We start from the raw sequence: 65,844 nt of genomic DNA on the forward strand, positions 1-65,844 counted from the left end.
TCCACTGCCCAGGGGTTCTCGTCTTATGCAGCAAACAGCACCAGCAGTAGCACTGAGGCCTGTTTGTTTTGTTGTTGATTCCACCCCCATAGTCTCTTCAAAAGGGTGTAATTGGATCATTATGCCTTTATTATCATAATATAAGTTTAAAGAATGGTCTGAAAATGTCAAAATTACAACAATAATAAAAACGGTCTTAAAAGCACAATATTATGCAATATTATCGCTTATTGCAATAATTTCTGACGCAGTTAATCGCACAGCAAAATTTGTTATTGTGACAGGCCTATCCTTTACCAAAGAAAGAGCAGGAACCCAAATAAAAAGGGAGGCTCTGGTTGCCTTCAACCATTCACTTTAGCCGCATAACTGAGTCAAAGCAAACTGTCTTACAGCTTTCTCTCTAGAGGCAGAGAATGTAAGGTCCATTTTTTTTCTAAAATTTTCTATTCTCTTCTGCTTCAAGATTTACATGCTCCTGAAATACTCAGTGAACATCACCATTGTGCGTTATGATGAAGCTTGACCAGATGTATACTAATGTAACTTCTGTCTTCTCTGTATGTATTATTAATAGTAATGGTGGATGTCTTTCAGCCTAATGTGTTTTTCGATCCACTCCAGCATTAAAGATTTATTTGATTGTGACCAACAAGGGGTCCATCAAAATGGTTCCGTTTCAGGTATTTGTCAGATACATGGCACTCAGCATTAGTCAGGCAGACAAGACTGATCAGGTTTGATCAGGTTTTACAGGTCTGAATGCTTAGTGTCTGCTTTCATCATCAGCACCCTTTTTTAAAGGGATCCTTCAAAAATTGGGAATCCTACACAGAACATGTACTTTTTTTTGTGAAGCATGCCTCACAAAGAGTTGAAAAGATATGGCGTACCACCAAACCAGAGGAATCTTGCTTAATTTGGAAAGACAGTCTTAAAAGATATAGAAAGGCCCTCTGTAATGCCAGAGCTGCCTATTATTGCCTATTGTTAGAGTTGTTAGTGTACTGGATACACCTGGTGAGCCAACACATTCATTGCACTAATGATATCTTGGATATCGACATCACAAGAAATTCCAGAAAAATTAGATAGATCAAAAAGCAAAACAAAACAAAACAAAAAACAAAACAAAACAAAAAAACCCAAAACAAAACAAACAAACAAACAAAAAAACAGGAGAGAGAGATCCAAGGAGACTGACAGCATCTTCACACCTGCCGTGGAGTGTGGTTCATTTGGGCAGGTGTGAAACCAGCAGTCACACTTGGATGTGGAACAAAAGAACTGGACTGAGACCCTGGCGAGGAGGTGGTCTCTGTTTGGTTAAAACAAACCTAGCTGAGCTGAGCTGATCTGGATTCGACCCAACTACTGGGAGCATCAGCTGAAGCAGCTCCATTAGCTCAGGTGCAAATTATAGGCTTTTGAATAAATACTTGGTAAAAAAAAAACAAACAAAAAAAAACAACAAAACAAAAAGGAAGTAAAATGGAAGAAAATGAATGAAGGGCTGGCATGGAGCAATGAGGAAACGCACTGGCCTCTTGGTGTATAGCCACACGATCATTGCACTAAGAAGAAAACGCAAAGGCTGCTGATGGTGCTGATGGTGCCTCATGTTGGACTACTGTCTCATTTGTTTGAACAATCAATGGGCCTCATTCACCGAAAATTTGCTCTTAGAGCAAATTTTCAAAAAGGTTCTGGCATTCGCCAATGATCTCTTGTTTGAGATTTCTGCTTGGGTAAGAGCAGAATCTGTGAACATTGGAGCACTCTTAAGCTGTTAAGAACACAAAAGGCCAGACCCAAAATGCAGACTCGAAAACAGTTTTAATTTGCAAAGTCAAGTTATCACAGTTGCACTTAGAGTTCAGTAGACGGTGATGAGCCCAATATGGAGGAGGGAGTCAGGCGCCGACAGACAACCAGGGTGAACAGCGGGAGGGTTGGCTGGCAAGCAGGGGGGTTAGGAGCTTGGAGCACAGAGGAGGCAGGAGGGTCTGGGAGCTTGGAGCACAGAGGAGGCAGGAGGGTCCAGGAAGGCAGGCGGACAGGGAAGGCAGAGCAGGAATCGAGCTTAGGGTCAGCAGGCAGGTTAATGAGCGAGAAGTCCTAGGAAACACCAAGTTTAATGGACGATCTGGCAAAGAGTGGTGGAGTGAGCTGGCTTTTATCTGCAGTGGGTGGCTTGATTACAGATCAGGGACAGGTGTGGATACTGCAGGTGTAGATAGGACCTCCCACTGCACTCCACCTAACAAACAGACAAGGGAAACAGACACACCCACAAGAGGGAAGGGGAACAGGGAAACACAAAACAGCAAAACACAGCCCTAACATAAGCACATTTGAATGCTGACATGTTTGTGCAAAATAACTGGCTACTGTGTTTTCTTCAGTTCTATAGTTGTACAATATTATAGGATTTAAATTACAATTAGATATATGTAATTTAGAATATTTTTAACATTTTCATTATTTTACAAAGGAATATGGTCTGTAAAAATAAACACCTTCTCCAGATACAGCGTTCACAGTAACAGCATCCCATGCATCTGATTTCCTGTTACTTTGTATCCATGATGTTAAATATGACAGCTCTGGGTTCTGCACCCAGGGGATTTCTGTTCCATTGTGCCATTACAGCGTCCCCTGTCATGCCGTCCCTAAATGTGCCACAACAGTTCTATCTGGTTATGTGTCCCTGCACTTGTCCTCACTTGTTTTGTGATCACTATCTTGAACAAGGGAAAATATACATGACAGGTCATTTAGTGTTCACGTCCAGCAGCAGTACATCCATTTCAGAGCTATAAAAGTATTTTTTCTAATATCTGCAGTCCAGTGTCCCACCCCCCTTAGACTTGTGCTCGGGCATTCTTGACTTCTCTCAACTTGATCAGGTTCTGTGTGTGATTGTGTGTGTGCACATGGCCTTGCAGTCTCATGCCCTTGTGTTGGGACTGGCAGGGCATTTATCTATGCTAATTAGGATCAAATGGTATGCGCTTTCAATTTACAAAGGCAGTGGGATTCATCAATATAAGAGCACAGGTGTGAGAAATTCCACGGTTTAAGAATTCATCATGAATCCCACATGGACTTTTCTTAGGAGCTTTCTGAGGAAGAAATTTAAGAAAAAACATGGTATGATACTGGTGAACGAGGCCCAGTGAGTGCCTAATGTGTGCTCTCTTTCTGCTCCTGGTCAGTCTAACTGTAGTAACTGTAGGGGAGCTAAGGAAGAGCATTACAAATCAACCCTGTAGGTAATGAAGTCGTGCCCAGTGTCTCTATGTTGGCTTGAGAGAGAAATAGCTGCACTCTGGCAGATAAAAAGCATTCTTAGTTATGTTTCTAATATGAGGTTCAAAACTAAGATCTGAGTCAACGATAACTCCCAGTGCAAGAGAGGCCAATCAGATTGTTAAGTCAATGTACAAAAATTGAGTGTTTTATTGTGTCAAAGGCTGCACTTAAGTCTAGTAGTACTAACACAGAGAGTTTTTTCATATCTGTATTGGACCTGAGGTCATTTAAAACCTGGACAAGGGCTGTCTCAGTGCTATGATTGGCACGAAAACCAAATTTTTCAAAAATGTTGTTGGAGTTCATGAAATCAACTGGCTAAAAACAAGCTTTTCTGATATTCTGCTTAAAATGGTAGATTGGACATGTCCCACTGAAGCCATAACAGCCACGTCCATGTTCCATGACTGAGTAAACAATGACTAGATTTGTTTGTGCATATTCTCATTCATCCAGGTCAGAGGCATCTCAAGGAAACTGAATCAGGTCAACTGGACTCAGTTATATGTCTAGAAGATGTTTTGCCCCTTATCCAAGTGGCTTCATCAGTCCATGCTGTTCACTAGACTAGACTGCCAATCGAGTCTAGACCATCATTATTTATTATTTTTTTATTTATATTTTTTTTACTTTCTCATCATACGACAATTATTACAGATAATTCCTTAAGAATTTTTGCACAGTACAAATTTTGTTTCATGTAAATGTAAATGTACATGCAAATGACAATAAAGAACCATGAACCTTGAACCTTGAACTTTGAAACTGTCCATCCATCCAATACCTATTAATTTTTAGTCCACATAATGGCCACGTTGGGTTTATTGCAGAGAATGAATTACCTGTCAGTAAAATCTTTAAGAGGAGAATGTTAGGCTTGCAAGCATTTTCATTATGTAAATAACTGGTAAATCTGGACTAACAGATTCACCGCTCATGGCCTAATAACCCACCTTTCTTTGTGAAGAGCTGGGTGACATATTGTCACCCTCCATTTTTTCTTTGTCCTCTTTCCTCCTTTACTTTGATTTTGACATCCTGTCGTATAGCACCACCACTGCATTCCACTTGTCTTGGGCTTTCAAGTGATTTTATTTATTTGAGGCGGCAGGACTACTTTTGGTACATATATATTTATGATCATGATGATAATCAATGACTGACCAATAGAAACATAATAACCTTGTGTTCAAATATTGTTTGATGGCCCCTGTTCAGTTATGGGCCCTAAGAATCAAGTCAATCCTCAGGCTAGACAATCAGATTGCTTTCCTACATTCTACTTTTCACAAAAGCAAAACAGCTGGAAAAACCAGGACATTTAGTGTAGAGCAGCAACATAAGGCTGAAACTAGAACCTGGAAGAAACCTGGAAAAAGCTGGAATCCCAGGTTTCTGATGGAAACAGTGTGCTGACTACTGGTGGTGTCACAACAAGTTTTTGTTTTGAAAAGTCATGTTTTGAAGTAAAAATACACGCTCAGTCAAAGTTTGCAGAAGCTTCACACACACTGCCCAGAACAGTAACATTAGCATGCTTAGCTTAGCTAACCTGAACCAGAGACAGCATGCTGCTAACACCTGCTGGGGGCGCTAACACCCAGAGGACAGCTTGGACCCACTTGGTTTATGAAGAAAAACCAGCGAGTCGACACCTCTGTCAGCTCAAGCAAACATCCAGCAGCTCACAGCAGCAGCATGCTAGCTTTAGCATGGCTTGTCTCTCAACTCACTAGTTTCTCTGTGTGATCAAAAACTATGAAGTAAACAACTTTGCTAAAACAGCCAAACATAAAGCAACTGCAGCAACACCAGAGCCAGCAGCAGCTAACATCAGCTAGCAGTCCAACAGTGACCTCTGACACATGAAGCTCTGGCCAGCGACCAAAAGCTGCTCAGGTATTTACTCCAGTCTTGCTCTCTCTCTCTTTCTCTCCCTTGTTTCCTCCATCAGTGTTTTTTTCAGGTTTCTTGTGCTCTGCCTTGATCTCTGTACTGAGAGCAGCAGTGAGCTAGCTGGACACAGCTGCTGTGACGTGGTGCCGTAAAGCGTTATGTGTGTCCACGACCCGCCCCGCCAAACTTCCACAGTGCAGGAACAGGCTTTCAGGGCGCATAGTGGTCAAGACAGAGCCACCATGCTACTCATTACATGTCATGTTGAAACTGCTGTTTTAAGGCAACATTGTTACTTAGTGCTGCTGTGTGTGTGTGTGTGTATGTATATATATATATATATATACATACACACACACACACACACACACACACACACATCTTTTTATTGATCCCTTCAGGGATCAATAAATTATTCTGATTCTGGTGAAAATTTAGCATTCCAAAAATGGCCTCCAAGGTGTGTAAAACTGAAAGCAATGCCCTGGTGTTTTCATATGGATGGAGAAAACAAAGCTTTTTGAAAACAATGATGAAAGATAATCATTTATGGATTGATTTGATTTGTTTGATTGATTTATACTTTATTGTCAGCCAGGGCTGATTTTTTGTGTATGAATGCCAGTTCCATTTGTACCAGCACATAACAGGTGAAGAAACAAAACTACATACATTTACGTAACATTACAGTCACTGAGGACAGTACTTAGTTTAGTGCAGATAGCAAGGTGCTTCAGCAGACATTCAATCTGGGATCATGCTCCTCATTTAACTTTATGATTGACATTTAACTTTATGATCAGTGCATCATTGCACATCACTGCATCATCCTGTATGTAGTTGTTATAGTGGTTTGTTTGTTTACTTGTTTATTTTTTTCTCACACTTTCTGTTTTCTCTTTTGTTATTTAATTTATGTCTATTTGCACTGTTTATTTTTCTATCTGCACTGTTTACTTGTCTACTTGTTTATTTTATCACCCTTTTTCTGTTTTCTCTTTTGTTATTTTATTTATGTAAATTAAGAGAGAGCAAAGTTTCCCTGTATGTGAACACATACTTGGCCAGTAAAGCTGATTCTGATTCTGATTCTGATTCTGACTGAAACACAAGAGAGTTTCAAGCAGACCCTGTTAGAATGTGGAACCCTGTCTCTCTGGTTTGATGGCAGCTGTACATGTTCAGTGTTCAGAACACTGTCAGGGTTACAAATGTTGTTTGCCAGCCTCAGCATGGTCTTATGCTAAGCAGATACAGTTTCTCAAGAAATTGTCCTAAAGTCTTTGACCAGATTTTCATTTGGTGAAGCAATTTAGATTTTAACATAGTGGTCAAACTCTTGTGCCATGTGGTATCCTGACACTGTAGAACACAAATACCAGAAGTAAAAAGCACGAGCAGAATTTGTTTACTAGTGCCAAAAGATCTGAGACGATGAAAAAAAAAAATTCTTTGTTTGGTCCTTTTGCAGACAAATTCAGTGTGGTCTCTCAGATGATCAGTCATTACACCCATTATTTATGGGAAAATTCCTGCATGAATTGTTTCATTATGGATAACAACAGGAACCTTGCAGGAGTCAAGAGGTGAACCAAAGACAAATTCCTGTTTTGTTTGTGTTTATTTCAAGAGCATTATCATGATTATCATCATTTTCTAGAGTATCATGTGATCCAGCAAATGCTTCTGTGTTCTTCTGCATTGCAGACAGAAGTTGTCTGGGCACAGACATGCAGTAAGAGACTTTGTGTGCTTTTGGGTGTTGTGGACAGCTGGCTTTTGGAAAATGGTCTGAAATGGTGTGAAAATGCAAGTGTGGTGTAGTGTGGATGGAAGGGCCAAACAGCATTTTGGGATTGACCAGGCTTAGTGTGGACAATAGTAATAGTGATGGTGCTGCTTGAACTGTTGGTGTAAAGGTAAAAATAGCAGCAGAGGACAGGGTGATAAATGGTGGAACGTGGAGGCACGTGGGATCTCTCTTTTTAAAAGCTAAGTCTGTCTTCCCTTCAGGTCTTGATGCTTACAAACAGAGGATAGGTAGGCATGTAGGCCTCATCTCAGAAAGTATTGATTGAAAAATGGGAGAATGAGTGTTGAGTGATAAAGAATGAGTTACCGCCAGTGTTCCTGAGTGTCGACTTGCAGATGGTCCGAGGTGACAGTCTGTCCCTCTTACGGTGTCTTAAAAAAATCTGATGGGGCGGAAAGAACATTTTTCTAAGAACAGTTGCTGATAGATTAAGTGTAGCCTGCAGCAGATTTATTGTCATCCTTCATGGCTACATACTACTTTCTCTGTGCCTGTGTATGTATGTGAAGTAGCAATACAATTCCCTACATTAGACCATACCATATGCTTTTTCCTATCTTTAGGCTCCAAAATTTGTTCTCAATGTTAAGTTGATGATGTCTTAGGCGAGAGACAGCCACAGTCTTACATATTCATCAGTTGGATCTTGTGACTAAATCTAAATCTCAGATGCTCTGTGAGACAGCATTCTTCATTCTCAGACAGTTCGCTAATTGTCTGTACATTATCCTTAGGCCAGAAGTTGTGTAATTTTTGATATGCTTTGAGATGTGTGTTTGGAAACTACTGAGCTTACGCGAATGCTTTTTAAATTTTGGAAAATTGTAAAATTACAGACCCAAATTTTTTCCTTTTTTCCAGAGATGGTTAGTGTCTCTGTAATATGTGTTTACCAAGAAGGCTTGTGAGTAAAACTGTCTTCATCATAAGTTAAAGGCAGCACATGATGAATACTTGAGGAAAAAATGAGGCACTATTGGTGAAGTATTCCTTTAAGATAGGGACAATGTATTACACAAGCATCCTAACCTCCTGGCATTCTCATCCAAACCGTCACACTTTTCCACCAGGTACTGTTAGCTAACTTGTATAATCTGTGCAGCTGCTCTTTTATTGTTTTTACAGAACCAACAAAATGCTAACAGACAAAACTTAATCTGTGAAAGACTTATGGCAGACCAAACCATGTGTCACAGTTTGATGACAAAACGCTTACTAGATACGCTTACTATATATATATATATCTATATATATAGATATATATATATATATATATACAGTACAGGCCAAAAGTTTGGACACACCTTCTCATTCAATGCGTTTTCTTTATTTTCATGACTATTTACATTGTAGATTCTCACTGAAGGCATCAAAACTATGAATGAACACATGTGGAGTTATGTACTTGACAAAAAAAGGTGAAATAACTGAAAACATGTTTTATATTCTAGTTTCTTCAAAATAGCCACCCTTTGCTCTGATTACTGCTTTGCACACTCTTGGAATTCTCTCGATGAGCTTCAAGAGGTAGTCACCTGAAATGGTTTAAGTTGTGGTTGGGAAGCCACAACAGCAACTCTGTCAAGTGTTTGAAAAGCAGTAGTCAGGAAGGCCAGACAGATAATCTGAAGATGCTTCACACCCTTTGAATTCAGAGTTTGAACTGCTCCCATCTGGCTGCAGATTCAGGGTTCCAAAGGCAGGCCAGAACATTTATAAGAAATCCTTTATTCCACATGCCATACAAGCACTGAATATGATGTGACCATCACTTCTTCTCTGTGGGTTGTGACGCTCTCATCTGCTGCTGCTGTTTCATGTTCATGTGCACAATTTATCTTCTTGTCCCTGCACTGTATGTTGTGGAGTGTCTTAATGATTTGCTTGTGTGTCGGTTTGCTTGTGTGTAATTTGATGCCTTGGAGAGGCCAAAGACAAATTTCCACTAAGGTGGACAATAAAGTCAATCAGTTTTCCTAGAAGCAGTTGTATTTTGATGACTTGAAATTTGGTTTCTCAACTGAAAACTAGTCCCTGTGGAAACATTTGCTTTACTAGCCAAATATCAGCTCAGTGGTTTATGAATGGTGACAACTTTGTTAGCTGCAGAAGCAGAACATGATTTGCAAAATGGTTTGCTGCAATGTAAAATGTGGGTAGACTGTATGGCCCAAACCCTCAAAATCACTGGAATGGTTATTGAAGATGGGAAGTTTATGTAATAAAGCTCTCCTTCATGTGTTGCCACACTAATGTAACAGACTCAAGCATAGGATGCTGCCTGCAAACTAACCCCCCTGTTGAAACCAAAGAGCAGCATGACCCCGCCACTGATCCTGGTCACAAGACAGGTGGCTCGTACCATTCACAGTCTGGAGGCAGTGCTTTGTCTTGACCTCCCCGGCTTTTGAGCCTGTTTGTTCTCCCAAGATGAGACTGGAGTCTGGGAAGCTCATTAAGACATGAAAGAGCAATTTTCACTGCAACAACTGACACTTCAGTTTCTCCTGTTTTCTCCTGATCATTTAATGCTTGTGAGGATAGGATTTCAAACCACCGTGTAGAAAGTACTGTACCTGCTAGGTATCTTAGCTTCTTAGAGGTGGAATTTATGAGACGATGTATCCCAGTTTCAGAAGAAGGTGGTAAATACTTCCAGAGGAAGATATTGGTGTTGGCAGGTTGTAAAATACCTTATGATAAAAATCACTGTAACTCATCAAATGACCTTACAATTGCCATTTTGGATATGGGTGTTAAACATGTAATCACTTCCAATTTGTAACAACAAGATGTCTGCTTCTTCTGATATGATATTAATGTGTTGTTTCAGGGTAACCCATGTTTGAAACCTGAGCCAATTCTCTTGATTTCTTTCCACAAGATGGGAAAAGTGCAGTCAGCATATTAACAAGAAATTACCTGAAAATTACCCCCAAAATGACCAAAAAATGTGTGAAATATTATAAGAAATTTAGCATGAAATGACCATAAAACACCCTAAAATAAAAAGACAATAAATTACAGATTTTTTACTGATTGCTAGAAAATGACCAAAAACTTTTAACAAAAACATTGTTAAAAACATAGTCATCATTAAATTACTGAATACGAATAAAAATAAACAGTAAAATTACCAAAAATTGTGAATCATTTCAAGAAAATTGCCAAAGAAAGAAAGAAAAAAACAAAATGAAACAAAGAAAGACAAAGAAATAAAGTGAAATACATTGAAAAGTGAAAGCCCAGCCACAAACTCCTTGGTTTCCAACAATTTTTAAAATGTGTTATTTTATTATCTTTTACATGAAAATTCCATGAAAATTAGACACATCCATCTGCCTTTCCCTGTTTGAATGTGACATGCTGGGTTGATGAAAGAGAGTGAAAGCTAAAGCAAAGGCCAGGCTGTATCTTTCAGCGTTGAACATTGAGAAAGCCGTGTTTAGCCCAAACACGCTGAGCCTTTTGAAGCGCTGACAGACAGCGCAGGTGGCAGAGCAGTCGCCTCTTCCGCCCGCAGCCTTCTCACTGCAGCAACACTCTCATGTGTGGGGAAAAAAACACTTAGGCTGGATAACACTCTCTCTCTCCACACACACACACACACACACACACACACACACACACACACACACACATAGAAAAAAAAAAAAAACGGCCGAAAACATGCATAAATACATCACACAATCAATAGATGTCACTTTAGTTTGGAACAAAACTCTTATTTTTGTCAGTTGGTTAGGAAGAAACTAAAACCTGAAAGTTAAATTTGAGTGTGTGTAGTCTTTTTCACTCTCAAACAGAACGTGAACAAAATTCAGTCCTACTTATTAATACAGTTTCTTGCTTTTCCACAAGGAAATAAAAATGTTTAACAACTAGCAAAAATCCTCTATAGCACAAACCTTGGCCAACATTATGGAATTGTCCTGAACAGCCAGTTCCACAGTTCACATGTTGGATATCCACCAGGAGCTCATCTCACCCAGCAGCACACCCTCCTTTGGCCAGCCGTTTGTGAAAAGCTAATCTGTGCTTCCTTGCCAAATGACCAACCTTTCCTCAAAGTTTCAAGATGTTGCGTCAGTCCGACCCATTCACCAAAATAAAATGTTGACATTTTATGTTTCTGCAAACCACAAATATGTTGAAATTTGATATTTCTGAACCAGTTCTCTGGTTGATGTTAGCCACTTTGGTTAGCTCATTAGATACTTTGGCCACTTTAGTCATTTTTAATTGCTTTATTAGCTTTGTTAATCACCAAAACTACTTGGCTAAGCTTAGGAAAAGGTCATGGTTAAACGAACGCTCCAACATTTTGGGTAAAATACCTTTTCATGTGGGTATTTCATGTTAGCCTAGTATAAGCACTTCTATGGAGTCTATGGAAGTCGTTAGCTTGGCTCTATCAAAGTGAAAAAATAAACCTTACTGCACTTCCAAAGCTGTCTTATTTACACAGGGCATCATGGATTTGAAATACACATCTTGGAATTTCTTAAAAAAAAAAAAAAAAAAAAAAAAATAGAGTTAGGTGGTGGAAGGAAATGTGTTCATGTACCTGCTGAACACATACATCCTTCCATCTAGAGCAGTTTTCTGCACACTGCTGACCGTATTGCTACTACTGCTACTGGAAGCTTCCACTAAATGGTTGCCATCTACCTTCTCTAAACAGTATTTTGGAATGCAGCACATGGCAAAGACCTTGCATGATAGATTGCCATAGTTGACATGAATGGACCCTCATTCCTCATAACACACCTGCATTGAATTCAGTGAGAGTCGAGGCGGCTGATGTCTTTGTGAATGTTAACAGCTGTTTCTCCTTTGCCCATCAAGATTTTGAATTTTTCCTTTTTGTTTGAATGGGGATTTTTTTTCTTTTTGTATAATATAACAAAACAGGCATAAAAGGGACAACTAGGAAATATAATTTCTGTGCAGGAGAGGTCAGCAGCCACAGGTCTATAACAGCTTGGGAGTGAGTTAAAGTTCTCAATTTTCTCAAAAGGAGTCAGTTTTACATTTAACTCTGTGGTCCCATTAACAGTCTGATTTAAAAGGGAAAGCAGCATTAGTGTGCATAAACATTTGCTTTTACCTGGGAATCCCAACTGCAAAGCCAAGTGTAGCCCCTCCTTCATGGCAGCAGTTGTTCTCAGAGTGCTCTTCAAATAGGAAGGATGAGCTCATGTGTCTTTATAATGACTGTAATGTCTATACTGAGGACATCCAGAAAATGGACTCAGGTCCCCTCTTTAACTGGAGGTCCGACCTGAGCCTCAGTCTGCGCTGTATGCCTGGAGTGTTGATGTCCACCGCCATATGAATGGGCCTCTGTATGCAGTCCAGTCCTCCTCACTATGCCCATTGTCTCCTGTGATTGACAGGCAGGTCGCTGATAACACAAATAACCCATGTGCCCTATACCACAACCCTCCAAGAAGCTCACCGGCTATATTACTTTACCATTTGGATTTAGAAAAAATAAAAAAGAGGCACTTGTGGCCTACAATAGCCAAAAAGACACCTCGTATCTTTTTATACAGTTAAAACAGTCTGTGATGTTCAGTGCATTCCAGAAATTATTTTGGATGAAGAGATGTAATTTATTATCTTGGTGTACATATTTTCTCTCAATCTGCCTTGTTTATTTCTACTGCAAAATTTGTGTGTCGCTACATTTCCTGTAATGCCTTTTGACAGCCCCTAGAAAAGCAGCTGACTAGCTACCCAGCTGTTCTTAGGACAGTAGTGGTACTCTCTTCCTCTCACTGACTACGTTTACATGCACACCATATTCTGGTTCGGGTCAATATTCCGGTTAAGGTAACTGCACTGCAGCAACTGGAATATTCCGTTTACATGTTACTTGGCATGTTCCCGTGTTTCGGCGTATTCCACTCTCTCACGTAATGCGACACTCAGCCGCGGGGGGCAGCAGCACGCGTATAGGCGTCTGGTCTGCCGGAAAAACAGACGAAGAAGTCTTCTTCTTTGTCTTCTTCTTCTTTTTCTTCTTCTTCTGTCACTATTTCTATGTTTTCTCCCAACAATATCCTCCATGATATTGAAGTCTTTCATTAGCTGAAGGCAGACTGCAGTCTCTTGGCTCTTGCTGCTGTTCGCCATGCCGTTTTCCCCGCCTGCAGTAACCATAGCAACAAAGACGCCACAGAATTCCTTGCAGGTCGAGCATGCGCAGTCATGACTGAATATTCCGGTTCGGGGCATTTTCCGACTAAGGTGTTTACATGCCCCAATATTCCGGTTGGAACAGGCATATGCCAGGGGTCTTATTCGGAATTCTCTCCAACCGGAATATGACCTTAATCGGGTTCAGTGCGTGTTTACATGACACGTGCGCAACCGGAATATTGCGAATATTCCGGTTAATACAGGAATATGGTGTGCATGTAAACATGCTCTTTGTTACTGAGTGCTGGATACTGTCTGGATGCTCCAAATGCTAACTGTTAGCCTCCTGCTATTGAGGTGGACTTCCTCCCAGCTAACATTCTGAAATATAACCACATTCATGCATGTGTGAATGCTAACAGTCATGTGACATTGATGCAGGCTGCACCACACTGGCTGTAAGTCTAAATGTTGATTTGCAACACGTTTTTCATTCAGTAATGTTAACATTTCAATATTTTTGTTGATTTGCAGAAAAATTAAATGGCAGCATTTTACGCTGCTGACTGGGGTGCCAAAATCACATAGCAAAGGCATCATTTTATCGGGTTAATTTAGAAGTGTATTAGGGCGGACATGGGTCAGTTATCTAACATAAGGATAAGGAATAAACATAAGGAAAAACTGGTCAATGTCAGTTGACCTCATCTGTAAAAGCCACAGTATTCTCACTACAAAAACAAACTACGGTAAGTGTATACAGACAAAATAAGTCATTCAAGGAAAAAACAACGTGCCCCAATAGCTGCAGACATGGCAGGCTGAACAAGGTCAAATCAATAGAAATCCTCACACACCATTTCACTCTGCCCAATTTCAAACCAGCAAACAGTCACAACAGTGCTGCTGCTTTTAGGAAAACTAGTGTGGACAGTTTTATTATGGTGACAAATACTGGTGTGAAGAAAGGCTGAAGGTGTGAAAAATGGTAGGGAAAATGTTCAGAACAACAGTTCTAAAATGTGGCTGCTCTCTTTGGGAAAAGATTAATGGAAACATGAAGTATACATGCTGTAGATATTAGGCTAATCATGCAAAATCTCTGGAATGGTTCTTCATGGGCTCCTGTTCCCTAACTAGCTACAGTATGTCCAAACAGCTTCTTTAGTTGTCACTGCTCTGGGAGTTCCAGTCACATGTTGTTTCTGGTGCGTTTAGGTTACACTTACCTCTGTAGTGTATGGAAACCTGTTTTCTTGACATGAAAAACTTAAAAATGGCTACAATGAGAGCTTTTTTTTCTCACAATTACAACTTAAAGCAATACTTTAGTAATTTTTAACCAGCTTTGTATCATTACAATGTCAGTTGTATATGCAAATGAACAGTGTTTACCTTCCCTCCTCGTTGCCTGCACCCAGAGCTCAACATGTCATCCAGCGGACTTTTCCAGATCTAGCGAGCTACAGATTATACTTCTGCATTTTTTTGTCAGCAGAGCGAAGCTGACATCTGAGCGTAAGATTAAACACAGCTTTCTAGAGTAAGTGCAATGGTGACAACATTTTGTTATGAACGTGATAATATTACAATGTGAAAATCTACAGTCCATGTTTTTAAGACGCCCGTTGAAGACTAGCTGAGCACATACACTGCCCCAGTTTGTTACCCGGCGATGTTTATCCTACAGTGCATGCTGGTGGTTGTTGAATTTCTATCTTTTGAGCCAAAGGGAACACCACAGTCCCTTTTTTCTGTTTTCCCTGGTCATGTGGCACCGATTTAAAAAATATTTGCACCTTTCTACAGCATATTTTATTTTTTCATTTGGCAGAAAGAGGCTTCCACGGCAGCGTCCCCCCCACTGATGTAGATTGTAAATAAATGAAAAATATAAAGCTACAGTGAGTATACACTTATTTGTATGCAGCACATTGTTGGTCTGTGTTTCTATTTCAGGCACGTCTGACTTTGTTAGTGTATAACTGTCTTAACTCATCTGCTCATACCTTATCTCCTCCTATCCACTAGCTAAACTCCATCTCTATCTCCCCTCTCCCTCTTTTATCCTCAAGTGAAGTCATCCTTATCTGGAGGGCCCACGACATCCTCACTCCACCATTAGCTGCAACTTGATCCCTCTGCTAGTAGGCTTGTAATTATGGAGAATGGCTGTTTTTAGATCTTCACTTCAAGTGGAATCCAGTCATGCCTGAAATCTGTACATAGAAGCAATCATCTGTCTGGCTGCTGTTAAAGTCCAGTGGACGGGTGCAAAGCAGAAAAACAGTTCATAACTGTGATATCTATAGCTATGTCTATGTCTATATCTACATCTCTAAATGTATTTATCTATATCAATGTACACTCCTGATCAAAATCTTAAGACCAGTTGAGAAATTGCAAGAATTTACATTTTGCACTGTTGGATCTTAAGAAGCTTCTAAGTAGAGCTTCAAAATGCAAAAAGAAGAAATGGGAGTGAGACAAAAAAATTTTTGAGTAAGCAATTTATTGCCAACCACCATTAAACTGAAATAGGCTGTTCATCAGCTGATCAAAAGTTTAAGACCACTGCCTTTAAAAGCCCAAATCTTGGCAAAAATGTGGATTCAGTGTCATTTTCTGTCAGGGATCCACACTGTCATGACCTGCTGATCACGACTTCAAAGTCACGAGTAACAACTTCAAACTGTTCCAGGCATAACCGATAAGAACAACCGTCTCCAGTTGGGCCGCCATTCTTGTGTACAAAACGTAAACTGCGAGATGTCGAACGAGGAAGCTGGAGTCCGTTGAGCACAATCGAGTTCACAGGCGTGAATTCACAGGTTTGGCTATAGCCCCGCCCACTTTTAACCGGTAAATCCCCAGTTACGGCCTGGAACGCAGCACAAGTCCCTTCCTCGGAGTTGGTACTCAGAGCGGCCAAAAAAACTCCTCCTATTTGTTTACTGAGTACATGTGACATTTTGTTATTTTACATTATCCTGTTTTTCATTGACTGGTTTCTTTTAATTAATCAATTAACGTATTTATTTATTAATGCATTTATTTATTTATTTTGAAATGCAATTTGTGGGAAATTAGACTTCAGAAAATAATTTCATAATCGCCTAAAGCCTTTATTATCCACCTTTTTCCTGACTTAAAAAATGTGACAGCCATTGCTCTGGACGTCAGGAGGCAGTGTGAAGCGTTGGCTTGGATCACATCAACCTCTACAGCATTTCATTTCAAATGTGTGTGTGCCTGTCTGCTCTAGCCATTTTCATAAAGGTAAGTTGTTAAGGACACCCAAAACTTCAATGCCAATATCATCATACTTAATTAATTTGATTATATTTTCACTGTATTTTGCTCTGTTGCTCTTTACTTCAATAGCAATTTAGCTGATTGCGATTAGCGATTAGCAGCTTTTACATTTCATGACATGGCTAGAGATTTACCAGCATGCTGGCACATATTTAGATAAAACCCAGATGTCACAGATTGTTTGTAAATTGCTGTTAAATGCCTTAAATAATCCATAAAGTGGGGGAAAATAACTTTAAGAACTGAATTGGTTTAGGGAAGCAACCAAAATGTCTTACTGAAAGGTATGCTGGCTGCCTTCTTTACAATTTTAGTTGCGTGTAGCTTGCATTGTGTATCAACTAGTAGAAAGGGTTTATGACATGTGTAATGTTATTCCTACATATATCAATCACATTAATTTATAAATGTAATTGAATTTTCTTTAGGCTCTTCACTAATGGCCTGATGGCAAAATGTAATATGAAGGGGAAGGAAAAAAGGGCAAAAAGCCTTTGGAAGAAACAAAGTTTTTTTTTTTTTTTTTTATTAATCCAGTATTGGTAGTGCACAGGCAACATAATTTTGCTTACAAATATGTAGGCTTGGTGTATGATTGCATCTTGCCTTTGCATATTTCTAATCATTTGTCTTTTTCTGCTTGTGAACACAGAAGAATACATCAGGGTGCATGCTTCACAGCACCTCAAAGAAGTGGAGGTGGAGGATTCACTGTCACTCAGGACTGATTAGCCCATCCTTTGTGGAGAACAGGACTTTGAACCTGAATTTTTTCCCAATATGTTCGTTCTGGACAGAATCACGGTTCTGCTTTTGTGAACACTTAAAAAAATGAAAATGTTTTTGGTTTTGCTTGGCTGTTCCTAGCAAAATCGCGAAAGTTTCTGGTTTTCGTTCCGTGAACCGGTTCAAAGCCTTGGTGGACAGTCTTTCCAGTTTTGTATTATATAAGCTTTTGTATATTGTCTGTTGTTAAAAATAAAGTTGGAAATAGGGGGATTGAATCGTGATTTATTTGTAAACCTCTGTGTATAACTGTAGTCCCATGTTTCCAGAGGGTGGAGGACATGTTTTCTGTCCCAGTTAATTTTTCTGTAGCTTTGTTTGGCTCAGCAGCTAGTTTGAACTGGAAATGCATTACACCTATGTATGTGTTTCCAGTTATCATCTGCTGCTGAGCCAGTCAGATGAAGTTATTGGAGAATGAGCTGGAGCAGTATGCCACCTTCTGAAATGGGACTACAGTTATGCACAGAGCCTAGAAGCAGTATAAAAACAAGGTCTAAAATGAGTCTAAATTTGACGTTGCAAAGACGTCCACAACGACCACATTTGGACTACCCTTATACGGAGGTCCTGTGGACATCCACACTGGACGTTCAGTAGACGGCGGAAAAAGACGTCGCCTGGCGTTACAGTCTGCACCTTCTGGGGACCAAAATTGGACGTCCAAAAATGACACAGAAAAGACGTCGCTTGGACGTCTCTGCGCAGTGGGTGAGTGTTTAAGCATAAAATGTAATCCAGAGCAGTCTCAAACTTTAAAAAGTTTGAAAACATCTGAACTAGTGCTTATATTTTGGTGAAATGATTTGGTTTTGAGAGGTGTGCATCAGTGGTGTCGTTTGGCATGGGCTTCTGGGGCTCTAGCCCCGAACGTTTTTTAGCCTCTAGCCCTGAACGTCACAGAGTCCTGTGCTTTCACATAGCACGGGCACGGCGCAGACCTTGGCTGGCACAGCCATTCAGTATCCTCACATATGTGTCATACCTCAGTCTTAAGAACTGTGATCGCAGGGCGCAAGGGCGCACCGGTCTGTGTTGAGCTGAGCACGCAGTGCGAGGCTGCGCACTGCGCAAAAGTTGAAACCTTCACCTCGGTGCGTCCAATAAGAGAGAATAGTGGAATCTGAAAAAATCTGGCAGATTTTGGCAGAACAGCAAAACAACAATGGAGGAAAGCATCATTGTGGCTGTCTCTCTGTGTGCAGAGCTGTGGGACACCAGACAACAGTCCTACTGTGATCTCATTAAAAAGCCCAAGCATGGAGAAAGATAGCCAACAATTTGGGAATACCAGGTGTGTTTTAAATCAAAGACCAATACTGTTGTAAACTGAAGCAAATGATTTACTACACGGGTAGGAGGTGTGTGTTTACATGTTTAGGACGATCATCTTTCTACAAAAATAAAAAAGCCTGAGTTCTACATGTTGGTATGACTTCTGACATTACTATTCACCAGTTACAGTTGATAAATACTGCAAAGAGAGCTTTTCATCACTGTGTAATATGCTCAGTCATCATTATGTCAAAAAAGACAAACAAATCAATTTCATTCTGTACATGCACATTAAATAGGGTCAAATTCTGCACGTGTGCACGCAAAATGTTTCGTGCACATTTGACCCAGTCCCTGATGTTTAGCCCCTGATCTTTCCAGATCCTAAAAACGCCCCTGATGTGCATCATAGTTTGGGTGCATTTGAACATAAACAACAACATGCTGCATGTTGATGGGGACAGGTGCATGAAGTCGTACCTCAGTCTTAAGAACTGCCTCAACCAAAAAAAAAAAAAAGAAAAGAAAAGAAAAAAAGAAAAGAAAAGAAAAGAAAAAGAAAAATATCACCTCCCTGTGGCCCCGGCGGTGCCTCATCCGTGATCCTGAGGTAAGGAGGAGCCGCCCATCGGGACTGTCCCAGCCGGGGGAGAACCCGCCTACCGCGACCTGTGATAGGCGCGGAGCTGCACTTCATCCTCTCCAGCCGTCAGTGAGACGGATTCTCATTTCCAAGACGCTCACGGGGTGACAGAGCCAATCCACCGACGGGACAATAATCCTCAAAGCCGACAAACACGAGGAGTGAATGTGTGTTTTCAGCAGCTGGCGGACTATCCTCCAAGGCTTCTGGGAGCTGAGCAAGTTTGGCAGCTGGGGGATTTCTCTCCAAGTAAGTGCTTTCATCTGAGCCACTGACACAATACAGACAGGGATCAGTACGGCGACAAGACGAGGGACCGTGCCGAGGTAAACAGGCAAACGCAGCTTGTCAGTGAAAAACAGCGGCCAGTGCTCGTTTAGAGATCACCAGAGGTAAAAAAAAAAAAAGCGCTTCCTGCTGACATTTGAAAAGCGACGTGTAATGTGATAGTATTATGTGGTGCGCACCTAGTCTGAATTTCCTCGAAAATGGTGCTCTTTTGCTTGACCTACTTTGACCCCCTCAGCACCCCCATGAAATAACCCACTACAATAAAGAAATCACTAAATGACAAATGAGAAAATCACTAACGAACCCCCTCTGTTTTTGAAGAAAAAAAAATATAATAGGTGATTATTACTTTATGTTGTTTAATTTTACTACATAGGTATAAAACAAAATATTTTACAGTAATAAGTAAAACCACAGACAAAGAGGTGGTGTGTGGATATTGTGATTTTGCTCATTCATTATTTGTTTAATCTATTTTATCATATTTTTCATCACTTTTCAGTGATTGCGTTTTTCTTCCCTAAATGTTTTTCTGTGCTGTAATAAAATGTAATGTAATCCAAGAGCATAAGCAGTGTTAGTCTACATCTGGATCACAGCTACCACTAGCTGTTAAGTATGTGCATCAGTATGCTATGAATGCAGGTTCCATTTCACACATTTGGACAGCGTTACAGGCCCTGATCCCCGTTGGAACCCAGCGGTGTGTGATTGATCGGGGGTGAGCATTAGCAGCAGGTGCATCATTCGTTCCCCAAAACACACAGCAATGCCCACACAGTGTCTTATGTAGCAGCAGACAAATGCATGGAGACGAGATGTTTTTTTGGTGAGGGGTGCAGCCAAAAAAAAGGACAACACCCCCCCATCAGATGGGCTTTGTTCAAGGGGCACGCTGTTGCTGTGAGGATTTTAGGTTGTGTTTGGGAGTGGTCTGGTTGGTTGCCTCATATTTGCTGAGACCTACCCCAGGCTCCCCTGTGCACTGCTCCTCTCCACTGGGTACTTCAAAAAACCATACTAGTGATTTTGCATATTCAGAGTTATATATACAGAATGTATATACTCTCTGCAAATCTCTTCTCAAAGCAAGCAGTTGTATTTTAGAATATGACTACCTTTTCATCCCTTTTATCCAGCCATTGGTTTCCATTCATTCCACTACGATATGAAAATGAAATTGCAGAGTCTTCAAACTTTCTACACCAGTATTCCATCACTGTGTTAAAGTCATCCATATTAGTTTTCCTAAAAGCAGCAGCACTGCTGTATTTGGATGACTAGAATTGCTTCCATCTCCCTGCCAGAAAATAGTCCCTGGGGAAATGTTAGTTTTTTTACAGCCAATCACCAGTTTTGTATGAATGGTGGCAACTTTGTTGGTATTCAAGTATTCAAGACCTTTATTTGTCCCCGAGAGGCAATTGATTCTGCTGCAGTAGCAACAACAACAACAGCAACCACAATGACAACAACAGAGTGAAACTCACAAGGCAGATAGTCACATAAAATCAGTAGTAAATAAGTAAATGCATTTAAAAAAGAAAAGAAAAAAAAAAAGTGCATACTTGAATAAAATGGGAACTAAAGATGATGCTACCTGTACTGTACAGAGTTGAGCAGTGAGATGGCGGATCGGTTAGTTTTAGCTAATGGTTGTCTGAGGTGGGTGAGTGCTGTCGGACATGATGGATCCTGCCTTCTTTGAAAGCTGGTTGTTGTACAGTTCTGAGAGGGTTTTTTGCCGGGTGCCGATGATTTTACTGCTGACCTTTGTTGTCCTGGTTAATGGGATTTTCTGTTTCAGATTGAGGGATGCAAACCAACAAATACGTGAAAAGGTGAAAACAGACTGAATGAAAGATTTGTAAAACATTGTCATCAGAGATCTGTCAACCTGGAAATTGGCTAACTTCCTCAGACAGAACAGATGCTGCTGGCTTTTCTTAATGAGCATGTTAGTGTTCTTTTCAAATGTCAGTTTGTCATCGATGATGATGCCAAGATACTTGTAGGAGTCCACAGAGGCAGAACATTACAAAGTGGGTTTTCAACCAAAAATTCTTATTTGAAAATGAAGGGATTTTAATTATATGTTGTGAATGTTAAGCACCCCTTCATGATTTGTTGCAATGTAAAATTAATTCTAGAAATAGGCCAAACATTCAAAATCAGTGGAATGGTCCTTTCAGGCTTGATTTGCCCTTGTCACTAAGGCTCAGATCAAAAACCTGGCTCACATACACTGCACTAGATCTGATGGTCTGTTGGCCACCACAGGCTCTGTGTGACTGTTAGTGAGACATAACGCTGAAACAGCAGGACATGGCAGCCGCACAGTGCCGGCCTGGAAGTCTGTGTGTATGTTTGTGTATCATTGTGTTCACACGTTTGCGTGATAAGATCAAGAAACAGATGGAAATGTGAAGAAGGGGCGGTGTCATGCCATGTCTTGAAAATCCCCGCAGCAGCTGACCTCACTTCTGAACCGCTCCCCGTGATTTGAATAGAAGAATAAATGGCTTTAATTTGCTGTGAAGCCCATCTGTATTTTATAATCAGTTGTTGCGCCCCGTGCTTCTGGACAATCAGCATAACAATAGCAGATGAAAAATGAGTGTATGGAGATTCTGGAAGAAGAAAAGAGTTGTATGGTAAACTAGGCAGTGTCTGTGGGCTGCTGCCTGTGTTGCCTGATGCACACACGTGGCACAAACAGCCAGCAGATTCCCAGGGTCCCGTCCTGCTGTAGAGGGGAGGGCAGTGAAGGTAGATGCTCATGTAGGCTCACACAGGCTACAGGAGCTGAGGAGCTGAGGAGCACCCACTGGCCCAGTTCATGTGTATTCAGCTTCTCAAATCTCTGTGCTGTGGTTCTGCGAAAATAAATAAATAAATAAATAACTAAATAAATAAAAAATGAAATAAAATAAAATAATGAACTTCAGGTCCCTTGGTTTTTTTTTCCATGAATAGTTGGTTCCAAAGAATGAACCGCCTGAAACAAATTTAATTGAGTTATGTTTATTTTTAATTTTTTGGAGGGAGTTTTCTGGGGCGAAATCCTCTAATACACAGGAAGTGACGCATTTTTCATCTTTCGGTTATTTTGGAAGTAACAGAAGAAGAACTGGCTAGTTAACATACGCAGCGATAGCCACAAAGAATGGCTGAACAAAGAAAAGAGCTTTATCAACAGAAAATTTAAGGCAAAGGACTGAACAATACTGGACAAACTGGTGCACACACAGCTCAGCAATGAACACTCGGCACCAAACATGGAGACAAAATAAAAAATAAAACAAGGATGTTTCAGACAATCACTTTTTAAATGAATAGGACAAAAATGTGATCTATTTATTCATTCATCAAAGCTAGCATTTTTCCAGATATTTACAATAATATACCTCTTCTTTTTAAGATTCACCCCAAAGCTGAATGGACATTCCTGTACTGGTGGACACTTGCTGAGTGCCACACTCGCCTGCTGTTTGATAAATAACCTCGGCACGTTTGACAGGACTGAAAAATGGCCTGTCACCTGTGTGAAGGAAATTCTATTCCCCTTCATTAGCTTTAGACACTTTCTATTGTGTGGCTCTGGGATGGAAAGTAGTCCCACATCTGTAGCTGTGGGAGGGGACACATACAGCTGTGTAAAGGAATAGCAAAAACAAGGATGGCGGCATACGGGCCATTATCCTAATTCACGGGAGGGGCAAATGAGTGGGGAGTTGGGGGCTGGGGGACTTGCATGTCAGTTTTTTGTAGACTGTCCCATTGGTGAACATAGACACTGTGAAAGTTTTAGCACCATAGGTGGGCTTTAAAACAAAACTGAACCTTGGTAAGGTGTTTGTGTTATATCGTTTCCAGAGTCCACATGGTGGTGAAATATCCTCATTAGTTGCTTGGTGCTCGCCTGGGCTGCTAGTCCAGAATAATGTATTTGAATGTGTGCACTACCATAGCAAAACAAGTCCTGGTACCCATTTTTTTCATGTAATTACAATTATTTATGAAAGTAGCCTATTATCAGGTTGTTTCTTCCTGGTGCAAACCTACCATGTGGCAACTTCCTGCAGATGTGACCTGCCAAATCAACTTTCCAGTTCATATGGGAAAAGAACTGTTTCACTATGGGGCATGGCTCAGGAGGTAGAGCGGTCATCTGGGATTCGGAGGGTTCCCGGTTCAGTCCCCAGCTCCTCCAGAGTGTGTTGAAGTGTCCTTGAGCAAGATACTGAAACCCTCACTGCTCAATCAGGAGCAGTGAGGGGTTCAGAGTATGTCATATTTTAATATTGACATACTCTGCTTTGTTTACATTCATTTTTGTGCCAAAAGTGTTATTTTGGGATCTATTTTGCTATGGAAGTGAATGGAGAGACACAGATACTGGATACAGTGTTGTGGTTTAGCAGGTCAGGGGAGCACAGAGGACATCTCACCACCATGTGGACTCCCATGTTAGTGTACTACTCAAACTTCTACCAAAGTTCCATTTTGCTTTCAGATTAATTAATAGTTGGAAATTTGAAAAAAAGGAAGCATAACACAGTGTGATAGTCATGCTAAAAGTAGCAAGACTTTTCTTTTTCTTGAAAGGCGCTATACAAATTTAAGTTATTGTTATTATGTATGACAGCTGCTCTAAAGTTTTTGTAGCTTTGAAGAGGCTAAACAAATGCATTTTTTTTTTTGTTGTTGGAGCATCCATAAAGCTCCCACCTCAACCACTTGAACAATTCTGAGGTGGGAAATAAGAAACTCCCCACTGGGAGGTTTTCTAGTTTTCCAATTCTTTTGAATATATCATAAGTAATAAGTAAGTATCACAAGTATGACAGATGTCCTGCTTGGTACACCTGCCTAGCATTTGACAACTGAGTCCTGTTGGGATCTGAGTCAGGGGAGTGGATTCTTTTTGATAGCAAAAGCCACTACATTATTCATCAAAGCACAAATATTTGTGGGGCATAGGCTACATTTTAAAATGGAAAGAAAAAGAAAAGATGCTGACCCCCCCCCACCCACAGGCACATACTAATGATTAAATGATCAGCTATTAATGTTGTTTCTACCTGAGCTAATTATTAATAATCTTTGTTATAATGTTCTATTTCCTTATGAACGAATGCATTAACTACCATTTAAGACATGTGCTTGAGTTGGGGCACTTAAGCATCTATCTGATTTACAGGGATGTGGCCCACCTAGTAAAGTCATGACATGATTAGCTATATGGTTACAACTTATTAGCTAATGCATAATTATGTAAACGCATTCCACATTTGTAAACATGTAACATATGTAAAGCTGCCTTTAATTCATTGCACCTAGCTTACAGTTTGTTGTGTATGCACTTGGATGCAGTCGTAAATGTAAAGGCAGGCTGTTCACGCTCCTCAAGGTCCAAGTGCTTTGGGTCCAGTGGAAGTGTGGCAGGATGATGTGTGTGCTGCTGCTGCCATGTTGGAGTCATGTGTAGCAGTGTAACCTCTGTAACACAAGCCTGTCTGCTGGAGCAGACCACTGATAGTGCAGTTGCTGTTTTTTAGCCTATCTCTTCCTGTCACCCACACAAGTGCACACATTCTCCAGTGCACTCCCAACACGTTTGTGAACTTGTAGTCATGCACACACACACACACACTCTCTCTGTCTCACACACAGAGGGACTGGTCTTGTTATGGGACCGGCTGCCCCGCTGGTTTCCTGACAGGAGCAAAGCAAGCTGGACAGCAGAGCAGATCATGTCTGCTAGTGTGTCGGCATGCTCAGAGATTTCTCTTAGAAATGCTTTCCAGCATCTTTTTATTTATTTATTTTTAGAAAAGCTCCTTTTGGAAGGGTTGATCATGTTTTTCTTTGGCTGTTTTCCTCGCTGCTTAGACTCTCTGCACTTTTGAAAGCATTAAAGGTAAATTCTCCACATTTTTATAAGGAGCCTGGGAAGCCCCTGCAGCTGCCCTTTGCCTGCTCTCACAAATCACTGTCCCACCCTTGTCATCGCCGGCATGTTCTATAGCCAGTCACTGATGGTGGGTGAACTTTGGAGGTGATGTTTAAAACCAGTCTAAACCAGTTTAAATTCTCCGACCAAAGAGGATTCTAGTTCTGGTGCATAGACCACTGCACAGAGCAAAATATATATCAAACATGCAATATCAGAGGATCAGTATCTGTCACACACAGGCTGCAATATACAGTAGCTTATTGAAATTCATTGTCATCATGAGTTTATTCAATGAGTGACGCGGTGAGAATGAGTTAGTATTAATCAAGTGCTTTCATTGACTGTTCACTTCCTAGTTGATACTTCCTACCTCTGTGCTGACTGCACTCCATTCAAACTGACATGGACAGTTCTGCCAGATCATCTTCAAACTCAGCCACCATTTCCATTTGTTTATACAGGAAAATAAGAAATTACATAGTTAGTTACTCTTTACCAGTTATCTTATTTCAGTGGCCTACCTGAAACATGTGACACTGCAATAGCTCTTTGTGGTGCGGTAGAAATTTTTCTTCTGCAAATTTTGTTAGACAAAAACACGAGGAACAGCCTTTGTATCACCTCTGTATTTGTGCCAGCGTTCTTTGCGTAGACTGTATAACGGGTCTAAGTGGACATTCACCAACAACACAAAGCACATCCGCCCCTGCTCTGTGACAAAAATGCATGGCGTTCAAGGTGTTTCTCCAAAGTGATGTGTCTCTGTGTGAGTGGCTCCTAAATGCAATGCGCCTGGTATGCAAAAGCACCTTGTGCAACACCTCAGACCCTTTGAAAATGATAAAAAACAGATGGCCATAGCTGCTAAAAGCACGTATGGTGTGATCATAGCTTTAAACAACCACATGCAGTTTTATTTGGTTTTAAATAGTTTTATAAATCAGGTATGGACACAACTTGAAAAATGATATGAACATCACATTAAAGATGAAATCCCAGTTCTCTTAAATGGGTGGCTGAGTTGGCTCAGCGGCAGGCTGGACTGGAGGTGTGGCACTGAGGACACCCTGTCAGTAGAATAAAAGACAAGAACTGGGATGTATTCTGTATCCATGTCTACTGTGTCTCCTGTCTCCATATCCTGCATGTGTGTATCCTGTATCCATGCCTTTAGTTATTTTAATCCCCAGGCTGTGTGTCACATCATTTATAGAACCTGTACAGCATGAGATGTGGCCTGCCATGTTTTTTTCTCTTTTAAGAAAATGATGAATCTTAGGGGTCCACTTGCTGTGTGGCGATGCGCTAAGTGAATAGGAGAGGGTTCCCTATCGAACATACATCTAAATACCTGCTGTGAGTTCTTCAGAAAGTTTGTGCAAGCTTAAACGCATGAATGACTTGAGAAAGATCTTTATGTTGGGTCACTGCACCTCCATTGAAAAGGCACTGCTGAGTTGTCACAGTCTCATATCTCTTATATGCACCAGTGTAGCTTAACGGAAGCAATGGGGTGTCAAGCTGAGGTTTGAAGAACGTGTTTAGCAGCCATATGAGAAGGAAAATATACTCTGTTAGCAAAATTAGTTAAAACAACTACTTGTGATTATATTATATATATTTCAAATTAAATTAAAAGTAAACTGTCAAAAAGAATATATATAGATATAGATATATAGATGGATGGATGGATAGATAGCTACTATAAAAAAAAAATAATGAAAAGAAATAGTCAGTTTTGTTTAGAGGGTGAAGTAAAACAAACAAAAAACAAACATCAAAATCCAAGCTCCACTCCTGGCTGGATTTCAAAGGGTTAATGCTTTAGTAAGTAAATATGTTTGATGTGTTCACGCTGCAGGACACGTGCCTCTCCATGCCACAGAGACTTGTGTCCTGTTGTGAACCTTCTGTTGCTTTTTTTGTTCTGAAATATTGGGGTTAAACTCTTGATTTGCATAATCTGTTGATATACTGAGCAGCATATCAAAAATATACAACTTATTTGAATACTCACTGATTATGTGTTGCTGTCAAACTGAAAGCTTCTTATTATTGGGTTTGTATTGTGTGCTATGTTGTGCTCACAGTGTGGAAGTGTTCATCATTGAAATGTTGTGACCAACAAATCATTACAGATCATAGAAAATATTCTTCTCATGGAAAATGAAGAGAAACATTTAACACTGAAAGCCCTTTTTGACCTGAATGTTTCCTCTGAAACAAAATGATGATTTTCATATCTATACATTTAGAAATATTCAGCAGAATCATCTTAATCCATAGGGAAATCTTCTTCAAGCTGACTTTCAGTAAGCTGTGGCCCATTCGAAGAGATTTTGCCATATCTGACATTCACAATACATTTTTAACAATTCAGATATAGTTTTCTGATAAGTTTTAAAAATCCTTTTGATAATTTCTGGGACTTTTATTCCTCTTTTGTTGGGCTATTTTTTTTGTTATCACTGAGATTCTTAGTCATTTTTCACTAATTTTCAAGTTTCAAAGGGTAAAATTGTTTTGACATCACACTTGAACGCTTATAAAGTGTGGTGATTAAACAAGGAAGGAGAAAATGTTAAAATGATCCTTCATACATTTTCTGTATTTTTGTAGTGAATTAAATGTGAAATTAAATAATTCTTCATTTTGCTGAGGACATCCTGGCATCCCTTCAAGGAGCCCTAGGGTTTGAAAAACTTGATGCACTACACTAGTGCATCAAGTACACAGTCAGTGCTTGAGGTAATGGATGGCATAAATGTATCCAGAAATTAATGAACAAATGACATATTTTCCCCTCTGTTTTCATGTTTAGATGCCATATTGCTCTCAGCAGCCTCCTTGGTGAACTACTCTCTGCCCATGTATATCTTCAGGTTGGCAGCCTGTCCATGCTTCGTGACCTGCTCTGTTTTAGTATTCAGCAGCATCCTCACCCAGCTCGTCTAACTGGCAGAGGGCAGGCTCTCTGCGAACCTCTGGAGAGTTCTCTTTTGATGATCTCCTTTGAAGTTCAGTACTTTTAAACCATGCCTGTGATTGGATAAGAGGCAATGAATTATTCATATTTTGGTAGTAGCAGTAGTAGTAAGAGACATAGGAGCAGCATTCAGTTTTCCTCTGTTGGTATTAAAGCATGTAAGGCCCACATTAACCTTTCATTTGATTTCTGTCAAGAACATTATATATCTAAAATGAAATTATAAAAAGTTTACTGTTAAAAAAAAAAGTAAAAATAAATAGATACATTGAAAAAGAAAAATGCCACAAAATGACCAGGAAAAAACATTGACAAAAGCCAAAAAAGACAAATAAATCAGTCAATAAATAAATGAATGAATTAATAAATAAATAAAAATTCCAAGAAAATGCCCAAGAAGTTCCAAGACTATAGCCAAAAAACCCCCAAGAAAATTCACAAAAATTGGTAATTATATCACATTATAACACTAAATTTATTGTAGCATAATTAATATTCATTTACACCAAAATTACACTAAAATTACAGATAAGAGTTTAATAAATGAATAAAAAGTACAAGAAAATAACCAAATAACCCTTTCCCAAGAAAAATAAAACAAAAAAAAAAAGTTTATGATTCATTTCCTCTCAATTGTCTTTTTCTGTCTCAGCTGATGTTTACAGAATTCCTGAGACTAGATTTAGCCCAGTAACAATGCAGATGTTTCCTCCAGATACTAGGTGTACCTCAAGTTTTTGCATTAAATTGGCTATATCCACCTTTATTTTCTGAATGAGAATGGACCAGACCAATTTTCTTCAGGTTACATGGTCATTCTCTTTGCAATGAAGCACCCACTCTGTTGACTTTGAAGCTGGCAGTTTACAGGGAAAAGGCTTTAAACTTTATGCAGCGTGTCTAATTGTGGTTTTTGTGACAGACTTCGGTGTTGGGAAGCAAGGACATAAAAAAAAAAAAAAAAGATCCTAAACTTCTCATATTTCCTAAGGGAAATAAGCTCTGCAAGGTTCAGCTACTCCAAAGCTGGCAAGCATGTCCTTGTGTAACTACAGACAGCAGGGGTTAATTTAAGACGATTCATTTTTTTTCAGCATACACATTGTATTTTTAACCAGCCAAACAAATGAAAGTCTCTAACGGCTCAATAATAACTCAATAATATTTTATTTATTTATTTATTTTAAACCAGGATAATTATATGACTGTGATAGTGGGACAGCAAACGAGTTAAACATCTGGCCAGGCGGCCTCCTAAGAACCTGCAGTCTTATATTTTGACCTGATCCACCTCTTTTTGGCCAGAGCAGTTCTGGTTCTTGAACTGTGGCTGTTCTGGATACTTGGAACCAAGGTGCTAACTGGTGAACTGTCCCATGGAGTAGAACCATTGTGATGGAGCTGTTGCCGGGTCACTGGCCACTGACTCCAGCATTCTTGTCGAAATTCAGCTCCAGTCTGCTGGTTTGCTGTTCTATGAGTGAGCACACTGTGCAGGAGTTCATAATACTCCCCTCATATTATCCAGCGCCACTTTTCACTAGGTCCTTTATGGTGTGCCCTCCTTTGATATTTTTACTTGTTGATGATTTGGTCCTGGCTTATGAACCCAGCCTTCACCAAATCTTCAGTGATTTTGAGATACAATTTACTTTTTCTACTATTCCTTTCCATCTTTTCCTGAAATTCAGGAGATGTCCAAATTGAAAGCAGACCACTACATACTTTGCAGTTTCTCCATCGTCTCCATCTTTCCTTGTAGAATAAGACCCACCCACTCTTGTTGTCACCATGCTTGCCGCTTCAGGTTTTTTGGTGCTGTTGGGAACCAATTTTTGGGTTCTGAAGTCTTATTTTTGGTTGAAATGCTCAGAATGGTTCAAAATTAGGTTGGAAAGGAACTAGTTCTTGGTTGAAAAGGTCTGTGGTAGCACTGTACAGGTGGAACATCATACACTTGTTAGAGAATGTCATTTTATGTGAATAAATCGAACCCATGGTTATTTTATATTACTCCACATGCATCAGAAGGCCCACGCCCACAGTATGTTTTCTGTAGATGTGTAATGTACATATTTCCATGATTCCGCTGTTCTCAAAGAACAAGCACAATTAAAAGCAGCCATCCATGGTGTTAAAAAGCTCACTCACTGATTCCAGAGGTTAGACATCTCTCTGAAACAAAGAGGGGTACAGAAACACCAGTCAGCCTCTCAAATCCCAGCTAGCTCCCATGGCCTTTTACAGTAACTCAGCCACATTATTGGTTGCCATCAAGTTCAAGGGGATGGGATCTCTCCTTGCAGCTGTTACAAGGATGTATTAGCCCTACACTGATGTCTGCACAGTGCACCCCTCCCTGCAGGCCCGCATCAGGATCCTCACATGTCCCACACACCCTTCAAAGGGATTTGGTGTACATCCTCTGTTTCTCATGCAGGGTTTTAGGCCCCTTGCTGCCAAATAATGTGGGAGAGCTGGTATGTGCCCACAGCAGTCACCTCCCCCCACCCTATCCCACCTCACTAAAGTACTATGTGTAAAACAGGGGGAGTAGAAATGCCTGCATTGAGGATTCGTATGCACTAAAGCTATGAAAAATTAGGAATTTCTAAAGAGATACTGGTATTTGGAGGAGCGAGCGAGAGAGAGAGAGTCATTTGTTGTAGCTGCCTGTGTGGGTAGTGAGGCTCATTGAAAAGACAGTGCCTTTCAGTAGTGCTTTTTTCTGACTTCAGCTCTGCAGGATTGAGTTGCACCAGCTGTTCATAGATCTGTTGCTAAATTTGTGTGTCCATGTAAGTTTTTGGTAACTAGTTAGTGTTAAACTAACTGAAAACTTAATTTGGTTGCACCATTCTAAACTAGGGAATGTCTCAACTAAAGAAGCCTTCATGTGTAATGTGTACATCTAAACTAAGCAACATCTATAGCTGCATCCAATGGAAAAGCATGAACATTTTAAACATGGAAGTTACTTAAATATCACAAACAAGAATAAGCATTAGTGCCAGTTAACTAGTATCTCATTCAGTCACAGTTGCATCTTTATTGTTATGTATTTCTAATTTCTGTTTCAGGCTATGAAACATAACGCTAACCTAGTCTTGAGTGATAGGGAAATTGCTACTCCAATTATGCAATGCAGTGTAATTGAAGAGAAGCAAAATAGCCATTACTGTAGACACACAATGCTAAATTATCTAGCATACTAATGCCAAACTTATACTAAATTGCTGAGGTGTATTTGTAAATATATAGTAACTGCTAAGTTCAAAGTCACAACTAGTTTCTGTGGCATAAACCTGTTTAATTTAGTAGTGTATAAACTTTAATATATTAAACACTTAAGTTACAACTAGCTAACATTGAAACTTATGTACAGCTGGTGCGACCGGGTCCAGGAGCCCAGCCTTTTGTGAGGAAATAAGCTCATGCAGTAAGGATCTGTCCAAAGAAGTTATTGCTGGATCAATAGCTTTGATATTTTGGGGAGTAACTCAGAGCTATCTGACTGAATATGATTTTCTTTTTTTTTTTTTTTTTTTTTTTTTTTTTGCTTGAATAAAATAAAAATACTTTTGTGTTCCCCAGTTGTGTAGTGCAACTCCCAGGCTCGCAAACAAAACTAAGTGTTCTGAATTCAGTCGCAAATACAATGGAAAAATTTTCTCAAGGCTGATGATGCTTCTATAACAGACTGATCAGAGCAGTAATCTGTTTTTTGATCATGGAGGCTATGATGTAATTGCCTACAAGAACAGAACCATCAACCATCATGTGCATGAAAAAGCAATACATCATTTTCATTGGACTGCTTCAGCAATACATGCCAGGTTTGTGGAGATTGCCCACCAACAGTCTTCATTTGTCCAACAGTAGCAAATGTTCAAGTACACATGCATTTATGGTAGATTCACCATATATTTATATATACCCCAAAACTTTGATATAGATATTTTAGGTGTTAATACCTTTCAATATATGACCTATAGATTCATAAATTGTAAAAATGAACTCAATAGGGCTAATGTGTCCATGTTCAGTCTTTAAACTATTTCAAGTGTGCAACCACTGTCCAGTTTCCCATCAACCTCCACATTCACTTCCTGCTGAAACAGGGAAAGTTGTCCCTGCTGGTTCAAAACCTGATTTACACAGTCACCAACAGAAAACTGCCCGAATTTACAGCAAATCATTTAAGATTTGAGATAACTTTTAGTAGTATGGTCAGTTTATGCTTCTGTGTCAAAATGCTGCCATAGCTATACTGTTGGTGTCTAAGGGTCTTGTGTAGCAAACAATGAATTTCCCGTTTTCTCCTCATTAGGAACAACCAGCCCTACAATGGGGGACGGTTGTCACAAGGGCACAACTTGTTCATCAGTTGTATGTTTGGATCAGAAAAAAAAAAGGTTTAGTGAGTAATGCAGTTCCATCCCTACCTGACAGCTAAGGCCTCCTTAGCATCCTGAAAGGACATCAATAAAGGATTTTTGTGGCACTATGAGTGAAGTAAAAAGCGGGGCAACCAATCCTGCTCTCCCCTACCTTTGGTTGTGGCTTTGTACGTGTTTGCATTTGGTCATAATCAAGCAGTTTTGGTTGTAATCATTTTGAGGCAGAAAAGAAAAGCCTTAGCATTCTGTGTGGACAACATTCCAGTCCTGCAGACCCCCTTTTTTCTGGGTATGGTATGTTTGACATCTGTTACTTATCTGTTACTTGTCCCATTTATATGTAGGATCTATATAGTTAATCCTTTAGATCTTCCTATGCGCCAAGTGGTCAAGATGGGGATTAAAAAATTATACAGCTGACTTGGAGCACTTCAAAAGAAAACGTCTGGATTAGGGAGGGTAAGCTTGTAGATTTTCAATTAGCCAGCCTCTGATACAGATCCGTACTGACTCCCAAGCTTTGTGCAATACCATAGAGCTAGAGCCACCGGTGAGCCGGCACAGCAAAGGACAAGACTGGATAGCTGCTGACAGTTAACACACATTGCCCTATACTGTTCCGCCACTTTTGGCTCAATGAAAGGGCTGGGGGATTTGGCTGCGGTTGTCAAACCTACGTAATCAGCTTTACTTTGTTTCTCTGGAATTTCCTTGAGAACGTGCTAATTGGATTTGTTAAGGGACAATAGGTCTGCATACTGTATGGATTTGAGGAGCTTTTTCAGCAGAACAGGCAAGTTGGCTAAATAGGGGAGACCAGGTAGAGTTATAACATGGGCTTAGTTGTAACAGCACCACTTCCAATCAGTCAGGGTTAGGCTAGAGTCATGTGTTCACCACAGTTACACATTTCCCTCTTGATCTCTCATGTACAGTTTCATGGCCTCGTAATCAAAGCTGCAGCTTTTTTTTTTGGGACTAAGCTTATATTTTGACTTAAAGATGTTATTACATTATAAGTTATTATTTGACGTAAGATTTCATTACAGTTGACTTAATGTTACAGTTGAGTGAGACTGAAGGTTATTTCATAAGCCAATAATGTCCTAATTAGGTCAAATTTTCATTTCACAGACTCAAAGACTACATAGATATTGACTGTCTTTTGTTTAGTACATTACTCATTAGAACATTTTTTTAATGTAAATTGTATTGTGCAGGCTTAATATAGTCTCATACTGTATGCTACACCTTACCGAAGCTCGTATTACAACTAGATAATTTGTAACAATGGAACTCCTTGTATTTGACAACAATTTATGAAGACTGTGATGTTATAATAGTGACTGATATATCCGCTCTTTGGAGACAAATGTGGATCACAATTTGAGAAGTCTACAACGAAAACTGGCAGAGTTATGGCTGCTGAGACAAAATGTGTTACAACTCTCCCCAGTCTCCACTAATTGTATTTGAGGTAAGCATATTACAGTCAGTGTAGTCTTTGTTTACAGAGTGATCCGCTGTCCTGATGGACTGCATGGAAGCCAACATACAATAGGATGAGCAGATGCCCCTGATTTCTGGAGACAGTCTGCTGATTTGATACTTGTCCCTGGCTGGAGCCGACCCTTGATATTAACACTGCCCGAGGGCAGTGTTAATAACAGAGGAGGTCGTGTGATTTGTCATTTCTATCTAAAGACCACAAGATAATAATAAAAATATCCTCCCTGTAAATGAGGGCATTATCACAAAATATAAAGTTTCCCTGTTTGTTGCTAACTTCCTATCACAAATGTGGAAGATAGATGCTCCATTTGCAGATTTCTGACAAGCAGATCAGGGATGCTGGATTGTCTGCAGACAAATTCTCTTAATTTCTTTCAAAAACATGCCAAAAAGTCACAAAAAAAAATTGCTGAAAGATTAATAAAAATCAAGCCAAAAAATGACTTTTGTATGAATTCTTGTATTTAAATTCAAAAAAGCATTACAACTATACCTGATTAAGTAGCAAATAAGCACAAAATTACAAGAAACTGATCAAGATTAAATATTCCAACATTAGACTGTTGATACTGGATCAATGTCAGATTTCGTGTGGTCAGATACCTTTCATAAGCATTTTAGATGGCGTATAATTTTCTGTCAGATTCTTGAATACATCTGCTGTGTATTTGTCAGCAAATGACAAATATCCCCGGATTCCCAGAAATCCGGTCACCTTCACATACAGCACAAGACTGAAATGAGCCTCTTGAACACAACTGGAAAAGGTCCACAGAGAGAAAAGCCTGCAGTGTCTGTAGCTCAGGCCTCTTTTCTCCCTCCTGCCAGCCCTCTGAATCTGGTCAGACCAGTTCTCAGACTCACAAGACGCTCGATTTGCATTTCTCTCCCTTGGATGGGAGGAACCACTATTCACAGGTTATTGCACAGCCCAGAATATCGAGTTGCCGGGCCTGCAGATCACTTTCTCTAGCTGGCAGCTGTTCAAAGCAAGACTCCTGGTGCTTTGACCCACATGGACACATACGCCTTGTATCATCACATTTTGGGTTTTGTTTTTGATTCCATATATAACCTCTGATACTGACAGTATAATAAGGTGGCTGAGCATCATTTTCTCCAGCCCTCATGTAAACCTTGCAGCCAAAGGAAAAGTAATATGTAAACCCAATTAAACATGTATGGATCACTTTGCAAAATATAAGCAATATTCCTTACCACTAGAGACATTTTAATTTTCAACATTAACCCAGTTAAAATGCAGCAATCACTTGTTGAAAAATGATCCAGTCCCCAGTGCAGTCAAAAATCAGAAATGACATTTTCTCTGTCACCAAACAAACAAGAAAATGTGTGAAATGAGATTTTAAGCCTTTGAAACCTGGGCCAGTCCAGCTAATTTCTTTCAAAAACATGGGAAATTAGAGGGAATTAGAGCAAGAAAAATGATGTGCATATCTAGTGCTGACGCAGAATAAAAGAAAATTCAATTCATAACTTGGAGCATGCTGCTCCAAATTATTGAGTGTGACTGACACAAGGTTTTGACCTCAGACTGATCTCACCAGTGGAGGCTGAAACATTGTGTAACTCAGAATAATTAATTTGCAACAGTATGCTGTTGTGTGGAGAAAAAAACAGAAGCGAACAAACTGTTGTCACTCTATGCCAGTGATAACACGTACAGGGACTCAATGGTCCCTGACAAAATGTAGGCTCAGCACCATTCTGACCAACACTTAGCATTTTAGTTGACAGTAGCACACATCATTTACCTCTGCTGCACTGGCTTGTATCAAGTAACAATGTGTGAATGTGTGGTTTTGCTTTATATCTTATGTCTGTATAGTATATTGTATCTTTTACGGATATGTGACAAGACAAATTTCCCCTCAACGGATAATAAATATTTCTACAACCATTATATTATTTAGAGTTGGCCAGAGTTAACACCAGTCAAATCTGCTTATTTTATGTGTGTGTGTGTGTGTGTGTATGTGAGAGAGCGAGAGAGAGAGCGAGAGAGAGTGAGTGAGAGAGAGAGAGAGAGAGAGAGAGAGAGAGAGAGAAAATGAGTCAAGCCATGAGAGTATTAATCACATTTTGCTTACTTCCATCAGTGTAGTCCCAGGTGAGCAGTAACAGCATGCAGTGGGATAAAAATTCATCATCCACTGTGTTGCTGCAAAATTGGTCCCAGCTGAGAGCTCTTCATTAATTCTCACTTGGCTTCCACAACCCTTCTGAAATAATAACAACAACCTACTAAAATACATTTCAACGATGTGATTCCCAACCTACAGCATCATCTCTGATGCACACAATGCCACAAGGATATTTAATTTATATTTCAATTAACCTGGCCAATGAGCTACTTAGAACAACTTCTTTTACTCTGTGAAAATCATGCTACATGCATATTTCTTCCATTTTTTGGAGATACCTGCCATTACTGGAAATGTAGTGTTCTATTATGCTAATCCTCAAATCATGAACCATCAGTATCACAGAATGTCTCTTGTTGGCTCTGTGTCCCCTCTGCGGAACAAACACATGCAGGACTTAAAAGGTCCCTGACCAAAAGTAATTAAAGGTAATTAAAATATTTTATTTATTTTATTGGTTTATGTACAGTGTACGTTAAAACTGTATATACTGAAAGACATCCTACAGAAGTAGAATAAAATAACATGATACACAGGTAGAAAATGGGAATAAGCAAAGTGAACTAAAATAACATAATCACTGCAACATGGATAAAGGTAGCTGCACATGTATTAAGTAAAGATGTATGGGTGTGATTATGTTTTATGACCTTTGTTTGGCCTCAGTGCCATCCCTAGACATTTGGGGACCCTAGGAAAAACTCATTTGGGGCATAGGCAGTGGTTGTGGGTGCTATAGCATCCCCCCAGGATGGTAACAGCACCCCCAAGAAAATTCTGTAGCTTTAAATTATAATTTGCAATTTTATGCATCAATAAAATATTGATAATTTATGAATGCATAACATTTTAAAGCCAGTAGCGTTTGCACAGTCTGCTTTTGTCAGCTCCCTTCTCAAGTTGATCTGGTTTAACAGCGGGGTGCTGTGAGCACTGGTATAAGATCAGATGGTCTCACACTTCTGTTTACACTGTATTCAGTTTCAGCATTGTGCTGTTAGTGGCCACCGGCCAGTAGCAGGCTACAGAATAGTGACAGCACATGAGGGCATCACTGAAACACTCCACACTTTTAGGCAGCCCCAGTCTTTCTATCGAGGTAGTTTAAAAATGCACTGTAAAGTGTGTGTACTGGTGTGGGATGAATGATGACCTAAGTTTCACCGGTGTGTCTGTGAGTGATATCAGTGACTTGAAAATGAGATCCAGTCATCTTTACCAATAACTGGCTCTACAGCCACAACAGATGGACTGTCTCTCTGAAAACATTGGTGGTAATGCTGATTTAGTTTTCACCTGGGCTCAGACTTTGCCTTGTGAGTGCTGATCACGTTACTCCAGGGATTTCTAAAATGTTCATTGTTCTGGATCTGTAAATTAACTTTGAATAAGCTGAGTAATAGTAGTAGTAGTTCTTCTAATTTAGTAGCTTCATCTGAAACTCAGGAAAAGATGATATGGGTACTTATCACTTGGTAAAACATTGTGTGACTGTCTCTCTGGTTTTGTAGTTAGGACACCTGTGGCCTTGAAACCAAATGCTTGTGTCCATGTCAGTGGGATGACTGTTTGTGTCTCTTAATAGAAGCTGTACTTTATGTTCCTCTGAACTGAAAATGCTGCTGCAGAGTGTAGAGAGCTATCACAGCTGATTTCTCTCATGAGGTCCCTTGCATGTCACTGCAGCCTTTTTACTGGAAAAAAGGGATTTTTGTTTGCAATAGACAGAAAGAATCAGTTCAGCCAGGAATGATTAGTATAATCTTTGAAGGGATAGTTCACCCATTTTGAAAAATGTGATGGCATTTCACGTCCACCCAAGCTGCTCTGTAGGACAGTAGTGGTACTATGTTCCTCTCATTGTTACTGAGTGCTGGATACTGGCTGGATGCTCCACATGCTAACTGTTAGCCTCCTGTCACTGAGGATGACTTCCCCCCAGCTAACAGGCCAAGCACAAAAATGGAGTTTGCAGTCTTCATTAATGTGCTTGTGTTATTTGTGCAGGACATTTACAGTAATACGTAACAACCACAGCAATCACATTGGGTGATTGAAACTGCAGTTGGTGTTTATCCCTCACAGAATTACCAGCCACCAAAAGAACCAATGACCCATACAAAAGATGCCTTAGAGCAGCTCCAAACTTCCAGGAAATGCAGTTTGGGTCGGCTAACAACAACAGGAAGCGACCCAGGTAAATGCCTCTTTAATTCTGGTAATGCCAGTGTGGATTTTCCTAGCAAAAACTGTGGTAAGTAATAGTTAACAACCACAGTGTTAGTTAGGATGATGGAGATTATAATTGGCATTTATCCCTCACATCATCACCAGCCTATAAAAGAACTGACGACTCATACAAAGGATGCCTGAAGAGAGCAGATGTGACCTTCCTGGAAATGCTTTTTGTGAGTAATACTGGGTTTGGTTTGCAGGGCCCTTTCTGAGTCAATACATTAACACTCCTCAGTTTGGGTCAGCTAACATTTGGAGGATAATCTTAAAATTACCGAGGGAGCTTCAGAGCTAAATGCCCCTTTAATGCTGCTAATACCAGTGACTTATATGTGTTCTTGTCAGGTTTTGCCAGCAGAAACTGAACTGAGTATGAACTTGAGTGGAATGTCTCGATAGCTCTTTGTGCGTTGCTCTGATAGTCAGCCAGTCTAAGCTTCAGCAGGACCCTTGCTGCATCTTGCTGTGCTGAAGCAAAGTACACAAAAGACTCAAGTCAAGTGCATGTGACAAATGTAAAAGCAGCTCTCATTTTTCTGAAACTGTCAAAGCTGTTTCTTGTCCATGGAACAGGCTGGGCAGTGTATCCCTGTCAGAGCCCACTGATGGAATAGGCCAATGTTCACACTGGGTATGTGGAGAACACAATTAAACCTTAGGCTGGCCTCGCTTTACCCACAGGGTGATGGACGAGACTTGCCTCAGTCAGTGGTCTGTTTCCCCAGTCTTTGCCCCGGACTGTGCCAGGCAGGCTGTGTGAATGGAGGCAGTGGGACCATTTTCCTTTTCTCTGGCATAAACAAGGATGGGGAATTTTTCTTCCGTGGGACTGTGGTCATTTATTGACTTGAAGAAGCCTAAATGTACCTAGAATACCTGAGTGGAGCAGCATGAATGACCTTGGAGGTGGCTGGATCCTCTTGTGTGTCTGCTGACAAATTCTATGCCCTGTTCATTTGGTCTCGGTAAAACGTATTTATTAAAACGCACACATATATAGTGACATTTCCCATGGATATTTCATGAGGGACTTTTGAGCAGACCATCATGCATCATCCTTGTCTGGGTGTAAAAACATTTTTCTCCACCCTCTGGCACTGACTATCTCTTAACCATATGTAACCCAGGTCCCATGTATAGCTATGTTAATTTATCTTGAGTGGGTAGTACAATGAGACAAGGCCTGAGTTCGTTGTTGATCTGTTATGTATATTATTATCCTTGAGAATATTCTTTAATATATCCTTAGTTTTTCCACAATTATGATTTATAAACTACCTCTTAGCAAAATTTATAAGGACACCACACAACTGTACTTTACATGCAAAAATCCCTTTTCAGGGTTTTATTTACAAAATGAGATAAAATAAAACTGAGTAACCCTTTCCGGTGAAATAAAATATAAATAATACTCAAAAAGGTATCAATAAAGGTTTGCAAAATAAAACATCAGGTCTCTTTAGTTTTTAACCCTTTTCCATTTACTTTCAAAGTACCTCTCTGTACCTATAAGTTAAACCAAAAATACCTTTTAACTTCCTTCAAATAAAATATCTTTTAAATACCTTTTAAACCAAAATTAGTACCCTTTTCAATATTTTTAAGCAAAATGAGTACCTGCTAAATACTTTTTAAGCAAAATTAGCATTTTTAAAATACATTTTATACAAAATAATTTAATTTAAATAACCAAAATGACTCAACTTATACCTGTGGGTCCACACACACGTTCACTCCTTGACCTGACAGCAGAAAACATGCACATTAACCCTGCTGCAGGCATGAGGTTGAAGCTGGGGTGTGGTGAGGCCTAGAAACTTTTATGGCTTCACTCCAACATGAACATAAACAAAAAGCACGTGCACACAAGTTCAGTTAGCTCAGTTAGTACTCGCGAATCCAAAACGAGTGGTTAGTGGGGGATAGCAGGGGAAATGGGGTGATGGCACAGTTGAGTGGTTGGTAAACAGCAGTGAAGAATCACATGAAGAAAACAGCAGGATCCCTCCACTGGGAAGACTGGGAAAACCTCTCCAACCTCTCCCTCTCTACGGCATCCAGCTCCTTTCAGCACATTAACTCAGTAGAGCCACAATACCAAACGCTATGTCATGGCCAATTAACATGAAGTCTGTTTTAACTGGGAAGCATCACAATGCTACGCTAACAGTATGACATCAGGGCACATTAACATGGTATGCTAAGCTAACTATCAGGCCGCTAAATAGCATCGCACGTCATGGCTTTTACCATTACAACACTTACAATCAAGTTATTATCAGGACCACGTAGTCGACCCCAACGCTGAAACTTCAAATGCTCTCCACAACACGATGCCTTTCTCTCCGCTCTCTGGACAACTGTGTGTCTGTTTTTCTCCTAGCGGGCCCAACACTACCTGCGCCACTTGTCCCGCCCCTAACCGAGGGAATGGCTTGGATTGGCTGTTAGTTTGTTAAAACCCAATGACAGTACAGAAACAGAATGACTGACATTAGGCTGGTAACAGGTTATGTTGCACAGCTAATTGCACTTACTGACTTCAGATCAAACAAACTCCTTTTCTCCTGAATAACAGTCTTTTAAAGAAACATAAACCTTTTTGTATCTATTTATTTCACTTTTATAAAATTGTAAATAGCTTAACTTATTAAATTGTAAATATAACATTCATGCATTTATCCAAAACATATTTTAACCAGTTTTATTATTATTATTATTATTATTATTATTATTATTATTATTATTATTATTATTATCATTTTATGCAGCTATTTATATGCTATCTAACTGATTTTATGCACTGTAATCTGAATGATTTTAGACAGGGCTACACATAGAAACTGAGCTGGGTAGCATATGCATTGTATAGGGACTTTTAGCATTACCAGTGGACCTACTGGCAGCCATCTTTGAGGAACTGATTGACACTTCCATTGTGATAAAACAGGCACCTAGCTGGGTTTGTAGGATGATATCCCACAGCTCACATCAGCAATGAAGGTTAAGTTAGAGTTCATGTATGAAATTAATTAAACTCACTGGCGTGTTGCTAAAGTTTTTAAAAATGATTGGAAGGCAATTCATTGCCTGTCTCAGGCTATTCGTTCATTACACACTCTCAGCTAATCCTAATTAGCTGCATTATTGGAGAAGTTCTTGAATAGTGTTCTGTCAAAGCCATCAGCAACCTACTAGTTAAAGCTCAACTTCCCCCAAAACCAGCACATTTTCATTTCCAAATTCTGCAGCTTGTTCACGTGCCTTGTGTGTCTCATACTGATGCCAAAGGCACCTTAAGCGTCAGGCTTTTGTGGGCCTTCGGTTCCATGGCGAATCAAAGTTTTTCCAGGTGGTTCACCTTGCCATAGAGTTTGTTAGAATAATTTTATTGAAACTTCTGTCGTGGCAGAGCAGGCTCCTGGTTGATCAGAGGATCTCTCTCTGTCACAGAGTGCACAGCTCACAGCAACAACAAAGGGGAAGTTACAGTTAACACAGGAAAGTATCACAATCATCATAACAACGTTACTGAATAATGTTCTGGTAAAGCTACCAACAACTTGCCAGGTAAGACTCAACTCCTCCCAAAACCAACGTTTTGTATTTGAATCAAAATCAAGAGCCACAAAGTTATTTTTACAGTTCTTTTATTAATTCAACCAAAGGCCCACACCGTTATGGCAGCTCAGCCAACTTACACAAACCATAGTCTTATGCTGATGTGGTAACAGCAGTGTCCAGTCCAGTGGCAGGAGGAACCACCTGGAAATACCACAACGTGCTGTGAGTTATGCCCCTTTTCCACTAGTACCTACTCAGCTCGACTCAGCTCGACTCGGCTCGACTCTACTCGGTTTAAGAGCTTTTCCATTAGGTCGTAGTACCTGCTAGCAGGTCCCATTTAGCACCTACTCAGCCGGGGTTCCAAGCGAGCTGAGTCGAGCTGAGTCGAGCTGAAAATGTGACGTTAACGCCGTGCAGGCAACTGATTGGACAGGGAGTGACGAGAGCGACTCCTGCACGAAAACAAAACCCGACATTTAAAAAAAAAAAAAAAAAAAACAGCAACAGCGGCCGTGAGCATTGATCGTCAGTGAAGTTGTCAAAGTCGGAAAGTGGCAAGCAAACCGCGACCGCGGTCAAATAAAGACGTGGAGACTTTTCTGAGCTTGGTGGCGGCCCAAAGAATCCAGAGGGAGCTGGACGGTGCGCCGGCGACTCCACCCACGGCGAGGTGCTACTCAACTGTAATGGAAAACCACCTAAACCGTGTCGAGGCGAGTAGAGTCGAGCCGAGTCGAGCTGAGTCGAGCCGAGTAGATACTAATGGAAAAGGGCCATTAAAGGCCCATGCTGACTCTGCCTGTTCAGTTTCTGTGGTCTTAACCTAACTACTTTCCTATATGGAGATTTGAGAACTCAGTAATAGAATAATATCAAAAACAAAATGCATCAAATGCCATAATGAGAGCAGTTAGAGAGCATTATAAGCCTACAGTGCATTGAATCAGTCACTGACTGAATCAGTCATCAGTTTTTAAGAGGGAAGTCTTGGCAAATTTCTCTTTGATGACACATCAGTGCACTGGCTCTCACGCAGTGAAACATTGCCTTAGGTTGTTGGCACAGCACACTAATTTGACTAACTCTGTACTCTGTCAAGTTAACAGTGATTTCCTCAATGAAGCCATTACGAGAGGTGTTGTATCTTTTTGTGATCTTGTGTCGTTTGCATGCTGTATTTAAAAAGAGATTGATGATCCTCTTTGAGCTCAGTTGCGCTGAGCCCATAGTGTTATTTCATCCAGTGTGTCACTGATTACAGAACTAACTGGATCAGAGTTAAGGGGTAACAAAGGACCAGTGAGGTATTACAGGCTTAACTCCAACTAATGACACTGATATAATTGGGAATTGCCAGACTTTTACTCGTGTTAATGATAAAGGCAGCTCAATGTTTTAATTGTCTTTGTCTGATGGCCATCTGGAAGGGATCCCGATCCTCTTTATGTGGCAAGTAACAGGAGTGGAAACATTCCCAGTTATTGTTCAGCAAAACTGGGATCGTAGAGACCTACTCAGTGAAGCTTTGATTGTTTTTGAGGCTTTACTATTCAAATTCTATGATTGCTCACACAAGAGAGGAGATTTCCTTGGAATGATAATACTAACCAAAATGGAAATAGAATTAGATTTGATTAAAGTGTTTCACAAGCAGGGACCACACCGTCAACTGAACACCTTTTAAATACATATCACTTACGATGTCAGTTAGCAGTAGTAATTACTAGAGGATGATCACAGTTTCTTAGATCTGGGTGGAATGTTGACTGTGGCTTGAGGAAAGCTTTAGAGGAGACGCACCGCAGCTCCCGGGCACAAATGACAGTCATATGGAAGAAGTGCAATCCAGAACAGAAAAAGCAGATTTGCATGCGTCATCATTGTGCTTGTATAGTTTATGCATTTAAGTTATTTTCAGTAATACTTAATTTTGTAACTGCATAACGGAGTTACTGTTTTGAAAAAGTAACTCAGTAACTTTTACTCCAAGTACATTTTAAATGAGCTACTGTTTACTTTTACTTCAGTAGATACTTCAGCAGTACTTCTACTGCAGTAAATAAATCAGCAGAGTAAAGAACTTTTCCTGGAGTAGAATTTTGTAGTACTCTTTCCACCACTGCCACAGACACATTCAGATATTTCTCCATTTATATATTATTCACATATGTCAAGTTAGCCTGCCTTTTATATAATTCTTAGTTGACATCTTATTGCATGAATTAATTACTTAATTAATATATTAAGTAGTTTTTTTTTTTTGTTTATTTAATTCTAAATTCCATGTTTACACTGAGGCTAAACTAAGGTCTTTGTTTTTGTGTTACCCAGCAGGAGTCTGGTTGACTTGGTCCATTCACAAACCTGCATGTGTAAAGCCACAGCAGCCAGCAATGGAACCCTGGCCTGCACTGGCCTGGGTCCTACTGCTGACCACCATCCCTGATCTGCTGAAAACCGCCGAAACAAGGGACTTTACCGAACAAGACATCATCTACCTCCATCCCTCAAGTGAGTGCCAAATCTAACATTGATTGAGCAGAGCATTGTTGTGTTCCAAACAGAGGCAGACAGAGGTTACACAATACTATTCTTATGATTAGAATTGTTATTGAAGCTGTGAGAAGAATGTTTTAGTTTGTGGAAATATTTTCTGCCAACATTTTCTGATGGAAGGTGGGGAAGTTTGTTGTACAGTACTCTGCCTGAGGACTGAGGAGGTGAAAAAAAAATAGTAAGTGCCAAATTCAGAAAAGTGTATTAACTTACTAATGTAATCACAGCCTTATCACCTGGGTCTTGATATCACTATGTTTTGTGCTCACTAGTGCTGTGTCAGTTGTGGAGTCTTTTAAATCTAAACATTCAAGAAACAAAATATTAGAGAAATCTTTCTCTCTCTCTTCTAAATGACAAGTACACTGCAAAAACTCAAAATCTTACCAAGATTATTGGTCTTATTTCAAGTCAAAAATGTCTTATTACTAGTCAAAATATCTCATTACACTTAAAATAAGACATGATCACCTCAGAAGTAACTTGTTTTTAGACAATTGACTCTCGTTTCAAGTGAAAATTTGCTTGAAACAAGTGAAAATTTGCTTGTTTCATTGGCAAAATTTGTTTCTTGTTTCTAGCTAATTTTCACTTATTTCAAGTGAATTTTCACTTTTTCCACTGGCAAATTTTGCCAATGAAACAAGCAAATTTTCACTTGTTTCAAGTGAATTTTTACTTGAAACAAGTGAAAATTGTCTAAAAACAAGTTACTTCTGAGGTGATCATGTCTTATTTTAAGTGTAATGAGATATTTTGACTAGAAATAAGACATTTTTGACTTGAAATAAGACAAATAATCTTGGTAAGATTTTGCATTTTTGCAGTGTATATGCTGACTGATTTTTACTTTTGCAGTATTACATCAATAAGTGAATAAATTGGGACTTAATTAAGTTTATTTCTGCACCATTTCTGCACATCAAAACAGAGTAAACACAGGTCTTACCAATGACAGTAACAAAGAGCCAGGGTCCTGCTATTCTGCATTCTGGTTCATTGGAAAGGCTGCACTAAAGCAAATGGAATTGAGCATTAATCAGTGTCATTACGAACACTTGTATTCATCTGCTATTTCATGTCAAAATGACTGCTATGAAACAGGTTTGTTGTTTGGGAATAGTATGTTTGACTGGCCAGTTTCACAAAAGTTTCTCCCAGGTATCCCTACCAACTTCTTAATCAAACCTATGCTCATGGTACATCACCAATTGCCATCAGTGAAATTATTTTAGAGTTGATTTTTTCCCCCTTTTAATCTCATGACCTTGTTGTTTCTATATGTGATTTGTGATTCATGGGAAGCCATAAACCAAGGTTCATGTGAGTCCTGCAGACGCTTAGCCTCTTGTAAGAACTGTCATTAGACATGCAGTGTCACTTCATATCTGTGATCTCTCTCTTGCTCACACCCTCTAACTCACTTATGATGTGATTGTACAGCTTACCCCAAAACAAAGTCCTGCACTGCCCCATTCAAATGTGTCAAACAGCCACAAGACAACTGTGGCTAGATTGACTTTTAGCAGAGTACCCTCTGATCCCCTCACTGTCAGCCAGTCAGACAAAGCTACAGCTGGTGCAGCAACTGTCTGCGTCCCCTCCCTTGCAGCCTGTAAATACACTCTCTCCAAGCTTGTCTCTTTGAAGTACAATATGCAGCCATGTGAATCCATGCATAGCCAGCCATGACAGTCAACACTACCCGGGTTCTTCTGCCTTTTGGCCTCTGCCCCAGCTTTTGGCTTTTACACATCTACAGTTCTCTGTATACAAATCTGTTCAAACACTTGAAACAGCCTTAACTGCTCATTAGCTTTGATTTGAGGATGACCTTTCATTGTACCAATGAGGTGAGCACACTGAAACACTGTTCCAACTTGGAACCAGCTATGGATCCTCATCCCTGTTCTGTCCTGACTCAGGGCCGGTAGGCTGATTTGATGCAGTTGAACGGTTTGTGCATCATCTGCGATGATACCTCTGTTGCTCTCTTTAAGTAGTGCAACAGTTACATACCATAACATTTCAGAATCATTATATTTCTCTCAGGTTTCGCACCTCAGTCAACTAAAAGGGACAGCCAGTCATTGCTAACTGTAACAGCAAGAGACAGTGCCTGTAGTTGAAAACACTGGCTGTAACCACTATAGATGTACAGTTGTGATAGGCAAATAATTGTAATGATAATAAAATCCTGAATTATTCTTTCATCCAGAAAACATTCCATGGGAGATGTTTGTTTGTCCCAAACACTTTTTTTTCAATTCCTAGGACAATAGGAAGCCCTTAGTTGGGAATCCTGAATGTATTGCCTCCCCAGAATAAATGAAGATTATTCTGAGCCTCTGCTTGATCCCTGGGGAAATCCTTGCAAATAAGTAATAAAGTTATTAATAAAGCTATAAACATATGGTATGGTACAGCAGAGACATTGGAATTACAATTGTTTTTGTATGCAGCGGGGGGCTTTGAGGGTAGAGGGCTCTGTGGTTGATCAAAGATAATGTTATCCCTCAGTCCAACCCTACTCCAGACTGATGTTACCCCTTGGCTGTCCGAAGAACTTTGAATGCTCCAACAAATGAGTGCCACTAATTGGACCTTACTCCTTCTCTCCACCAGTTTTAATTTTGACAGTAAATTCTGATTTAGTCTTAGTCTTTTGAATAACACACCATTTAGTTTTAGTCATATTTTAGTCATCTGAAATCTTTTAGTCTTAGTCTAGTTTTAGTTGACTAAATATCATGAGTTTTAGTCTTAGTCTACTCTTGATTCAATTTAAGGACATTGAATATTTATACTCATATTAATTCAGCGAGACAATTGTCTAATCAATACAGTTCAAAGGTGATTTTCTTTAGCTTCTATTTTATTCCAGGTTTAGCGGAAACACGGTGGTTTATCTGATGAAATAACCTTAGGGTCATTCCATGTCATTTCAACAAAAATGGAAAAAAAAAATTACACAGGTTTCGTGGTTTGACAGATGTATGACAGATGTTTTTGTATATTCTGAGAGAGTTGGTAGAGGTGTATTATCATACCAAATTTCAGTTTCCTATGTGGTGTAGTTCCTGAGATATTGACACCTGAAAATGGAGGAAAAATAAGGACGCTCCAAAATCGCACCAAAATCGACACATACTCCCCTCACTAAATTGGCCGTATCTCAAAAAGGATCCATCCGAGCAAACTAAAATTTTACAGTGTGCCTATTGGATAAATAAGGAACAACTGGTGAATTTTTCATAATTTTTTGAGACCCAAGTGCGTGGGATGTCTTTGCATGTATTTCTGGATGAGTCGTCTGTAAATGTCGCTTCAGGTTGGTGGTGTTTTTCTCAGCGATTTTTGCTCCAGATGGTTTACAGACGGTCTTGTTGTCCTTGTTTTCGTAAGTAAAATGTGACCAGATGTCAATTCTTCTTTTTGGTCCAAGCTCTGACATTTCTGTTGTTCTGTTGTGGATCTGCTGCTGCGTTTAACTGTTACGCCTGCACTTGCCGTGGCTGTTGCTCTGCATAGATCAACCTGCCCCCAAAGATTTGCTCTGATTGGATTTCTTCCGAGCTTGTCCCACAGAAAGGGGAGTTCTGACTGGATCTCTTCTCTGTTTGTCCCTCCCTAACATTTTCCTCTCGTTTTTATTCGTTGACTAAAGTGTCAGTTATATTTCGTCACAGTCTTCGTCATCACATCTGACTTTTTATTTAGTTTTTATTTAGTTTTCGTCCATGAAAAAGGTTTGTTGCCGAATATGTTTCGTCATAGTCTTCGTCAACGAAATTAACACTGGTCTCCACTGCAGAGACACAGAGTTAGTGTCAATAAGATCATTTTCCAGAGGAATAGCAATTTTTTTTCTTTCACAATTTGGTACTTTTAGTCACCTCAGTGATTGTTATCCTAGTTCTAAATACTGTGCCAGTGCTATGAATTGTTATTGAAAGGCCCATGCTACTGATTTTGAATATTTCAAGGATTCAAGGATTCAAGGATTCAAGGATTCAAGGAACTTTATTGTCATACCAGTTCACACTTACATGCTAGTGGTACGAAATTAGCACTCAGGTATAAGCCTAACCCTATATATATATATATATATATATATATAGGTATAAACAGTATATATAAACATTGGCCCATTTACTACAATTTACACCACAACAAACAATTTTGCAAATCAAGAGTTTTCACAACATAATATCAAAATCTTGATGTTTAAATGTGAATATTTGGTTGAAACACCCACCTTATAATGTTCTGCTTCTGCAGCTAATAAAGTTGTCACCACTCATACACCACCAAACTGATAACTGGCCGTGTAAAGCAAACATTTCTTCAGGGGACTATTTTCTGGCAGAGAAACCATTTCACTCTGCCCAATTTCAAGTCATCAAAAAACAAGAGTGCTGCTGTGCTGTGTGTCAGACCAGGAGCCCAAATGTATCACAGGTCTGTTAATTTCTCATTCTGTGTTTTTTGGCTAAACTAGACAAAGAATCACTTGTGTGGACAGAATCTCTGTTTTCTTTTTCTGTTGGAAGAAGAGCAAGGTATTGAGCACTATGCCCCTCTGGCAGGGGGCATTGTGGGTAGGGTTTAGATTAGATGAAAGACTCCTTCATTCAAATTTTATGCCTTTTTATTTGTGCAGAGTCATTTTCATAGTTCAAAGACCTTTGAAATGCAATCAGAATGCCTTTTTTTAACTTGAAAAAATCATGTTCCCTTTTTCTATACTTCCTGCAAAACTTTAAGATGTAAGGCTTTCATAACAACAGCTGTGATGTGGTTTGCCCCCATACACACACACACACACACACACACACACACACACACACACGCACACACACAGATTAAATGACTTAAAGCAACACTTAACTTTCAGGCATTCAAGCAGGCATGTTAGGTCAGTTGCCAGGCCTCAAAACAAGCAACCATATAGCTAGGGAAAAAAAAACATGCAAGAGCTTTTATCTAACAAAGGCAGAATTCTTTGGATCAGATCTGGCCTCCTGAAATACTACATGAGATATCCATGAATGCTCAAGGCCAACCTTTTGGTCCCGCTGAGGATTTGTGTGTGTCTGCATGCATGTGTGTGAGTGTGTGTGAGTGTTTGTGTGCATGTATGTAGATGTTTGTTTAAGTAATTAGTGTTTCAACCCATTTTTTTAAAACTGTCAACAGCATCTAGACCATTAGGGCACACTAAATTCTAACTCAACAATCAACTGAATAAATTAAATGTCTTAAATGTGTCAAGTGAATACAATTCAGGGAGCAGCCCCCATCATATTAGAAATAGGATCCTATGACTGGCTGGTATATTATGTTTAATTAAAGGCCATTTGTATATCTAACACTATGTATGTATGTGCACCTTTGTGCCTCAACAATGGTGAGATTGCACAAGTTTTTTTTCATACTCCCTGGTGGCCATGTGGCCTGCTGCTTGCTTATATTTTGTGCCTTTTGCACTTGAATGTAGTGTTTGTGTAACTTTCAGTGTTTGTATGAAAGGGCCGGCAGTAAGCCACTAGCCAGAAATCCTAGGAGGTAAATGGAGGGGTCGTGGTAGGCCCAAGGAGAGATTGTACTGATTGGCAGGCTTTGTTTGGTTGAATGAAGTTTGCCTGACCTACAGACCTGCAGCTGTCACAGGGTGGAGGTGGTGTGGAGAAGGGGGCCAATCAGGTTAATGTAATGGTGCGAAACTGGAAAGGCTAACAGTGTTGTTGTTTGATCCCAACAGATGGTCACTATGGACATTTTCCATCCTATTTGGGGATCCTGCATTGAGACAGCCATGGTGTAACTAGTGCAGGCTCAGTCTGTGGCAGAATTAGCAGCACTGTCAAATGTAACACACAATATAGGCATGATTCACTATTATAGAAAGTGATGTAGGCCTACAACACCTACACTAACACTGTTTTACATATAGACTGCCATGATGAGTTTTTTTTTAACAAATGTTTTGTTCGAATGTTGGTTTAAAGGTGTATTAATGGCATAGTTCACCAAAGTAAAAAAAAAAAAAAAGCTACATATGCTGCATTCATATATGTAGGACAGTAGTGGTGCTGTCGTGCTCTCATTGTTACTGAGTGCTGGATACTGGCTGGATGCTCCAAATGCTAACATTCTGAAAAAATAGCCACCTTAACCCTCTCTCAGGAGGTCTATATGTGTTGTATGGTGAAATTAATTCAGATAGGTTGGCCAGCGCAAACCCCTGTAGATTCTTATATCTCAATAAAAGGACCTGTGCTGTAAAAAGTCTGCTACACATCATTAAACTCAAATTTTGTTTACTTAATAATTTGGGTGGATTAGCAAGGTTAGGGTTAGGGTTAGTGGATGGAGGCTAACAGTTAGCATTTGGAGCATCCAGCCAGTATCCAACACTCACTAACAATGAGAGGAAGAGAGCACCATCACAGTTCTTCAGTAGTGGTGCTAACGAAGGGGGCCTTAGAATTTAACTCACCTGTACTTCCCACCCTGCAGATAGACAGTTTATGCTTTTATTCATGAACCACTTAAGTTTACATTTGATCCATCAGTAGACAGTGCAGCTGCACTGGGTAGAGTCAGAGATTTTTTTCTGTTGGAAAAGTGATGGTCTGGGCAGTGTCCGGGGTGTTGGGCTGGACAGGACAGACGACCTCATGTTAGTAGGCAGTCGTTCGATGCGTTGTGGGACACATGTCTGTTTACACCTCTATTGCGATGCGAACAAAAGAGTCCCAGGCCACCTCCAAATGCATCGTGAGATCTGATCACTCGGGACACTTTTAGGATGCATTTAATGTCAGGTGGGAACAGGGCCACATTTTCAAAACAAAGGCAGGTAAGCGGGGCTAATTGGCAGAGGTCCAACAAAAAGTCCAGTTAAGAGGTGCTATATCACCATGCAGTATACTGTAGTAATAATTTTGCATTAGCATTTGTTGGTCACAAAAATGAGCCATGATATGCTTGAATCACTGGTAATAATGTCAACACCCCATGCAGACACAAGGCCTATGTTAGGAGACAGTTTTAGACAATCAAACATATTTAGTTTTCGCCATAGTCCCCTTCTACATTAACACAATTAGTAGTCAAGGAGCATATGGGTCTCCTCTGTGGAAAAGCCATTATCTTGGGCCCTGAGGAAGTGGTCCACAGCATGACTGATGTCATCTGAACCAAAAGCGTGACCACCAAGCTCCCTTCTTATCTTCAGGAAGAGGGAGCCAAAGGAACAGAGCAGAGCAGGTGTGCAATGAGTTTGAATCCACATTTCTGGAATGCAGCCAGGGCCACTGTGAACGTGTTCTTGATTGTCTTCTGTTGCTATCTCAGGAAATCAGTGTAGTCAGCCTCAGTGATGCTGTGACCCTTTTCCAGGTTGTCCAACAGCCGCAATCCTGCATCCCAGAAAATGGTGGCCGTCATCTTGTCCGCTGACATCACTGTCTTCCTTTTCTCGGATGTGGAAAACCTGGGTGTTTCTACTCCTTCAATTGTTCTTTTGTCTCTGGTTGGAAATGATGGGCCCAGGTCTCACCCATGGTTACATATCACTGCAGGTTGATGCAGAGTATGTTTCAGATCAACTCCAAGAAGATTTAGGACGCAATTATTTGACATGTTGGACATCTGGAGTTTGTTGCGGATGATTTCATAGACATGTTCCTGGGAGATACCGATGGCAAAGTCATGCTTGTTTACACAGCGGTTTGTCATGATGATGTGGTGAATTTTGCCAGTAGCCACCTATGTGGTGACAGTGACTGGCCTTCCTGGATGGGGGTGGTCTTCCAGGCTCTCAATGTCATGTTTGAACTTGGCGGCCCACTTCTTCACCTGCTGTATCCTCCTCTAGTGTAGCAAAAGACTGCACAATGGCTGATGTTTCCATTTATCAGGAACCACTGACTTTTAATATTCATTTATCCATAACAAAATAAACAACTATAACTTCAAACTTTTTGTGTAGTCATTCACCAAATTGAACTGCATGCAAATTCAAATAAAACTGCATAGCTAATCTCCTTCTAACTTAGGCCATGAATGTATCAATCACCCCTCATATACCACAGTCAGCTGGTACCATGAGGCAGTAAAAACCTTACTTAATGCAAGTTTAAACTCTCCCATGTACACTTCATCTGCTTGATGAAAAACTATTGTTTTGATTTGCTTTCTGGATTGTTAAAAGGTTTGCTGGCTAAATGCCATAAACCCATAAATTAATCCTCCAATGCAAACTTTTTTTTGAGGAACGTCTCACATATTCTGCCGCGAGCAGGTTACACGTTTAATACTAAATGTTGAATAGAGTCTGTTCATTTCATGTCACTTAATTTGTTTTTTCCCAGCCACTCCATTCCCTGGTGGATTCAAGTGCTTCACTTGTGAAGATGCACCGGACAACTATGAATGCAATCGCTGGGCACCAGACGTGTACTGCCCACGAGGTAAGACTATCCTGACAGGATCAAGAGAACACTGGCAGTTACAGGGTTATGTTTATAATATTTTTTTCATCTATTTCTGTGAGGTATTGCCATCAGCCTACATGCATTTTTGTTACCTTTTCATGTTAAATAATGTCAGTAAATGGGCTCCCTGGCCTTCCTTGCCTCCTAAAAGATTGTCTGGGCCTTTAGATGGTGTTCTTGCTTCCAGAAAGGTTGTAAATTAATGCACTGTTTGTTCTTAAGAGGTCTCAGTACCTGTGCATCACTGAACATATTTCACAAACTCATAAATAGTTGCTCTGATAAAACGAACTAACCAAAGCTAGCCCTCTTGCTGCTGGACAGATTTACAGTACTCCCTTAATGACTATTTCTTGGCTTAGAACATAAAAAAGCACATTCTTTGTTTGAAAACTTCTCCCTTACACTGAGAGACAGAGCTTGACCAAAACCCTACGGAATGCATTTTAGAATCAGCTACAGTCTTTATTTCCCTCAGGTTTCAGTGGTTTGCAGCATGACAAAAGTGACATTCAAGGCATGGACATGGAGCTCTTTCAATATTATATAGCAAAGGCAACAACTCAATCCGAGAGCAAGCTGAATAGCACCTTTTATGAGGCTCTGCAGAAGAAAAACATGCTCATTTGAACATTCTTCACTCATGAAGGCAGCATTACAGCAGCATTTGGTAGCCTATTTGTGACAATGTTTGTGACTGAACTTTTATTTGTTTTTCAGAGGCAAGATACTGCTACACACGCCACAAGATGGACATAGAGGGAGACAGTGTCTCAGTGACAAAACGCTGTGTGGCCCTGGAGGACTGTCTTTCTGCGGGTTGCACTCCAATGGATTATGAAGGAAACAAGGTGAGGGAGGAGCAAAGTCAGAGGCAGATCTTTATCTTTACTTGCCAAGAATGTTAGGTGTGAGGGAACTGGCCTGGACCTCATACATCACATAAAATACACAGCTGCAACGATGTCACATACAGCCAGTGTGGCAAGTTAACTCTTTGGTCCACCTGCCATGATGTCTGATGGACACCCAAAGCCACACAGACTTTTTAGTAGACACTTTTTTCCCTTTCAATATTTACTTTTACATGGGCATTTTTGTGCCCATTGTGTGACTTGTGGTCCTTAAATGTTTGTGTATTTAAATATATCACTTAAATATATCATTAATTTGAGGGGTAATTTTCAGGGTTTGTGTTAATTATGGAATTGTCTAGTTGTCGTACTTAAATTCAAAGTGGTCTGATGTCTGGTGAATTAATTTTTAAACCTGAGCAAATTCACTTGATTTCTTGCATGAACATGGAGACAAGAATGCACCCCATGCAAAAAATACCTAAATGTTATTTAAAAAAATAATAATAATAATAATAATTTCCTTGACTTTTTTTTTTTACTATTGTGTTGTTTTTTTTTGTTATGTTTTTTTTTTTTTTCTAATTTGCTCATCACCTTTTTCCCCAATATTTTTGAAAAAAGTGAATTTGCTCTGGTTTCTCAGGCTTAGGGTGAGAAGAAGTGTCTAACACAGCACAGGCACAGATCTTACCAGCACACTCCCATACAGTGAAGGTGTTGAAAGTTCAAGTATATTACAGGTTGGGGATCCTTCCTAGTCCCATTGAGCACCACTTAACTGGGCTGCTTAGTTAATCCAGAGATCATCCAAAGTGCTCAGTGTAGATATGATGAAGACTGAGCCTCTCTCTGGACAGTTTCACTCTAATCCCTAGTGAAAGATGAATGTGTGTGTGTGTGTGTGTGTGTGTGTCCTCTCTACATCAGCAGTCTGGTCTACACAGACAGCGAGGAAACTGGAAGTAAACAATAGACAAGAAGTAAACAACCAACTATTGGTCCTGGCTGATAACTGAGGCTGATATTTTGAATTTTTCAAGAATCAGTATAGTAATTTTGACTTACATGACGGGCACTAGGAAAACCTCTGCCTCTCCATCTGTAAGACAGCAGAACAAAAGCAAGTAGGTGGGGCAGTGTTTCTGATAATATTGTTAGAATTTGCATTTCTCTTTTCATTTGATTTGTATTTAGTTTAGTTTCACGGAAAGGCACTAACAAAGTAGAGTGCTGCCCTCACTTCCCTTAAGGATGGAAGAGTTACAACTTTCATCTCAGTTTTACTGGATTTAACGCATCTGATACCTTTCACAAGCATTTAAACACAAGAAATCTTTCAAGATTTTAAGATTTGGTTGTTGCTAATTTTCTGTTTTTCTTTCTTTCTTCCTTTCTTTGGCTAACTTTTAACCAATGTTTTTGCCAATTTGCTTTGCTGTAAAATCAGTCCGTGTCTGGAAAACTGCCCCTGTGTCATGATTAGAGCTGTACAGAGCGCAGTCTAACCACTGACAGTGAACCAATGTGAAACTGCAGTTCCTTTCCACTGACAAACTCATCTGACTCAAAATACCCTTAAACAATTGATTTGTGAATCAACCCATGATTACTGTTGTTGAAATTCCTATTGGTCTAATACAAGTGATAGATTAGGTGGTACCCTTGCAATGGTTTTTCAGTAGCTGCTCTTTATGTTAAGGTGTGCACAACCTGCTGCGAGGGGAACATCTGTAACCTCCCGCTGCCATGGAACGAAACAGATGCCATCTTTGCCACCACCTCTCCTCTCAGTGGCAGCCTACGGCTTTCCAAGAGCTACGCTATGACTTTTTGTCTTCTCATCCTCACCTTCTTCATCTCAAGTTGAAAAGTGGAGAGACAATCAAAATGTTATATGTGATGCAGTGAGGCCCAAGGAACCAATGGACAACTCTTCCAGGCTGGATTCCTCACAAAACACAAAGCAAGTTTGCCATCTTGTGAAGTCAAAAGGGATTCAAGAGAGGTGACAACCCTTCAGTTTTGAGTAGCTTATAGCAAGAGAACAAGCACTTAGCACTGCATAGTGAAAACACTGGCATTATCTCAGTTGATCTTGAAGGATAAAACATCTGAAACGTAACTGTGGAATGTTACATCACTCCCCTCAGACCATCTAAGATGGGACTGAGGGAAAAGCTGTAACCTCAGAAATTTGTTCACATCAAGTGGGGACTTGTCAGTTTATAGTCGTCAGCATGTTAGAGAGGTAAAGACAGAAGTGAAGAAAACTGCCCTAGCCTGTATAGGGATCTGTGTCTGGTTTAAATGTTAAAGATTTGGTGTGAAATTTGTGAGTCAATATTCAATGTTCTATGTTTTTTAACACGTGTAAATATACATAGTATTTATTTTTATATCAATCAATGTTGGTAGAAAAGTGGATGTGTGTGAAATGTTGCCTAGTTACCTAGTTTACAGCATGAGTGTGTGATGGGTCCTGTATACGGCTCCCAGAGGAGCAGAGCTGATGAGGATTTTAGGAAGAGGTTTTTCATTATGGCAGTTTATTTGTTGCCATGGCAACAAGACACTCATGAGAACCAATACCTAAGTATAATTTGACGAAGACCTCCAAAACACAGTCAACAAATACATGTAATTCCTATTTGGCTAACTATCATGATAGTTAGTATTATCCTTTGCAGGGGTCAGTCCATGTGATCTACATGATGCATACAGGACGACCTGGAAAATAACTGATGTTTTCTTCTTTTTCTGACTTGTGGAAAGTATGTCTGTCAGCATGGAAAATACTTGCCAAAGCTTGGCATGGACTTTAACCCTCTGTGTGAAGTGGTAGAACACAATGTTTGGAAGGAAATGTGTTTCTTTGAAAAAGGAAACAGCTGAAAAGTATCTATAGAGCCATTTTAATTACTTTCCAGGGATGCAAAATAGATTTGATTTGACTTTCCATAGACTCTCCTGAGCACAGCATCTCTTGTCTGTCATGTTGGAAATAGAGAAACGTACCAGTGATTTTGAATGTTTGGCCCATTTCTACAATCTACCCACATTTTACATTGCAACAAACCATTTTGCAAAGCACTGAATATGTGAGCACCCCCATCAGATTTGAAGTTTTGGCTGAAACACCTACATTATAATGATCTGCCTCTGCAGCTAATCAAGTTGTCACCATTCATAAACCCCAGAACCAATTATTGGCTAAAGCAAAGCCCAGGGACTATTTTCCACCCAATTTCAAGTCACCAAAACACAACAGTGCTGCTAATGGAAAAGCTAATGTGGAGGACTTTATTACAGTAATGAAGAAAGTTTGAGGTCTCTGAAAGTTAATTTTCATAACATTATGGAATGAATGGAAACCAATGACTGGATAAAAGGGAGGGAAAATGATATCAGAGTTCTAAAATATGACTGCTTGCTTTGGGAATAGATTAATAGAAATGAGAAGTTTATCCATTTTGTAGATATTACACTTAACATGCAGAATCACTGGTATGATCCTGAAGCAATGTTCAGCATGGTCAACATCACAGATTGATGATATCTAATAGTTCAAGAGAATCTGAGGAGGGACTTTTCTTTTGAACTCTTTTTCTGCCATGCGGTGCCACGGCGCTCTGCTGTTTGCATTGTCTGTCACACATCTCTCATCCATCAGGCCCCGTGTGGCAGTGAGGCCAGGGAGAAAATGCTGCGTTTGCATTTACAGTGTTATTGTTCTCAAGGTTTAGGATTTACTTAGGCTGGTGGCCCGAGACACAGAGGAGGCTGGTCACTTCCCCTCTCTTTCTGTCTCTCTCTCTCCTGTCTCACTCTTTTCACCAAGACTCCAGCCTGAGGCCAGGAGGAAACCAGTGACTCAGTATGATTTACCAGACATTGTTTGACCTCGTGCATTTTTCTTTGTTGTATGTGTTTTTGTTAGAATGGTTCAAGGGCTAGAATGTGTTGTACCCTTTTGAAGCAGGCAATATTTGATTTTAATGAGAAATATAGGCTTTTGTATTATAACCTAAAGAGCCAGTATATTTTTTCACATGTTGCCTTCACTGATTCTAGTAAACTTTTATACAATGTGAAAGAAGTGTTTGTGCATGAACGTACTTTCAGTGGAAACCAGACAGCTGCATGCCAGTTTTGTGCCAACTTTTGTTATGTGGATTCCTGTTTTGATATGTGCTGTGTAACCATCTGTAAATATAGATGTGAAATACTTTGGACCTATTAAAAATGAAGACATATCTGTCGATGATGACATGTTTAGATCAGCTCAAGTGTGGGACATCAAGTAAAACCCTTCACCATCTGAAAAAGAATGCCAGTGATTTATGTCATTATTTCAATTCAGTTGAATTCAATTTTATTTTATTTCAAATCATAACAAAAGTTAATTCAAGGCGCTTTACAGAAGCTCAACAGATACTGGCCAAATCCATGGATCTAAAGCTCCCCCAAGAGCAAGCACAGGGTGACAGTGGCAAGGAACAGACCCTTTTAACAGGGTCAAAAACCTCAAGCAGAACCCAGCTCTGGGTGGACGGTCATCTACCTTACCATTATCCTTCTTTACCATGTTATAGTTAATAGTTCATACACTATCCGGCCTCAGCCCCATCTTTATTTCTTTTATTTTTATTTAAATGCTCCTGAGCCTGCAATCAGGTGCCTTTCACAAGCATTATACCCTTTGAAACCAGAGCAAAGTCACTTGAATTCTTTCAAAAACATGGGCAAGAGGCAATAAACACATTAGCAAGATTTTCATTTTTTTGTTTGTTTGTTTGTTTTGTTTTTAATACAAGAAATTTACAAGAGTGTGGTCAGAAAATTATTTTAAAAATTAAAAAAACAAACAAACAAACAAACAAAAAAAAAACATTTTAAAAACAGTTACCAGATTTTTTGTTTGTTGTTTGTTTGTTTTGGTAAACAGATTTTAAAAAAACAAGATGTTTAAAATGAAATGACAAAAAATACTATAAAATCGCAAAAAAGAAGAAGGGGAAATTTACAATGAATGAATGAATAAATGAATAAATAAATACATTTAAAAACTTAAAGCTAAAAAGGAATTCAGCAAGTGAATTTACAAATTTTCAGGGTAATCTCATTTTTGCTTGTGGTCATTTGATGGTGATTTCTTGTAATTTAATATTAAATGTATACATTTTTGAAAGAACTCATTTGTTTGGGCTTAGCAGTGTTCATACAGATACACAATACAGGTGACAGAAACCTGCTGATCTGTTTTTATGTCAAATAAAAGTCTTAGTCCTGAAATGACGGCTACGCTCCTGTGCTGCAGACTGAGCACAGTGCCTGTACATCTGCCACATTCTTCCATCAGGTGACCTCTGACCCCTGAATAGTCATAAATACTGAAGTGAGCAATGAACGACAGCAGTTACTCATCTGAATTGTGTTGTTCCACAGCCGTATTTCTAGATCTGACTTTCCTGGAGAAAAATGCTTCTGTACCTGACATCACCACATTCTTAATTCATTAGTGGGGAAGTGAAAATAAATGATCCCACTGCTGACTGCAGTTAAGGCCCCACTGTTTTAGGAAAAAGCTGATCCACTGGGCAAGTCAACTGAAAGTTCACAGACAAAAGCTTCTGGATACCATCAGCTGGTGATATGACAAGCTAATTTACACACACACACACACACACACACATAAATTCTGATGAATGAATGAATGTAATGTTATGTAATCCCTTAGATTTGAAACCACACTGGGATGTAGCTCGGGCAGCAGATTAGTCAAGCAAGTGTTTTTTTATAGCTAAACCTAACCTTTCCCTAACCTTAACTAGGTGCTTTTGGTGGCAAAGTAACAAAAAAAGGCTAAAATGCCACCCAACATGATATATATATGTAGATTAGAAATGTATTTGTGATACGTCAGAGGAAAACATAATCTGCAACAAAATACATTCAATTAAATTAAGAATGCAGTTTAGTTGTATGGGAACAGATTTTTTAAGAGTCAAACAAATCTGCACAAATTCCAACAGAAAAAAACTCACATTTTTGTGCAAGTTGTGCCTGGTGGGTCTGGAAAAAAAACAAAACAAACACAAGTTACAACATCAGCCACGTTAGTATTAAATTTGCAAAGACACATTGTGTTGAAGCATCCAACCAGACAGGAAATATTAACGACTGAATGATGATCACATGCAATCATTAGCAACAGGTAACACCATGAGCTAACAGCCACAAACTTCCTCCACCCAAGTCAAACTCTCAGCATTTTGTCACGGACAGGCTTGCTTGAGAAAAAGAAACACATACTCATGTACAGACACACGCACGCACGCACGCACGCACGCACACACACACGCACACACAAAAGTGACTTATTGATGGGATGAAATTCAAAGTGTGGATGGTAGAAACACCATGAGAAATGATGCTCAGATCCAGCATGCTGAGACAATCTACTGATCAGCAAGCAGCCCACTGGACTCACACATGCTACATGTCTGACATTATAATCAGCACATTTGGTTTGCATTCTTTTACAGTTGAAGTAGAAATCCTAACTGAGCAAAGCTTTGAGAAAATTCCCTGGGTTTTCAGTGGGTCTTGGAACACCCCCGCCGAGGTGTATTGTGGGAACATAACTCCATTTGAATGCAACTCTTGGGGTCAGAGGTTAATATCCTGGCCTCTTTTGTTCATTGTATGTCACAGATGGACTCTGTGGCCAAAATGAGCTAAAGCTTGTTGAATTTAGGCATTTGGTTTCAGAGTGCTCCGGCGTCAGCAGCAGGCTTGGTCCCTAGGTAATGTTCTAATCTTGAAATAACCTTGATATTTGGGAGAGAAAAAGCCTCTCGGCTTCTCTCTTACCTTCTCCTCTTTCCAGGACAGCCATAACGGCAACAGCTTTCTCAGGCTTTCTACCCTGAAGTGTAATTTCTAATCCTTTTTCCAAGGGAGGGATTAGCTTCCCTTGATGACCTCAGGACCCGTGATGGTGTTCATTTAAAGGTGATCTGTTGTGGATCCATGTGCTGCCCACAGCCACATGCTTTCTGCCATGTGGCTTTAGTGTTTCTGAGAGATTCCTGCTGGCTTACATAGGCAACAGACAATACAGCATTTAGTGCTACTGATATGTAACTATTAGAACAAATAGTTAAGATTACTTTGGTACAATGACTTATACTGTAACCACACGGGGCGGTATTGTAAAAGGCTCTTGTACTTATTTTGTCATTCCACAAATGAAGAGAAAGTACTTTTTTTGCATATTCTGAATCAATCAAATATAAACATTTTGAAACTGAAGCAAATTCACTTAATTTCTTTCTAAAACATTGGAAAAAGGTGATGAGCAAATTAGAAAGAAATGACCTGGAAATGAGCAAGAAATTAGTAAAAATGACGTTAAAATGACTAAATAAGAAGAGGACTATAATTGTTATAAACATATATATAAATTGAATTAAAAGACAATTACCAAATATATTTTTATTACCAATAATAATAATAATAAAAAAAAAAAACCCACAAAAACTGTGAAGAAAAAAATCTCTCAAAAGTGACAAAAGATAACCTAAAGTGAATTTTGTTAAGTGGGTGAAATAAAAATCCTTCAAAATGAAAGCCACAATCCACAATCCCACAAAATTACAATGTTCACCAGTGGTGGAAAGTATTAAAGTGTTCTGCTTAAATAGAATTATCGTTACTTTGCTGATATTTTTTATCTGAGCAAAAGTAAAAGTTCTGGTATAAAAATCCACATCAAAGTAAAAAAAAAAACAAAAAAAACATTTGGACATTTTTGGACATTTGGACAAAAAAAAAAAAGGTGCTAAGTAAAACTTACTGAGTTACATTTGAGAAAAGGGAAAAGTTGATTCAACTGATCTTTGCCATGCAGTTCTAAAAGGACAAGCGAATAGAATTGAACATCAATACTTACAACTGAAAAATTTGGAAATGACACAACAAGGTACAACAAGGTATTAGAGTTCTCATCGGGCCTGAAAATTAAGACCCGACCCGACCCGGGCCGGACTGGGCCAGCCCGAGGCCCGACCCGACCCGACTAATTAGCCGAACTTTAGGCCCGACAGCCCGATAAAGCTCGAAAAAAAAAAAAAAAAAAAGAATAAAAAAAATCGCCAAATTCGCCATTATTTAGCAGAGCCGGTCGGCCGCGGCACCGGGGCACCATCAGTCGTTATCAAGCGGGCCGGCCGCGGCACTGGCCAGCATCAGGCAGCTCACCTGTCAGATCCGGCAGACCTGACGGGTGGGCGCGGTATCGGACGGTGCCGCGGCAGGCCCGCCTGATGCCGACTGATGGTGCCGCAGCATGTGCGGGTCAATACGGTAGTCTAGAAAACTGGAGATTTTTTTTTTCCCGTGCGCCCCCAGTTGCACTGCCCATAGCAGAAACCGTCCCTGCTGCCGAGTCTGCCAGCACAGCTGCTTGCAACCCTCTCTCACTTGTTTGCGCTGCGCTCGCACAGCTGGTTGTCTGTCTGTCACTGAAAGTTTAGCCTCCAAATCCAATCCAGTCTCTCACTCTCTCCACCAGTCACATAAAAATGAAACGTCATAATCAATAACAAAACACATAATTCTCTAAAAAAAAAAAAAAAAAAAATCCCCCACAGAACCCGAAGCCCGACCCGACCCGCCCAATTCAGGTAAATTTTAGGCCCGACCCGACCCGAAAATGTCGGGTCGGGTCGGGTCGGGTCGGGTTCGGGCAGAATATGAGAACTCTACAAGGTATAGCTGCAGTACTCACATCTTCATTGCTGAATTTGTTTTATATTCATCCACCTTCTGATGCTTACAGAGAATCCACAAAATGGTTACTTTTTACTGGCTGTGATTTTAAAATAAATGAATGACAATACTTAGGTAAATCATGCTTAAATGAATTCCTCGCCCTGTTACTGAGTGCTGGATACTGGCTGGATACACCTCAGTGGCAGGAGGTAACCAATAAAATTTGCAGCATCCAGCCAGTATCCAGCATTCAGTAACTCTGAGAGGAAGATAGAACCTCTACTGTATTAAAAACATCTGGAGGGGAGAAATTCTGTCATAGTTTCCTAAATGGGTAAACTATCCCTTTAAAGAAAAAATACTGAGGTTGAGCAGTCTAAAAAGTGCACAAAATAGCCTCTCAATTAGAGTGACACGGGTAAATGTACTTAGTTACTTCCAATTTTGTTATATGCTATGAATGAGTGGCATGATGCAGCAGGTTGCTTCTGCTCTGCTTTATACTGCACCACCAGGGTTCAAGGAATATAAGTCCCACTGCTGTGTAGAAGTGCATATCCTGCACAGTGACCATGCTGAGATCTGAATTACCCCGACAGCACACAGGGAGAACTGCGATGGAAACAAATGAAGTCTCTCTCATTGTTAAACCGGAAGAATTTCAACATAGCACCATTTCCACTGGCCATCTGAGACAGTGATACAATTAAGCCATTGCACCTGGTGAGCTGGCTGTACTGTGAACTGCACTGATCAGAGGATAGAGTGTGTGCACAACCATGACAGAGGTTTTACAGCTGGCTGGGGGTTCATGGGACAGGAAAGTGGCACAGGGGTGGGCGTTCTGGTGACTGGCCGAGTCAGCTGTGCCCCCACCTCCCCGGCCCCTGTTATCTCCCTGGAATGTCAGGGGAAAGGGATTAGAGATGGATCAGGGACACAGGCCAGGTGAGATTACATGGGCCTCTGATTGTGAGCTGGTGCATGTGTGAGCTGATCTGAGTGAGTCTGTATATGCATAATTGTACACATGTATGGGTATGTGCGAAATAATTTTGGATAGAGAGATATGTAGTGCAGTTTTGTGAGAGGCTCTTGCCAGCCACCGCTGTAACTGAGGACCAGCACAAAGAAAACACTTGCACCTCTGATGATTTTTTGACAATATGATAAACATATCATCAAACTCAATTTCTTGAACAATTTGAGTGGATTAAGGTGTTTTTTTTTTTTTTTTTTTTAATTTGCCATCCTTGAAAAAAAGAAATGTTTTAAAGGCATAGTTCACCCATTTAGAAGAAAAAAAAATCTAAATAGGACCACCATAAGCCACTCAAATTGTTAAATAAACAAAGTTTGAGTTTGATGGCGTATTACACACATTTTACAGCAAGAAATGGCATGAAACTTTTGACCATTTTAAAAAGCAAACAAGCAAACAAACAAAAAACCCAATTTAGAGTATTTGGTCCTCAGTTACAGTGGTGGCTGGCAGGAGCCTGAAAGCTACATAAACGTGATGGATAGAGAGGAGCGGAGGTAAAGAAGCAGCTAGCCACAGCATTACTGCCAGCTGTCTTTTAGTACTCTGGAGAAAGTAAAGTCCTCTGCTGCGGAGTGATACAAGAAGTGCAGAGGTTACTGGATCTTTCCAGATGTTGACAACGGGAAAAATAAAGTTATATGCAGTAATTTGTGCAAAACTAGAATCAAATTTGCATTTTAGTTTCAGAGAGCAATATTTGTAAAGTGATGTTGAACTTTCTTTCAGTGGATTAAGGCTGTTATTTTTATAAATGCAAGGGTAAGGGCATGTCAGTGACGAGAGGCTAAGAGCATTTGGAGCATCCAGCCAGTATCCTCCAAGATAAAAGCAAGAAATAACAGAACAGAACAGAACAGAACAGAACATACCCCCAGACTGTATCACACAAAGTAATATCTGTCAGCAGTCAGTGGTTGCTTTCTCTCCCCTGACTGGCCCCATGTCTGTAGGCTGTTTCTGCTTTTGTCTGCCCAAGACAACGCTGTGTGGCTCATTACAAATCCCACAGCTAATCTGAGTCTTAATTGAATAAAATTCCTGGTGTGAAGGGCTAACAGGATTACAAGATCTGGGGATGTGACTGAGCAAGGCACCCAATGTGGTCAGCCATGGGATTACACTGACAACATTGTGTCTGAATGTGAAGGGGAGTAATGTGGCTAAATCAGTAAATAGGGAAGACTGGCATGCACATGGCTTGTTCACACTCTAAAAAAAGAGAAAAAACAAGAATTTTTTTGTTTTTTATCTGTTATTTCAACATTAAAGAAAACACTGCATTTATGATTTTTTATCTTGATCTAAAAATTCCAAAATGTCCAAATGTTTTTTTTTTTGTTTTTTTTTTTTCAAATGACTGGATCCATTTTTAGCATCGGCTTTCTGTCTTTTGTTTTGATGTTCAAATATGTTGTGAGTGTGGTGTTTTTTGGCTTATTACTTTCATCAGTCACCACACACATAAGCACAAGCATGAGAACTGAGTGCTCATGCATGTCTACAAGGGTAGCCTTTGTTATTTCATTTAGAAATAATTCCTCTATTGCAGACATTTATGGATTTTGATGGAATATTGTTGATGGCCTCTGCCATTTGCTGCAACAGCTTCACACCGTGTACTTTAGTTTGAATGCATACTCATATTGCAACACGTTGAAAATCACTGGCAGCAGGAGAATACAGAGTGATCCTAAGTAATGGCAGGGAGGAAAAGGTCTAGTCCTCCATTGTTCTTGAAAGGAAAACAAGGTGCATCAGCAACATCCTGATAATCCATTACTCTGACTCAGGGAACTGGAAAC

General features: G+C 39.9%; 1 protein-coding gene across 4 annotated transcripts; it reads left to right on the plus strand.

Annotated features, from left to right (window-relative positions):
- The first annotated feature begins 4,996 nt into the window (after positions 1 to 4,996).
- On the plus strand, positions 4,997 to 58,524 carry lypd6 (LY6/PLAUR domain containing 6). 4 transcript variants are annotated; one of them, XM_030081233.1, is made up of 5 exons: positions 4,997 to 5,214; positions 44,637 to 44,816; positions 53,243 to 53,341; positions 54,086 to 54,216; positions 55,922 to 58,524. In XM_030081233.1, the coding sequence occupies exons 1-5, from the start codon at positions 5,181 to 5,183 to the stop codon at positions 56,087 to 56,089; spliced, it is 612 nt and encodes a 203-aa protein (XP_029937093.1). In that variant the 5' UTR covers positions 4,997 to 5,180; the 3' UTR covers positions 56,090 to 58,524. The 4 variants fall into 4 exon arrangements, with proteins under 4 accessions (XP_029937093.1, XP_029937094.1, XP_029937095.1 ...); XM_030081234.1 differs by having other exon boundaries at positions 44,640 to 44,816; XM_030081235.1 differs by lacking the exon at positions 4,997 to 5,214 and adding an exon at positions 19,278 to 19,439.
- Positions 58,525 to 65,844: the final 7,320 nt, after the last annotated feature.

This window comes from Myripristis murdjan, chromosome 21, assembly GCF_902150065.1.
Source record: "Myripristis murdjan chromosome 21, fMyrMur1.1, whole genome shotgun sequence".
NCBI classification, from domain to species: Eukaryota; Metazoa; Chordata; class Actinopteri; order Holocentriformes; family Holocentridae; genus Myripristis; species Myripristis murdjan.

Bases quoted from the DNA above. Each gene is read 5' to 3' on its own strand.
- lypd6 (XM_030081233.1), top strand. From the start codon at position 5,181: ATGAAGCTCTGGCCAGCGACCAAAAGCTGCTCAG. The intron at 5,215-44,636 runs GTATTTACTCCA...TGTGTTACCCAG, and splicing joins AGCGACCAAAAGCTGCTCAG to CAGGAGTCTGGTTGACTTGG. The intron at 44,817-53,242 runs GTGAGTGCCAAA...GTTTTTTCCCAG, and splicing joins CATCTACCTCCATCCCTCAA to CCACTCCATTCCCTGGTGGA.